The sequence below is a fragment of the Nyctibius grandis genome (genome assembly GCF_013368605.1).
Source record: "Nyctibius grandis isolate bNycGra1 chromosome 34 unlocalized genomic scaffold, bNycGra1.pri SUPER_34_unloc_3, whole genome shotgun sequence".
Taxonomy (NCBI): domain Eukaryota; kingdom Metazoa; phylum Chordata; class Aves; order Nyctibiiformes; family Nyctibiidae; genus Nyctibius; species Nyctibius grandis.
Genome location: NW_027167470.1, coordinates 80,230 through 152,318, shown reverse-complemented (window position 1 = coordinate 152,318; position 72,089 = coordinate 80,230). Strand labels below are relative to the sequence as shown.

General features: G+C 47.6%; 2 pseudogenes; both read left to right on the top strand.

Moving 5' to 3' along the window:
- The first annotated feature begins 4,851 nt into the window (after positions 1 to 4,851).
- Positions 4,852 to 6,074, top strand: LOC137677067 (olfactory receptor 14J1-like; annotated as a pseudogene).
- Positions 6,075 to 39,233: 33,159 nt separating this feature from the next.
- LOC137677066 (tudor domain-containing protein 1-like) lies at positions 39,234 to 59,944 on the top strand (annotated as a pseudogene).
- Positions 59,945 to 72,089: the final 12,145 nt, after the last annotated feature.

Sequence of the window (72,089 nt, the reverse complement as noted above, 5' to 3'; positions counted from 1 at the left end):
AGAGACACAGAGCAACACGGACTGCCAGACAGTGCGAGGGACTGTTCCAGTGCTGGGAGCATCTTTGCACCCGAGGGATCCGGCAGACAAGTCCTTGCAAAAAGAAGCAACAAGAACTTCTTTTCCCGGAGAACCCTCCAGCTCCGACCGTCCCGCAGTCAGAGCCCCGACATCTCCCTCCTGCGGCGAGGCACTTGAGGCCATGGCTGAGGAAGGATGCGGGTGGGCGAGCAGGAACCAGAACAGGCGCCTGGCTCTGGGCAAAAGGACAAGCTGCCCCTTTTCAGGCATTAAAAACAGAGCATACAGGTCTGCTCTGTGTGGGCCTTTTTCTTTCCCAAGCTGGGAGGACTGAGTTCTGAGAGGGAGTGGCAAGGTGAAGAGATGGGACTGAGATGCAGTGGGGCAAGAAGCCAGCCCTCTTCGGAGCGATCCTGAGCCTGGCACCCGGCAGCACCTCTGCTGCTGTGTCCTTCTCTGTGCATTTTTATATATTAGATATAAATATATATTGTATATTAAAAAAAAAAATGGAATTTAGGAAGCCAGAGCAGAGGCGCGCTTTTGCTCTGGGTGTAACAACAAGGGGAAATGCAGAGCCGGGGCCGCCCCAGCGGCTCCCTGCCCCCGTGGCCACGATCCAGGGTGCTGACAGCTGCCTCCACCCACAGGGGCTCCTCACTTCTCCTCGAGGTGGGCTCCCTGCATTGAGACCCCGTGTCCACTCCACGTGTCCTCCCTGTCCCCTCCAGGTGGGTCCCTTGCATCCCCCCCACAAGGGCTCCCCACATCCCCTCCAGGTGGGCTCTCTCTGTCCCCACAAGGTGGGTGCCCTGCATCAGGACCCCGTGTCTCCTTTGTGGGGTGGGCCCATCCCCTCCAGGTGGCTCCTGGGCATCTCCCCATGAGGGGTCCCCACATCCCCTTGGGTAGGCTTCCTCTGTCCCCTCCAGGTGGGCTCTCTGCATTGCTACTATGTGTTCCCTTCATGGGAGGGCCCCCCGTCCCCTCCAGGTGGGTCCCCTGCATCCCCCCATGAGGGCTTCCCACAGCCCCTTGAGGTGGGCTCGCTCTGTCCCCTCCATGGGTGTTCCCACCATCAAGATCATGTCTCCTCGAGGCTGAACCCCTCTCTGTCCCTTCTGGTGGGCTCCCTGCATTGTCTCTAGGGAAGACTAATCCCTAGAAGAAGACTGTCTCTAGGGTGAGACTCCCCACCCTCCCTGGGCAGCCTGTCCCAGGGCTCTGGCACCCTCACAGTAAAGAAGTTTCTCCTCACTTTCAGGTGGAACTTCCCGTGTCTCAGTTTGTGCCCATTACCCCTCATCCTGTCACTGGGCATCACTGAGAAGAGTCTGGCCCCATCCCCTTGACACCCGCCCCTAAGCTATTTGTGAGCATTGATAAGATCCCTCCTCAGTCTGCTCTTCTCCAGACTGAACAGCCCCAGCTCCCTCAGCCTCTCCTCGTAGCAGAGATGCTCCAGTCCTCTGACCATCTCCGTACCCCTCCGCTGGACTATCTCCAGTAGCTCCTTGTCTGTCTTGAACTGGGGGGCCCAGAACTGGACACCTTATTCCAGGTGTGACCTCACTACGGCAGTGTAGATGGGGAGGAGAACCTCCCTCGACCTGCTGGCCACACTCTTCCTCATGCACCCCAGGACACCATTGGCCTTCCTGGCCCCAAGGGCATGTTTTTGGCTCATGGGGAACTTGTTGTCCACCAGAACTCCCAGGTCTTTCTCCACAGAGCTGCGTTCCAACAGGTCATTCCCAGTCTGTACTGGTGCATGGGGTTATTCCTCCCGAGGTGGAGGACCCTACACTTGCCTTTTTTGAACTTCATGAGGTCCTTCTCTGCTCAGCTCTGCAGCTTGTCCTTGATGTTGGCCTGTGTCTATGAACTGCTCCCTTAGAGCTTGCAGTTACCTGCACATCTCTGACCACCCCGGACACCTTCAATGTCACCAGGCTGGTGTCTGAACAGCCCAGTCCTGCCCTCCATCTCCATTAATCATTATGGGAGCTGAGACAAGGGGCTCACATGCAGGTGCCTATTTTGTGCCCACCTGAACACCTGAGGCAAGAGGAATCCCACCTCCTGTGGGTTTGTGGTGTGCATGGAAGGGGGCTGAGTCCCCTTCTAGCCCCAGGACTACAAACCCACAAATGAGATGCTTCTATTGACTCATCTGCATCCCTTCCCTCAGCAGGGGTAAAGGAGATCCCTCCCAGTCACAATCTGTCTGTCCTGTCTAATGGTGGGACAAGGAAATCTCAGTCTTAGACCTAATTCTGTCTCTGAGAGGAGAAATGCTGCTACTGGAAAGAAGTGTCTCTCCTCACGTGCCAGATGAAACATCAGTGATTGCTTCAGCCTGTGTCACAGCACGTTCCCCTGGAGCCCCAGGAACACCTGGAGGGAGCCTAGAGGGGACAGAGGAAGAGACAACTTGGGCTGGTCCCTCTGCTGCTGAGCTGGGCTGGGCTCCTGGGGTGGAGGGAGCTGATGGCAAGTGGGCAGCGCTGCAGAGAGACAGCTCTGCCCAGGAGCAGCTCCTCTGCAGAGCGCAGCAGGGCTGAGGGCACTGCCTGCAGGCAGTGAGGGGAGAGGAGCCAGGCAGAGAGACGTTAAAGGCAGTGTGGGGTGGGAGGGTGCTGAGAGCTCACTGTGGGAGAAATCTTCACAGCCCTTGACATGGTAAGTCTCTGGCTGCAGGACAATGCAGGGGCAGTTGCTGGTGGGATTACCTGAAGCTGGTGCATCCCACAGTTTACAGGATCTGTCAGGATGTCTCTCACAGTATCTCTGTGGTAGAGGAGAAGAACATGCTCCAGAGCAGGGCTTCCCTGCTGCACTGTCAGAGGGACAGAGCATGACAGCTGCCTTCTGCTGGGGACAACTGCAGGGGTGTGCAGCCAGGGATGTCCAGGGCTGTCGTTCAGAGCAGGGTCCCTGCACCCCAGGGGTCTTTGTGCCAGGGCAGGGACTCTGCTGCCTGCCAGGGTCAGCACTCAGCCTGCCCAGGGAGCTCCCTATGGTGCTGCAGGGAGAAGCTGTGGGTGGAAGGAGTGACCCCAGGCAGGGCAGGGTCCTTCTGGTGTCGAGAGGGTGCTGTGTGGGTCAGGGCTGCTCACAGCTCCAGATCAGCACTAGGAAACTTGCAAGGGAATGTTTCAAGAGGAAGGTCAAGGCAGGGTTTGCTATAAAGAGATTTCCTGAGTCTGTGTTTTCAGTTTCCTGCTTGAGGGCAGGGGACAGGAGAGGAGCGGGGGGAAAGAGAAATAGAAAACTGTTCTCAGGTTTGAACAAGTCATTGAGACTCCTGAGCTGTAACTTTGAGTGGTCAGTAGGTCTGATAGGAGCCTTCTAAAGTGTCTTCAGCCACTCCTCTGCCTGTGGACAGCATCAGCATCACCTTTGCTGGACCCATCAGGGTGTTCTGCCCTTCTGAACCTCCAAACAGGACCACACACGCAGCCAGTGCCCTGCAAACAGGCAGGTTTGTGTAGGTGAGTTCACTGACATTGCAATGGGGTCTGTGAGTGCTGACAGGGAAACACCTCCCATCATTAAAATCTCCAGACAGCAGGGAAATTGTCTGGGAATGAGAGGAAACTAAAACCAGAAATGTTGTGGGAGGGAGAGTTCAGAAAATTCCATGTGACCCCCTCCAATGCAGACCCCTTCCTCTGAGCAAGCCCCCTTGCCTCCTCTCCCACCCACCAAAGCCTCTGCCCTCAGGGCCGTGGGGTCCAAGGCATGAACCCCCTCCTGTGCAGCCAGAGCTCCAGCAGAGCCGTGGTGCAGCTCTCCAGCCTCGTGCCCAGTTCCCTCTGCAGAGCACAGGGGCTGAGAGCAGCTGCCCGGCAATGCTGGTGTGTGGGAGGTGGCGTGCACAGCTGGGTCAGGGTAACACTGTCCTGAGGGCCCACCTGCCTCTGCCCTGGCCTCTCCCAGCCAGACCCTCACTGTATTTCCCTTGTTTCTCCACTTGTCTGTGTTATTGCTGTGGTTATTTCATTCTTGCTGCCAGGCTCTCTGGGGAGGTGGAGTTTCAGCTGCAGAGTCACACACTGATCTTGTGGGTCCTTTCATGCAGGTGTGTCCATGGGAACAAGAGTCCCAGCTTTCATCTCACCTGTAGGGCTTTGGGCAATGCAGCCTGTGGAACTGGAGAACAAGTTGGTTTTCCCTTAATCAGATGCTATCATTAAGACATTTGGCTACCTCCTTGAGGTTTCCTTCCAAACTCTGAGTTGCCCTCCAGTACACAAACCTGTCTGCTAGCATCCTTTTATTATCTGAAAGGCCCACAGAGAAATGGAGAGATGCTGCAATGGAGTAAATGTTGTTGGGTTGGTGAAATGAGCCATGAGTGTCCTGGGCTAGAAGTGGGGTGCTGAGACCTTGAGAAAGGATGAGTCATTTAGTGGTCTGAATTGGATCTCTCTGTTCTCAGCAGTGTCTGGTTGATTTTCAGGGTAACATGGGAGCCTGATCACCCTCCATCTTATGAAGTTGCAAGCCCAAGGCAGGTGGGAGAAGTCACAGGGACAGAGCAGCTTCCCTCACTCCTCACTAAGCTACAGGCAATCCTCTTGCCTTGCAGGACTCACTCTGTTCTCCCTGAGTGCAGCAGAAATGCTGAGGGTTTCTGACATCCAAGAATACTACCCGGGATGGGATGGGAGGAGGAGCTGTAAAAAAACCAAACCTCTCAAATTTCCTTCTGCCATCCTGGTTCCTTAACACTGGGAGTGCACGTGTTGACAGGCCTTGTATATTACAAGCGTCTCCATTTGACAAAATCAAACACCAGGTCTGCTCCCTGAAGCCACTATTCCCATGAACCGACTGCTGCAGAGCAGGGCTGACTCCTCAACAGTCAGTGGGTAGATGTCGTGCTCCTCATGACGCATTCAGCCACCATACACCAGGGCTCCAGGTAAGGGGCTGAAGGAAGTTCTTCTAGAAAAGGAAAACCACTGTGTGTGTGTAGCAGGGAGAGGGTTATTGGGAAATAGCTTTGATTTTGTTCAGAAAAATTTACCCTAAATTGTCACTGTTATTTCCTCCTTGCACAGTCGCACATGTCCAGAGGAACCAAATATCCAACAGCAGCTCCATCACCAAGTTCCTCCTCCTGGCATTTGCAGGCACGCTGGAGCTGCAGCTCTTGCACTTCTGGCTTTTCCTGGGCATCTACCTGGCTGCCCTCCTGGGCAATGGCCTCATCATCACTGCTGTAGCCTGTGACCACCGCCTCCACACCCCCATGTACTTCTTCCTCCTCAACCTCTCCCTCCTTGACCTGGGCTCCATCTCCACCATTCTCCCCATAGCCATGGCCAATCCCCTCTGGGACACCAGGACCATCTCCTATGTGGGATGTGCTCTCCAACTCTCTGTTAGCCTTCTTGATAGTGGCAGAGTATTGTCTTCTGACGGTCATGGCCTATGACCGCTACGTGGCCATCTGCAAACCCCTGCACTATGGGACCCTCCTGGGCAGCAGAGCTTGTGTCCACATGGCAGCAGCTGCCTGGGGCACAGGTTTCCTTTATGCTCTGCTGCACACGGCCAATACATTTTCACTACCTCTCTGCCAAGGCAATGCCCTGGACCAGTTCTTCTGTGAAATCCCCCACATCCTCAAGCTCTCCTGCTCACACTCCTACCTCAGGGAAGCAGGGCTTATTGTGGTTAGTGGCTGCTTAGCTTTAATGTGTTTTGTTTTCATTGTGCTGTCCTATGTGCAGATCTTCAGGGCCGTGCTGAGGATCCCCTCTCAGCAGGGACGGCACAAAGCCTTTTCCACATGCCTTCCTCACCTGGCCGTGGTCTCCCTGTTTGTCAGCACTGGCATGTTTGCCTACTTTAAACCTCCCTCCCTCTCTTCCTCGTCCCTGGATCTGGTGGTGGCAGTTCTGTACTCAGTGATTCCTCCAGCAGTGAACCCCCTCATCTACAGCATGAGGAATCAGGAACTCAAGGACGCACTGAAGAAGTTGATTCAGTCAGTAGTCTTTCAGCAGCAACATCTGCTGCCAACATCTCTTCACAAGTGATTTCTAGTGTGTCTGGGGAGCCTCCTGTGCTTTGGGCATTGTATCTGTGGTAATTCTGTTTATCCAGGAAAGTCTGCTTTCACTCAACTTCACCAGAGGCATGAATCCAGTCCGTCTCACCCATAGGTCTCTGCACATGTGTCTGCCACGATGGAACAGCTGGCCTCCCATGGCACATCTCTGTAATAAAAGGGGGTTTCCTCAGTGCTGGTGACTGGCGGTTGGGCTCTTTTTCCAAAGCTAAGGTCAGGAATGGGCTGAAGAGATTTTTCCCGTGAGGCTGTGCTGCTGTTCTGGGGTTCTCCATGGGCTGAGGGGAGGAGGGCATGGGGCGATGCATTAGGGAAGGAGACTTGGACTGAACGTTCACTTGTGGGTGCCACTGCCCCTGGAGATGGTGAATGATCAGCAGAGATCTGCCGGGGACTGTCTTCTTCTGGCTCCCATGCACCACAGCCCACTCACTCTGTGGAGCAGCACCACCAGCTTAAGGCCCTGCAGAGAGCACGGGAAGGGGGCTCATGGAAGGAAGCTGAGACATGAAAGCACAGGAGAGAGGGGGCTGGTCTGTGCCCTTGGTGCCATGGGCAGACCAGGAAGTTGACGCAGGGCGTTTGACACCCCCAGCCTCTCTCACCAGCCATTTCCAGCACTGGCTGCTCACCCTAGGTTTATGGGTGAGTTTTGCTGCGAGCTGCTGCGAGATCATCTCCATCCTGCTGCTGGGCTCAGCGCCTGTATCAGGGGATTGGCCAGCCCTGCCTGGCCTCTCTCCTGGCCCAGATCCTGTCAGACCCTGGAGCAGGGCTCTCTGTGAAGCCCCAAATGTGACATAGCCTGTCCAGGGGCTTGGAGAGGCTGACTAACAGGGAAGCCATGGGATAACAAACCACCAAGAACTGCTGTGGGCATCATGTCAGAGGGACCATTCCCCATCATGAATGCACCTTTCTTGTGCTGTGCCTGCACAGTGGGGCTGTGGGACCATATGTGGGGCAGTGGGGCTGGGCTTCACAGCACAGGGCTCAGACAGGGGCCACGAAGCAGCTGCCAGGGGGTGACAGCAAGGACAGGTACAGACAAGGAATTTATGCACATTGCCTCTGCTGTGCAGATATGACTTTGGAAAGGCAAAGCTCTTCTGGAGTTCGTGGCTGCAAGAACAGTCAGGAGCAAAACCAAGAGCTTCAACGGCTGTGTTAGAGATCGAGGCTGAAGAAGGAAAACGCAGGGCTGCTGCTGAGTGGGGAGGGGACTTTAACAACAGCAGACACTGATGCTGGTGCTGAGGGACTCAGTGCCGCCTTTGCCTGAGTCTTTCCTGAAAAGGTCTCACAGGCCTCTGTGTTCAATGAAGGGGTTCAAAGAAGAGGAGAGCACATGTTGGCAGGAACCTCATGAAATCACAGAAGGACAAATGCTGCTTTCTGCCCCTGCAGGTACTAACCCCGGTAATGTCACAGGCTGGGGGGCTGCCTGGCTGGGAGCAACACCATGAGAAAGGTCTTGGTGGGCAGGGAGCTGGACAGGAGGCAGCCATGTGCCCTGGCAGCAAGGGAGGCCACCAGCATCCTGGGTGGTGTGACCAGAAGCACAGCCAGGAGATGGAGCAAAGGGATTCTCTGGAATACCCCATCCAGATTTCAGATCCCCAATTCAGGAACGATGTTGGCAAGCCGGAGTGGGTTTAGCAAAGGGCCCTCAGGACAGCCAGGGACTGGACCACTTTGCCTGTGAGGAGAGGCGGAGGGAGCTGGGCTTGTCCAGCCCAGAGAAGGGAAGGCTGTGGGGGGATATCATCAAAGCTGGGCAGTACTGATGAGGAGGTCATGGGGAATAGAGACCCTGTCTCTTCACCATGGTGCATGGTGGGAGGACAAAAGACAATGGGAAGAAGATGAAAGAGGAGAGGTGCAGCCAGGACATGAGGAAAACTTTTTTCCCCAGGAGTTCAGCCAAGTGCTGGAACAGGTCACCCAGAGAAGTTGTGCAGTCTGTGTCCTTGGTGGTTTTCAAACTCGGACTGAATCAAGCTTTGAACACCTTGGTCTGACCCTGTTTCTGAGAGGTTGGACTGCAGACTTCCTTAGGTCCCTTCCAACCTCACGTCTCATGATCCTGTGATGATGTTGGGCCCTGTTTCTAACTGGAGCAGAGCTGATGATTATGGGGCATGAATCCTCCTGTGCTGTAAGTGGCCATCTAAACCAACATCCAGTTCAGTGAAGAGGGGTTGACACCTGAGTGTGACTCGCCCTGGGCAAAGACTGAGGAGTCCCAGGCAGGGAAGGTTTTGGGGGCATGGGACTCTGTGCAACACACCAAATTATCTCATTTTAATGCCCATGGGCCTGTCAGATGTCAGTTAATGTCAATGAAAATGAAAGTAAGAAGAATTTAAGACAAAATAAAACACAAAACAAAACAAAGAAATGTGTCAACACACTTCTAGCTTTTTTTCAGTCTTTGGGGGGGATTTCCTTTTTTGAAAAGGAAAGTGCTTTCCAGAACTGGGAATGGATGTAGGACACAAATATCTTCAGCTACAGGGACGCAGACACCTGGTGCCAGGGTAGATGCCCTGGGAATCCCTGCCCAGCCTCCATCTGCAGCTTGCAAGGTGCTCTGGTCTCCCACAGGTCCTCTGTGACAGATGCCAATCCCAGGCCAGCACCAGGTACACTGCGGCCCCTAAAAGTGACACTGGCTGTTTATGGTCAGACAACTGATGTCTGCCTGGAAAGGTGCACAATGTTTAATTATTTTTTTACATTAAATAAAAAATATAGAAGTAGATTTTCATCAGCTGAATCATTGGAGCACTTTTAAGACATGGCAATGTTTTCCCACCATGACAGAATGGGAATATCCAGGAAGTGGACCAATGGCAGAAGAACAAATATTGATCTTCCCCTGTGATTGTATTACCACTAATCTGTCTATTATTTCATCTCCCCTGTCATTCAGGTGTTTCCACCTCTCCTGATTCAATGGCCATGCCTAAGGACATCTTTTCAGCAGACTGTCTGGACTTATGCCCTACCCATTGCTCCCAGGATTCCTCCTCCACTTGCTCTTTGGTCATTCAGATGTCTCTCAACTATCTGGGTTCTGTTTTGAGCTTCAGGGAGTTAGAAACTTATCCCATCTTTCAGAAGTCTGATTAACTCTTTAGTCAACACCTTAATTGTGTTTATTTCTATCCTTTCTTTTCCCTCTGCCTAGAAGAGCTCTTGTACGGAAATCCCTAGTGAAAGGTGGATCATGTTAAATGCTGCTTGGACTTAGCATACAGCTGAGGAGAGAGTTTTAAAGTTTATTAAATTGTATTGTGTTTAACTTCTCTTTGTTGGCAATGAAGAGAAACCTTTCTTTGCCTGTGTGCAGCCAGTTCTCTAAGGAAAGCAGGTGGGAGCTGGTGCAAAGGAGCTGTAAAATCCAGCTGAAGACCTGGAGGAGAAGTGATGCAAGTCCCAGGTGGCCTATGAGGGAACCTATGGGCTAGGGGAGGTGAGGAGTAAGGCTGTCCATAGAGACCCCCAGGGACTGCTTGTCCCTTGCCATTACTAACAAAGCCTCCCCATGGACGCATAACAGCAGAAAAATGGAGGCAGTGCTGACATGCAGGCAAAGGCAGAGTGCAAGTGGCTTTGGTGCTTTGTCAAGCCTTGTTGTGTTTATCAAGCCAAACACCAAGCCCTGACCCCAGCCTTGGAGAATGGGGATCATTTTCATCACATGTGACTCAGGGCTCTTCCTGGGGCAGTGGGATGTGGGCTGTGCAATGCCAAGTGAAGGACAATGGTATCACACTGCCTGGCCTCTCTGCCAGGGGGCAAGGGGGCAAGGAGGTTCCAGTGGCATGAGAACAACGTGTCTACTCACAGGCCTTGGTGACAGAGGCATCAGCCACATACAAGGGGACCAAGGCCTCAGTTCTGTCAGGGACTTATCAGTACCCTTGGCCATGTCTACCGCAGGCTGTCCTAGGCTGTCTCATGCCTGTGCCTGTTTCTCTTCAGGCAGCAGACATCCAACCTGTTTCTCCAACAACATCTTCCTACATGTACCGATGTCTCTCTGTCCTCACCGGTGACTGTTCCTTGAAACAGACTCTGTTCCTAATCCAGACTCCCTCTGTGTCACCTGCTACACCACAGCACGACCCTTGGAGTGACATTTCTTTCTTTCTCATGTCCATTCTGGACCTCCCAAACTGCAGTTTTTGCTTTTTTTTCCTTCCTCATGCTCTTTTGCAGGTGCCACCACCACTGAAAGCAACTTTTATGCTGTCATGGGCTACATGATACTACACCCCCCAGATCTTCCTGTTCACTAGGCCTAAGAAGCCCAGGTCTCTCAGCCTCTCCACACATGGCCCCTAACATCATCTTGGCAAACATCCTCTGGATCATCTCCAGTTTCTTGCCATTCCTCCAAATTGTGCAGCCCCACACTGGGACACCCTATTCCAGATGTGGCCACACCAGAGCTGAGTCAAGACGGATGACAACTCCCTTTGTCGAGGTGGCCACGCTCCTCCCAGTGCAGCCCAATATGCACATGGCTATATTCCTGTTTATCACCACCACTGCTATGGCATCCCTTGTAATGCCCAGGCCCTTTTCTTTGAGGTTGCTCTTTGTCCAGTCAAGTCTGAGCCTGCCTTGATGAGGACGTACAAGTTAAATGAAACTGCAGGCCAAGACAGGCAGTACAATGGTGACCATCCCAGAAACACCTCGTGAAGGTGCAAAGCAAGACACACCATGTCTGATGAGAAAAGTGTAACCAGAGGTGGACTGTTTGTATGGGAGGGTATGAGCACGATCAAAGGGAACAATTTGGAAGGGGTTAAAGAAGGGAAAATAAAATACAAGGGAAAGCCAAGGATATGAACAGGGTTGTTCAGGGGTACCTGCCAAGCAGCCCTTCACCTGCAAAAGACTGACTGGAGTGAGACAAGAAAGATGAACTTGATCTGACCACATTTATGCCCTATTTCCATGGTCACGGGGCACCTGAGTGCTTTCCCTAAAATCATCAAAAGAAAAGCCATAGTGGGTGGAAACATGGAATCCTTCAGGCTGCAAGTTGCCTCAGGAGGTTTCTAGTCCAACCTCCTGCTCACAGCAGGGTCACCTGCAGGGTCAGACCAGGTTGCGTATGACTTAATTCACATTGAGCTTCAAGCCCTCTAAATATGGAGATGGCACCTACTCTCTGGGAAACCTCATTGATCATTGGTCCTCATCATCCCATCATGCACAACAATGAAGAGCCTGACTCTTCTGGATTACCTCCTGGTAGGTGTGGGAAGTCCGTTTTAGGGTCTCCCCAAAGCATTCTTTTCTCCTGAGTGAACAAATCCAGCTTTCTCAACCTCCCATAGTAATAAAGTCAATGTTATGCATTTGGCCTGAGTGTTCTGAGATGTTTAAGGCTCTTTGAATCTTGCTGGACTCTCTTGAATCTGCCAAGAACTTCAGGGTTGTTAGAATATCATCACTCTCTGGCCATAGCTTTGTGCATGTGTCACTCTCACTTGTTATCACAATGTAATGTCAGGTGTTGTAGGCTGTGAGGAGGGCCCAATCTGAACAACTAGTCATTCACAATTATACTTTGAACTTAAAATGTTTGAGGCCTTAGAGGCAACATCACACCACTTGGAGAGTTTCCTGAGGACTGGAAGGAAGCAAATGTCAGTCCTACCTTGAAGAAAGGCAAGAAGAAGGATCTTGGAAGGTTTCATAGTATCATAGAATATCTCAGGTTTGAAAGGACCCATAAAGATCATTGCCCCTGCCGAAGTCCAGCTCCCTGGTCCTCACAGGACTACCTAAAATTATATCATATGAGTAAGAGTATTGTCCTGGAATTCCATCCTATCTCCTCTAACATCCTCCTAGCCATGCTGATGAAATGTAGGTTGCACAAGTGGACAGTGAGGTGGATTGAGAACTGACCAAACAGCCAGGCTTAGAGAGTTGTGAGCAGGGGCACAAAGTGCAGCAGGAAGCCAGTCCCTCATTGTGTACCCCAGGAATTGATACTAGGTCCTATGCTGGTTAACCTCTTCATTAACAACATGGGCGATGGGGCATGGTGCACCCTCAGCAGGTTACTGATGGCACAGAAATGGGAGAAGTGGCTGAGACACCAGATGAGTGCTCTGCCATCCAGAGAGACCTTGACAGGTCTCTGGAGAACTGGGCAGAGAGGAAGCTCATGAAGTTCAACAAAGGGAAAAGCAAGTCCTGCACACCAGGAGAAATAATCCTCTGCACCAGTACAGGTTGAGGGCTGAGTGACCGAGAGCTTCTTGACAGTTTGGCAGAGAAGGACGTTTGGGGTTCTGGTAGACAGCAAGCTGAGCGAGAGCCAGCAGTGTGCCCTTGCAGCGAAGCCGGCCTACAGCCTCCTGGGCTGCATTAGGAAGACCATTGCCAGCAGGTCGAGGGAAATGATCCTTCCTCTCTACTCAACACTGGTGACACCACTTCTGCACTCCTGTGTCCAGCACTGGGCTCCCCAGTACAAGAGGGACCATGAATACAGCAGAGGTCCAGCAAAGGGTCACAAAGGTGATCACTGGACTGGAGCATCTTTCATATGAAGAGAAGCTGAGAGAGCTGGGACTGTTCAACCTGGAGAAAAGAAGGCTCGGTGGGGGAGTGGTGGTGTTTCTTGTCCATGTATTTGAATACCTGATGTGAGGACATGAAGAAGAGGAAGCCAGGCTCTTCTCAGTGATGCTCAGCAACAAGACAAGAGGCAATGGGCACAAATCTTAACACAGGAAATGTCACCTGAACATAAGAAAACACCTCTTTACTGTGGGTGGCTGATCTCTAGAAGCAACTGTCCAAAGAGATCGTGGAATCTCCCTCTGTGGAGGTATTCAAAGGCCATCTAGAGCCAATCCTGGACAACCTGCTCCAGATGACTGTGCTTGAGTAGGAAGGAGTTGGATTAGACAGTCTCCAAGAGGCGTCTTCCAATCCTCATTAGTCTGTGCCTTTAGAATGTCCAGCAGTGTTTCTGAGATATTTTCTGTGGTATCCCTGTGCTGGTTTGACTGCTAGTGCCCACAGAGCAGAGCCAGCTTGTGAGGATGAATTCCTTCACTGTATAATCCTGAGGACAGACCCAACCACAGATTCCAAAGGCCAGCAATGCCTCAGCCACGGTGTCCACCACCTCTGCCTCCACTGTCCAGTCCCTTCCCCTTGGGTTTTGGTTGGAAGGGACCTCTGAAGGTCTCTAGCACCATGGTCTGGTCTAAGCAGGGAGAACTTGACAGTTAGATCAGATTGGTCAGGGATTTCTCCTGCACTGCTTCAGTATCACGGTAGGTTTTTTCTCCCCTTAAATTCATTAGAAATTGCCCTTTCTGCCTTTTCTACTTCTGGTCCTCATTGTGTTTTGTCCTTTCCTCTTGTGTCTGCCCCCAGGCCAGATCCTCACACTGACTCTGACCAAGCATCATTGTACCACATCTGTCTGTGATGGAGTTAACTTTCTTTGTAGCAGCCTGTCCTGGTTTCATGGGGATAAAATTTATACAGTCAAGTTTCTGTTACATTTTATTTCAGTTTGTGGCCAGCTGTGGGATGGTGATCAAGGCCATTAGCAGGAAGGCAGGGCAGCTGCCCCAGGCTGGCCCACAGGTGTGTTCTACAAAATTAACCTCAGGTTCACTCTAAATTGGAAAACTTGCTGGGGAGAAGTGGGGGGGCTGTTTTTGTTCTGTTCTCTTCTTGCCTCCCTTCTTCACCTTTTTCTCAATGATTGCTATCCCTGGAGTGACTTGCCACCATTCTGTGGGCTAAGTATAATTTTGTGTGTTTTGTATTAGCATGGATATTAGTTTCCTTATTTTATTAAATCTGTTTAAATTTTAACCCACGAGTCTCCCTCCTTTTCCCAATTCTCTTTCTCGGTCGGGGAAGGGACATTGGGTGATAGAACAACTGCTTGTTGTTTAGCCCTGGGTGGGGGCTAAACGAAGACATAGCCCCTATACAGGGCTGTGCTTTTCATTGGTGGCTAACACAGTGCTGATCCCACACCAGGGTTCTGACTATTGCTGAACACTGCCCACAGAATCACACAGAATCACAGAATCAATCAGGTTGGAAGAGACCTCAGGGATCATCGAGTCCAACCATTGCCCTGACACCACCATGTCAACTAGACCATGGCACAAAGTGCCATGTCCAGTCTTTTCTTAAACACATCCGGAGATGGTGACTGCACTACCTCCCTGGGCAGCCCCTTCCGATATCTAATAACCCTTTCTGAGAAGAAATGCTTCCTAATGTCCAACCTGAACCTCCCCTGGCCAAGCTTGAGGCTGTGTCCTCTTGTCCTATCACTAGTTGCCTGGGAGAAGAGGCCGACTCCCACTTCAGTACAACCTCCCTTCAGGTAGTTGTGTGTAGGGGCCTGGACCGTGGGAAAGTTATAGAGAGAACATACCATAACAGCATGAGATAGCAAGAAAGCATAGGGATGTGGCTTGCTTAAGTTTATAGTAAGTATCCAATTAGAACAGTAGAGGTGGCACGCAGCCAGATTATGGACAATACTTGTAGCCAATAGTTTAGTGTGTAACTGTTACATAAGAGAATATGTAGGTTATAAAAGTGTGTGTTAACCAAAATAAAGAAGCTACTAGAGCACCGTATTGGTGTGCTGTAGTTCCTTCCTCGCGCGGACCCCAACATTATGGTGACCCTGACGTGATCGTTGCATCGGAGAAGGGGGACTAGACGAAAGACGCGAGGGTGACTGCTGTGCCGGCGGAGGTAAGCCGGGCCGTCCGAGGGAGATGGGGAATCCGTCCGAGAGAGACGGGGGAGCCGTTCGAGAGAGATGGGGAAGCCGTCTGAGAGAGATGGGGAGGCCGTCCGAGAGAGGCGGGGAATCTGTCCGAGAGAGACGGGGAAGCCGTCCGAGAGAGACGGGGAATTGTACGTCTATGTGATTAACGGCAGGATGGAGGGTGCAGTATCTGCACTGGAAAAGGCGGCGGTGGAATGTATTCTGCAGATAGCCGCGCAAAAAGAGATTAAGAGAAAAAGAAAAGAAGTAGAAACTTTGCTGGAATGGGGCCAGTGAAGAGGTTTCCTAAAAACCACTGATCAGTTGTTTTCTGCAGCTTGCTGGGACGATCTAGGGCAAGAACTTTTGAAATTAGTCATGGTGGGAGATAAAAAGGCTAGAAAGCTAGTTAAATCTTGGAAGAAAGTGAGGGATATGCTTGAGGCTATGTCCTCTGAGGCGAAAGTGCGATCCGCTCTCAAAAAAACACTAACAGAACCAGAAGAAAAAGAGCAGTTACCGGCGTACCCTGTAGAGGCAGCCCCTCCCTACGAGAACTTTCCGATACTCCCCCCCCGCCTCCCCCCGCCGGTTCAGCGCCCTCCACCCCCCCCCCTTCCCCCCCCACTGGCTCCGTGTCAGCTGTTTACCCTGCGATTGAGGAAGAGTTTTGGGGTGGAGAATCAACAGTCCCATTAGCCCCGTTAATGCCTTATGCAGTGGGGCCGGAGGTGACATCTGGGGTCTCGGTACCCCCTCCGGAGGCTGCTGGAGGCAAACAGCCACCGGTGAATCCTGAAACTGTACCCCTCCCCATGGAAGTAGAAACAAATGAGTTAGACGCCGCTCCTAAAGCGGACAGTAACGCGCCTTTGCGAGAGTTGCTGCAGCAACAGAACAGCAAATGCAGGAACTATTGAAAAGAACGGAGAGGCTAGATGGAGGAGCTAGTAAAACATCACGGCAACTTGCTTACAATAAAGCCTCGCAGGCGATATCTGACGGGTTAGAGGCTCTTGGACAGGCTATCGAGAAGCAGACAGCTCTGCCAGCAGAACCGGAACTTACTCCGGCAGAGCTAAAGCACAAAGAGGAAAGAATCCGGAAGTGGGCGCGAATTTGTGTGGAGAACGGAGACTGGGAGGAGGCAGCAGCTGACGCGTACCTACGCGGCAGATTTGGGAGTGGCCTGGACGGTCCGTCTCCTCCCCGGGGTGGGCCGTCGCCTCCCCGGGGCGGAACATCGTCTTCTCGTTCGCGCATGCGCCGACTGACTGACCCGCCGCGGCAAGAGCATAGCACTCACAGACCAGCAGGTGGAGCTCGAGCTCCATCTACGCCAATGTCAGACTCTCCAGATTCCGATGATCCTGGTGAAGAACAGAATACACGGCCTGAAGCATTACCCAGTTATGATCCAGGGCAACGATGGCGGGGAGTCATTCGAGAGGTTACCATCGAAGGAGTAATGTTACCACCTAATATCACCGCAATGCCAGTTTTCACACAAGAAGATCGTCGTCAATGGGCACCGTTTGATTGGAAAACTGTGAAGCAGTTACAAGAAGCAGTGATGCAGTATGGAATGGACAATAAACATGTGATGCAGTTGCTAACATCATTCTCTAAAAACCAAACAGTAACACAAGTGGACACCTGCCGGATTGTGAATACCTCCTACTTCAGTATCCACAAGACCTGGGAGAAGAAAATGATGCACGGGGCTTGGACAAAGAATTCAGAGCCCCTGCTAAATCACTCTGGTGGATGCTTTGATAACAAAGACACCTTCCTTCAGAATCCCCAGTATGTCTTTGATGTTAACAAGACTGAGGACAAAGTGTTGGTCTCCTTACAACAGAAGGATCCGTTCAGGTTTTAGAATTACAAGCTGTACTCCTGGCCTTACAAAAGTGGCACGAAGCACCCTTAAATTTGGTAGTGGATTCCCTATACCTGGTAAGGGTTGTGAAATGCATACACCAACCGTTGCTTCGCCATATCACCAATGAACTGTTGTTCAAAGCCTTTCTCGACCTATGGCATGAAACGCAACACCGTCTACACCCAGTATTTGTCACCCACATTAGAAGCCATACCAGTTTACCCAGAGGTTTGGTGGAAGGAAACTCCCGAGCCGATCAGTTGGTATCCATGTTTCCGGTGGACAGATCCCCACAAGCAAAATTAACAGAGGCTCGACAATCTCACCAGTTTTTTCACCAATCTGCAGCAGCATTGCGATCGCAATTCCAATTGACAAAGACTGATGCAAGGGCGATTATAGCTTCTTGCCCTGATTGTGCTAGAATACCTGTGTTACAGATTGTAGGAGCAAATCCCAGGGGACTCCAAACCAGACAGATTTGGCAAACAGACATCACCGAATATGCTGCTTTTGGCCGACTCAAATATATCCATGTATCAATTGACACCTGCTCCGGTCACATGTGGGCTACAGCCCTGACCTCCATGACAGCTAAGGCTGTTAAAAAACATCTGTTGCAAGCTATTGCAGTAATGGGCCAGCCAGAACAAATTAAGACTGATAATGGCCCTGCCTATCGATCTGAATTGCTTGCAGAATTTATGCAGAAATGGGGTATTACACGTGTACGCGGTATTCTATATAATTCTACAGGGCAGGCAATTGTGGAACGTGTGCATCACACATTAAAAGAGCATTTAGAAATTATTCGAAAACAGGGGGAGATGGGACCACAGGATGCACTACATAAAACATTGTTTGTATTAAATTGGCTAAACCCTAAGCAGAACTCGCAAACACCACCTGCCGTAGCTCACGGGCAGGGAAATCAAAAAGACTTCAGTAATACAAACGTACCAGTAAGGGTATTTATCCCAGAATCAGGCACTTGGGAAGGGCCAAAGCAATTAATAACCTGGGGCAGAGGGTATGCTTGTGTCTCCACAGGAAATAACTGCCAATGGGTTCCGGCCAAATGGGTGAAGCCGTGGCTAGATGAACCAGCCGACGCTACAGGACCAGACAACTCTAACACCAGAGACCTTGAGGAGGTGTGATCACCGCCTTGCACGTATCATCTGGCCGTGACTCCAGAATCTGAATCCAGAACAGAAGATGCGGGAACATCATGGGTTTTTTGGACAAACTGGTTGGGTGGTCTGGGAATTAGAGGGTGGATAGCCAGCCTAGTGAAAGGCTTGGCGCAAGTATTGCTTTTCATTTTTGTCTTGGTACTCTGTATCATAGAAGGTTTGCAGGGAATGATATCAAGAACCATTGCTATTGTATTAAGAAAGAAAGGGCGAGATGTAGGGGCCTGGACCATGGGAAAGTTATAGAGAGAACATACCAGTACACTCTTATGTAACAGCATGAGATAGTAAGAAAGCATAGGGATGTGGCTTGCTTAAGTTTATAGTAAGTATCCAATTAGAACAGTAGAGGTGGCACACAGCCAGATTATGGACAATACTTGTAGCCAATAGCTTAGTGTGTGACCGTTACATAAGAGAGTATGTAGGTTATAAAAGTGTGTGTTAACCAAAATAAAGAAGATACTAGAGCACCATATTGGTGTGCTGTAGTTCCTTCCTCGCGCGGACCCCAACACATTGAGAATTGTTTTTGCTTGCTTCTAAGATAAAGGAGCTGAGACCAGTTCACAGGGCCTTTTGAGGCATGAAAGAAGTAAACGTGTTGAAGGTCAGTTCTGAACACAGAGCTGAAAACAGGGAACGGTTGTTGTTATCTTGAACTGCATAGTCCGGCTCCTGCATTACAGCAGTTAAATAGGGTAGTAGAATAACAATAAAAAAAAAAAAAACGTAGGCCTTTCGGCTTCAGGCCCTTGCATCCTTGATCTCAGAGTCTGTGCTGCCTTTTCTGCCTGCCGCAGCTGCAATTTCTTGTTGTGACTCTGCCATGATCAATATAATGATAAACAGTAACAGTACCTGACCACAGGGCAACATCAGCTGCTATCATTTGGTGGCAGATGGAGGGACTGTGTTTGCATCCCCAAGGCAAAAACTTGGAAAGTATATTGTTTTTGTTGCCAGGTAAAGGCAAACTGGTCTTGGCTTTCTGAAGCAATGTCTAGCGAAAAGAAAGCATTAGCAAGGTCTATCACCACTCTCCAGGGTTGTAAACTTTTGCTGATTTTTTTTTTTTATAGGAGTAACCGTGTCTGGTACAGTAACTGCATGGGGTGGGGGGGGTGGGGGACTTTATTCAGTTCTCTGTAATATACAGTCATTCTCCAAGTGCCATCTGGTTTGGGTAATTTCCTCCCCCCCCCCCCCCCCCCCCCCCCCCGAATACGATACTGTTTTTACTGTTATCACCTTGGCAGACACAGGCAGCACAACAGGATCCCACTTCGGGAATGCACGCAAGACAGTTATAGGTCGAACAGCAAATCCTGCTTGCGAAGTTCCAAAGCAGAAGCAACCATTTAAAGTTTCAACTGTTCGTCCTGTCAACATATCAATACTCAAGAAATATTCTTTAATTGGGGCAATTAACACAGTTGCAGTAAACGGTGTAGCATTTTCTATTGTTCAGGTCACGTTAGCTTGGAGGGCAGGGGTCAGATTTCCCCCCAATCCACAGATCTGTGATGTGGCGTCTTTATTATTAACAATACTATGCAGTACAGTAACTTCAGCTCCAGTATTCACCAGAGCTAATGTAAAGTTTACATGTGTAAACCCCCCCCCCGCCCCAAGACAGCCACTTTATTGTTCATTTGTCAAGTAGTGTCGTGCATTGCGGTGGCAGGAGGGGCAGAGGGTGGGCGCGGGGTCGGTGATGGGGCTGGGGGTGGTCGGCTTTTTCGCGTAAATGCTAACTCTTGCCATTTGCGGAACATTTCTGATGTTGCGATCCCGTCTGTTTCTGATTGTGGGATGCCGGCTTGTATAAGATCATTCCACATTTGTTTTCTTGTCACCCATGTTGTAAACCCCTTTGCTTTTGCCGACTTTCCTTTATTCACCACCCGAATAGATGGCCCTGAACTTACAGCCCCAATTTCCCTTAAGGTATCTGCTAGGGCGCCTATATTACTCGTAGCATTTGTCACTGATGATATAATGAGGGGCTTTAGTGAGGCAGGCGCTCCTCTCAGGAACTGCATTTTGGTACTTCTCATTACGGGTGTACTGTCTGGACTAGATCCTGTAACTAACGCATGAGCCATCCTCATCTGCCGCACCAAATTAATACCTTCTTCCAATGTGCACCAGCTTACAAGGGACAACCCTAATTCAACAGGTTCTGCATATGCTGTTAAAACTGCTGCACACAACCACTGATACAGCATAGGTGCAATAATGGCTCGCCCATCAGGGCCCCTGACACTTTGCAACTGAGCATATCCCCGCTGTATCTGATCTTCATGGGCTATAGGGCTTAATAAATCTTTTTCACCTGCTAATAAATGAAAAGAGGCAGCCTCACTGTCCCAAGCTTGCAAAATCCATGCCAGTATGCCTTCCCCACTCTTCTGCTGATAGATCTCTAAAAACTCCCTTAATTCTTTTGGAGTGTAAGTACGTGTGACCTGCACTCCCCCGTCCGCTTGTTCCTGCTGCCCCATCATTTGTATGAGGGGTCGTGCTTCCACCACCTTCCTGCCTTTTAAGTCCGGATCAAATTCAAACTCAATCTCAGAGTCCAAGGATTCACTCCCAATATTTCCATATTTATCCCTTCGTCCATTAGCAATACGCGCTACCAACCGCTCTACATTATCTTGCAACTCATAGCACCGCTCTGCTTGAATAGTAATTACTTCATGCGCAATCACCTTTTCATCCTGTAAAGTCCGGACTTCCTTCTCTAATTCTCTCACTCTACTCCGTAATGCAACATTTTCACGGTGAAAAGCTCTAAGACCAGTAGCTAATAACCATTCCAATCTCCCCGCTAATTTACGAGAAGAATCTGATGCCCTTTTCCATGGCAACCCGCGCACAGCTGTGTCAATTGCCTGGGGGTCATCGCCACCCCGTCATCTATTTCAGGCCATGCTTCTGACGGAGCCAGCGTAGCCAGGAAAGTGGCCACGAGGGCCCATTCCTCAGTACTGGGCCATCCCGGAATGTGGGGAGTCACCGTCACGGCCTCCCAGTCCCCGACTTCTTTTTCAGCCATGGCATGACTGTTCCTGGATCCTGCCGACTACGCCAAAATGTGTGAGCCGATACAGGCAGGACGCAGGAACAGCCACAAGACCACGGATAAAATGCAAAGAGCAAATTTATTCCTGTTACCTCGCAAACCGGGGGATCTCCGAAGCAGCACCCGGGGCAAAGGTACGCAAGCGGGGACGCAGGCACCGCGGAGCTCGGTTCCTGCTAGACAGAGAGTGAGAGATTCCGGGCCTGCTGCCTTCGCCTGTATATAAAGGATTTCTAGCAGGCGGCAGTTTTCCACTGTGCTTTGATGTTTCTCACAGCAGGGCAGGAATCTCAGGCATGAACTATTAGGTGCCCGTGAGTCTTATCACAGGCCTATGTTATCTGAATGCAGATGTTCTACTTGTCCAGCACACAAGACTAAAAAACAGTTACTAGTATGATATATGTGTTTTTTGGCACCGCAGGTGCAAGTCACTTGAGCGTATTTACAATCCTCCTCGCCAATCTTCTGTTATATTCCCACACCTAGCAATGACCCTAGCGCTCACCTGGAGTGCCCTAGGCCCAAACGGTGACGATCCCGAACCCTGTCCCTACTGGTGACTAGCACTAGCCCTAGCAACGGCCCTAACTGTCACCCAGAGAGTCCTAGGTTGTAACAGTGAAGAACCCGAACCCTGACACTACTGGTGAACAGGACTAGCCCAAGACGTAGAAACGACCCTAACTCTCACCCGGAGGGCCCTAGGCCCAAACCGTGACAAACCCGAATCCTGACCCTCCTGGTTACTAGTACTAGACCTAACAATAGCGACGGCCCTAACAATCACCCGGAGGGCCCTAGGCCCTAACCGTGAAGATACCAAAACCTGACCATCCTGGTGACTATTCCCAAGCCCTAGCAACAGCCTTAACCGTCACACAAAGGGCCCTAGGCCCTAACCGTGACGACCCCGAAACCTGACCCTACTGATGACTAGGCCTAGCATTAACTGTAGCAACGGCCCTCACAGTCACCCGGAGGTACCAATGCCCTAACCGTGATGAAACCAAAGCCTGACTTTCTGGTGACTAGACCTGGCCTAACCCTAGCAACCGTCCTAACCATCACCCAGAGGGCCCTAGGCCCTAACCGTGACGAACCCGCACCTGACTCTACTGGTGAATAGTCCTAGCCCTAACCCTAGCAACGGCCCTAACCGTCACCCGGAGGGCCCTAGGCACAAACCGTGGCGAAACCGAACCGTGACCCTACTGGTGACTAGCCCCGGCCTAACCCTAGCTACGGCCCTAAATGTCACCCGGAGGGCCCTAGGCCCTAAACGTGATGAACCGAACCCTGAACCTCCTTGTGACTAGCCCTAGCCCTAGCAACGGCCTTAACCATCACCCAGAGGGCCCTAGGCCCTAACCGTGAAGATTCCCAACCCTGACCCCACTAGTGAACAGGCCTAGCCCTAACTCTAGCAATGGCCCAAACGGTCACCCGGAGCGCCCTAGGCCGTAGCCCCGAAGAACACTAACCGTGACCATCCTGGTGACCTGTCCTAGCCCTAACCTTAGCAATGACCCTAACCGTCACCCGGACGTGCTTAGTCCTTAACCGTGACGAACCCGAAGCCTGACCCTACTGGTGACTAGACCTGGCCTAATCCTAGCAACCATCCTAACCATCACCCGGTGGGTCGTGGGCCCTAGGCCCTAACTGTGACGAAACCAAAGCCTGACCGTACTGGTAACTAGACCTAGACCTAACCCTACCAACGGCACTAACCGTCACCCAGAGGGCCTTAGGCCCTAACCGTAACGATCCCGAACCCTGACCCTACTGGTGACTAGTCCAAGCCTAACAGTAGCAACGGCCCTAAGAGTCACCCGGATGGCTCTAGGCTCTAACAGTGACGGTCCCGAACCCTGAACCTACTCGTAACTACCCCTAGACCTACCCCTATCAAGGGCCCTAAAAGTAACCCAGAGGGGTAGGCTCTAACGGTGACGATCCCGAACCATGACCCTACTCTTGACTGGCCCTAACCCTAAATCTTGCAATGGCCCTAACTGTCACTCTGAGGGACCTAAGCCCTAACCGTGGCGAAACCAAACCCTGACCCTACTGCTGACTAGCCCTGGCCTAACCCTAGCAAAAACCCTAACCGTCATCCAGAGGGCCCTAGGCTCTAACCGTGATGAACCCAAACCTTGACCCTTCTAGTGACTAAGCCTAGCCCTAGAAATGACCCTAACCATCACCCGGAGGGCCCTAGGCCCTAACTGTGGTGAAACTGAACCCTGACCCTACTGGTGACTAGCCCTGGCCTAAGCCTAGGAATGGCCCTAAGTGTCACCCGGAGGGCCCTAGGCTCTAACCGTGATGAACCCGAACCGTGACCCTCCTTGTGACTAGGTCCTAGCCCTTGCAATGGCCTTAACTGTCACACAAAGGGCCCTAGGCCCTAATCGTGACGACCCCGAACCACGACCCTACTGGTGACTAGGCCTAGACCTAGCAAGGGCTCTATCAGTCATCCAGAGGGCTCTAGGCTCTAACTGTGACGAACCCGAACCCTGGCTGTACTGGGACCAGGCCTAGCCATAACCCTAGCAACGGCCCTAACTGTCACCTGGAGGCTCCTGGGACCTAACTGTGATGAATCTGAACCCTGACCATACTAGTGACTAGCCCTGGCCTAACCCTAGCAACGGCCTTAACCATCACCCGGAGGGCCCTAGGCCCTAACCATGACAAACTCGTACCCTGACCCTCCTGGTGACTACTCCTAGCTCTAACCCCAGCAATGGCCCTAACTTTCACCCAGAGGGCCCTAGGCCCAAACAGTGACGATCCTGAACCCTGACCTTACTTGTGACTAGCCCAGGCCTAACGCAAGCAACGGCCCTAACCGTCACCCGGAGGTCCCTAAGCTCTAACAGTGATGATCATAAACCCTGACTCTACTGGTAACTAGACCTAGACCTAATCCTACCAACGGCACTAACCGTCAGCCAGAGAGGCTTAAGCCCTAACCGTAACCAACCCGAACCCTGACCCTACTGGTCACTAACCCACGCCTAACACCAGCAACGGCCCTAACAGTCACCCGGAGGGCCTAGGTTCTAAAAGTGACGGTCCCGAACCCTGAACCTACTGGGAACTAGCCCTAGACCTACCCTTACCAAGGGCCCTAACAGTCAACCGGAGGGCCCTGGGCCCTAGGCCCTAGCCCTCACGAACCCTAACCGTGACCATCCTGGTTACTAATCCTAGCCCTAACCCTAGCAACTACCGTAACCATCACACGGAGTGCCTTACGCCCTAACCTTGACGAACACGAACCCTGACCCTACTGGTGAACAGGCCTAACCCTAACCCTAGAATCGACCTTAACCGTCACCCGGAGGGCCTTAGACCCTAACCGTGACGATACCGAATACTGACCATCCTGGAGACGAGCCCAGGCCTAACCCCAGCAATGGCCCTAACTGTCACCGGGAGGCTCCAAGGCCCTAACCGTGACGTAACCAAAGCCTGATCCTACTGGTGACTAGACCTGGCCTAACCCTAGCAACGGCCCTAACCATCACCCAGCGGGCACTAGGCCCTAACTGTGACGATCCCGAACCCTGTCCCTACTGTTGATTAGCCCATGCCTAACCGTAGCAATGTCCCTAACCACCACCCGGAGGGCCCTAAGCCCTAACCATGACGAACACGAACCCTGACCCTACTGGTGACTAGACCTAGTCCTAGCAAGGGCCCTAACAGTCATTCGGAGGGCCGTAGACCCTAACCGTGACAAACCCAAACTCTGACCCTACTGGTGACTAGCCCTTGCCCTAGCAACGGCCCTAACTGTCAACAGGAGGCTTCTGGGCCCTAACTGTGATGAAACCGAACGCTGACCCTACTGGTTACTAGCCCTAGCCCTAGCACAAGCAACAACCCTAACAGTCACCCGGAGTGCCTTACGCCCTGAACTTGACGAACCCGAAGCCTGACCCTACCGGTGAACAGGCCTAACCCTAACCCTAGCGATGACCCTAATCGTCAACCGGAGGGCCTTAGGCCCTAGCCGTGACAATTCCAAACCATTTCTACTGGTGACTAGACCTGGCCTAACCCTAGCAATGGCCCTAAATCTCAACTGGAGGGCCCTAGGCCCTAATGGTGACGATCCCGAACCCTGACCCTACTGGTGATTAGCTCTAGCCCTAGCAACGGCCCTAACCTTCACCCGGAGGGCCCTAGGCCCTAACTGTGATGAACCCAAACCGTGACTCTACTGGTGACGAGGCCTAGCCCTAGCCCTACGAACGGCCATAATCGTCATCCGGAAGGCCCTAGGCCCTAACCGTGACGAACCCGAACCCTGACCATACTGGCGATTATCCCTGGCCTAACGGTAGCAAAGGCCCTAACTGTCACCAGGAGGCTCCTGGGCCCTAACAGTGACAAAACTGAACCCTGAACCTACTGGTGACTAGCCCTGACCTAACCCTAGCAACGGCTCTTACCATCACCCGGAGAGCCATAGGCCCTAACCGTGACGATCCCGAACCCTGACCCTACTGGTGACTAGCCCAGGCCTATCACCAGCAATGGCCTTAACAGTCACCCGGAGGGCCTAGGTTCTAACAGTGATGGTCCCGAACCCTGAACCTACTGGTTACTGGCCCTAGCCCTAATTCTTACAATGGCCCTAACTGTCACTCTGAGGGCCCTAAGCCCTAACCGTGACGAAACCGAACCCTGATCCTACTCATGACTAGCCCTGGCCTCGCCCTAGCAACAACCCTAACCATCATCCGGAGTGCCCTAGGCCCTAACTGTGATGAACCCGAACCCTGACCCTACTGGTGACTAAGCCTAGCCCTAGAAACAACCCTAACAATCACCCGGAGGGCCCTAGGCCCTATACCATGGCGAACACGAACCCTGACCCAACTGGTGACTAGCCCTAGCCCTAGCAATGTCCCTAACCATCACACATAGGGCACTAGGCCCTAACCGTGACGTCCCCGAACCCTGACCATACTGTTGACTAGGCATAGCCCTAACCCTATCAACGGCCCAAACTGTCACCCGGAGGGCCCTAGGCCATAGCCCTGAAGAACCCTACCCGCTACTCTCCTGGTGACTAGTCCTAGACCTAATGGTAGCAACAGCCCGAACCGTCACCAGGAGAGCCCTAGGCCCTAACTGTGACGAACCCGAAACATGTCCCTACTGTTGACTAGCCCAGGCCTAACCCTAGGAATGTCCCTAACCACCACCCAGACGGCCCTAAGCCCTAACCGTAACGAAACCGAACCCTGACCCTATTGGTGACTAGACCTAGTCCTAGCAATGGCGCTAACCGTCATCCAGAGGGCCCTAGGCCGTAACTGTGACGAACATGAACCCTGACCCTACTGGTGACTAAGCCTAACTGTAACCCTAGCAACGGCCCTAACAGTCACGCGGAGGGCCCGAGGCACCAACCGTGACGAACCCGAACCCTGCCCCTACTGGGGACCAGGCCTAGCCCTAACCCTAGCAACGGCCCTAACTCTCAGCAGGAGGCTCCTGGGCCCTAACTGTGACGAAATTGAACCCTGACCCTACTGGTGACTAGCCCTGGCCTAACCCTCACAACAGCCTTAACCATCACCTGGAGGGCCCTACGCCCTAACCGTGACGAACCCGGATCCTGACCCTCCTGGTGACTAGTCCTAGCCCTAACCAGAGAAACGGCCCTAAGCGTCAGCCTGAGGGTCCTAGGCCCTAATCGTGATGAACCCGAACCCTGATCCTACTGGTGACTAGCCCTTGCCTAACCCTAGCAACGGCCCTAACCATCACTCAGAGGGCCCTAGGCCCTAACCGTGGCGATCCCGAACCCTGACCCTACTTGTGACTAGCCCTAGCCCTAGCAACACCCCTAACCGTCACCCGGAGGGCCCTAGGCCCTACCCGTGACGAACCTGAACCACGAGCCTACTGGTGACTAGTCCTAGCCCTAACACTACCAACGGCCCTAAACGTGACAGAGAGGGCCTTAGGACCTAACCGTGAGAAACCCGAACCCTGACCCTACTGGTGACTAGCCCTATTCCTAGCAACGGCCCTAACTTTAACACTGAGGGTCCTAGGCCCTAACCGTGACGAACGCGAACACTGACCCTACCGGTGACTAGTCCTAGCCCTAACCCTAGCAACTACCCTAACTGTTGATACCAGACGGTTCAATTTAGCAACAGTTTAGCAAGAGTAAGCCTCAGAGTTAGCAACAGTTTAGCAAGAGTATGCCTCAGAGTAGGCTCTAAGGCTTGCTCTGTGTTACCTTTATACAGAACAAACTTTCCTGACAATAATTTTCCTTGTAGCTAGAATAGTAGAGAATAATAATAGGTTCTGAAGTAAACTACATGTTTTGTAGATAGAATTTGTTTATGGGATTGATAACAAGGTTCTACTAAACAAAGATTCATGCTGTTTACACTTAGTCCTAGAAAAACGAAGGTCTCTGCTAATTATATAAGGCCAATAGACAAAACAAAACTGTAAAGAACAACTTTGTGATGTCTAAATTAACTTGATTCATAAACTCTTGTGTCAGAGAAGAGATAAGTCCAAAACGATATCTTCTTCTTGGGAACACATGTACTTGTAAACAAGAAGGCCTCAACCACGCTTGCACACAAGCACGATTTAAGGGGGATTGGGACCACCAGCGACCCCCAGAGACCACCCAAGACCCCTTCCCCAATTTAGTACGCATGCATAAAGACATTATGTAATGCATTATATAGCTGTTATGTATAAGTTTTTGTTAAATGGGTGGGTTTCTTTTTTGGAATTATGTATATAAGGAGCAAGCTTTTGTCCTTAGGTGTGCATGATAGGAGGAGATATCCCCCATGCACCCAGCTGTAATAAACGAATGTCGGCTTTCTAAACTATAATTTGGTTACTCTTTTTCGGTAACACCACCACAAGGAGGGCCTTAGGCCTTAACCGTGACGAAGCCGAAACCTGCCACTACTGGTGACCAGGCCTAGCCATAAACCAAGCAACGGCCCTAACTGTCACCCAGAGGGCCCTAGGCGCTAACTGTGACGATCCCGAACCCTGACGCTACTTGTGACTAGGCCTAGCCTTAAACTTAGCAATGGCCCTAACCATCTCCCAGAGGGCCCTAGGCCCTAACTATGACGAAACTTAACCGTGACCCTACTGGTGAGTAGCCCTGGCCTAACACTAGCAACGACCCTAACCGTCACCCAGAAGGCCCTAGGCCCTGACGGTGACGACAACGAACCCTGACCCTATTGGTGAGTAGGCCTAGCGCTAACCCTAGCAATGGCCCTATCAGTCACCCGGAGGACCCTAGGCCCTAAGCGTGACGAACTTGAACCCTGCCCCTACTGGTGACTAGGCCTAGCCTTAACCCTAGGAACGGCCCTGACAGTACTCGGAGGCTCCTAGGCCCTAACCATGAAGAACCGAACCCTGACCCTACTGGTGACTAGCCCTAGACCTACCAACAGCCCTAACCATCACCCGAAGGGCCCTAGGCCCTAACCATGGCGAACACGAACATTGACCCTACTGGTGAACAGGCCTAGCACTAACTCTAGCAACGGCCATAACTGTCACCCGGAGGGCCATAGGCCCTAACCGTGACGAAACTGATCCCTGACCCTACTGGTGACAGGCCCTGGCCTAACTCTAGCAACGGCCATAACCGTCACACGGAGGTCCCTAGGCCCTAACCGTGATGAACCTGAACCCTGACCCTACTAGTTACCAGGCCTAGCCCTAACCCTAGCAACGGCCATAACCATCAGCCCAAGGCTCCTAGGCCCTAACAGTGATGAACCCAAAGCCTGACCCTACTGGTCACTAGCCCAGGCCTAAACACAGCAACGGCCCTACCTGTCACCCGGAGGGCCCTATGTGCTAAACGTGACGATACTGAACCCTGAACCTACTGGTAACTATCCCTAGACCAAACCCTAGCAACAGCCCTAACCATTACCCAGAGAGCCCTAGGCCCTAACCTTGACGAATCCGAACCCTGTCCGTACTGGTGACCAGGCCTAGCCCTAACCATAGCAACGGCCCTAACTGTAACCAGGAGTCTCCTAGGCCCTAACCGTGGTGAACCCGAACCCTGACCCTACTGGTGAATAGGCCTAGCCCTAACCATAGCAATGGCCCTAACCGTCACCCGGAGGGCTCTAAGCCCTAACCGTAACGATATCGAACCCTGACGCTACTGGTGACTAGCCCTGGCCTAACCCTTGCAACGGCCCTAACCATCACCAGGAGGGCCCTAGGCCCTAACCCTGATGAACCCGAACCCTACCCTCCTGGTGAGCAGTCCTAGCCCTAGCAATGGCCGTAACCGTCACCCGGAGGGCCCTAGGCCCTACCCATGACGAACCCGAACCACGACCCTACTGGTGACTAGGCCTAGCCCTAACCCGAGCAACTACCCTAACTGTCCCACGGAGGGCCCTAGGACGTAACTGTGATGAACTCGAACCCTGACCCTCCTTGTGAATAGTCCTAGCCCTAACCCGAGCAACGGCCCTAACCGTCACCCAGAGGGCCCTAGGCCCTAACCATGACGAACCCGAACCCCGACCCTACTGGTGACTAGTCCTAGCCCTAACCCTAGCAACGGCCATAACTGTCATCAGGATGCTCCGACGCCCTAACCGTGATGAACCCGAGCCCTGACCCTACTGGTAACTACCCCTAGCCATACCAACCGCCCTAACTGTCACCCGGAGAGCCCTAGGCCCTAAGCGTGATGAACCCTAACCCTGACCCTACTGGTGACTAGTCCTAGACCTAACCCTAGCAATGGCCCTAACTGTCATCAGGACGCTCCGACGCCCTAACCGTGATGAACCCGAACCCTGACCCTCCTTGTGAATAGTCCTAGCCCTAACCCGAGCAACGGCCCTAACCGTCACCCAGAGGGCCCTAGGCCCTAACCATGACGAACCCGAACCCCGACCCTACTGGTGACTAGTCCTAGCCCTAACCCTAGCAACGGCCATAACTGTCATCAGGATGCTCCGACGCCCTAACCGTGATGAACCCGAGCCCTGACCCTACTGGTAACTACCCCTAGCCATACCAACCGCCCTAACTGTCACCCGGAGAGCCCTAGGCCCTAAGCGTGATGAACCCTAACCCTGACCCTACTGGTGACTAGTCCTAGACCTAACCCTAGCAATGGCCCTAACTGTCATCAGGACGCTCCGACGCCCTAACCGTGATGAACCCGAACCCTGACCCTACTGGTAACTACCCCTAGCCATACCAACCGCCCTAGCTGTCACCCGGAGAGCCCTAGGCCCTAAGCGTGATGAACCCTAACCCTGACCCTACTGGTGACTAGTCCTAGACCTAACCCTAGCAATGGCCCTAACTGTCATCAGGAGGCTCTAGGCCCTAACAGTGAGGAACCCGAAACCTGACCCTACTGGTCAATAACCCTAGCCCTAGCAACAGCCCAAAACATAACCCGGAGGGCCTTAGGTCCTAACCGTGAGGAACCCGGAGCCTGACCCTACTGGTGAATAACCCTAGGCCTAGCAACGGCCCAAACCCTAACCCGGAGGGCCTTAGGTCCTAACCATGACGAGCCCGAACCCTGACACTGTCACCAAAATCAGGAATAAAACCTCTTAACACCAATGTAGCATTAAGAAGCAGGCACACCTTTATTGCAGCTGGGCGGCAGGAGGAGGTAGTCCCTCCAAAACCGTGCGCGCATCCCTTGAGAAATCATTCTGTATTTATGTAGTAAAATGTTACATATTCTATGAATTCCTATACATATGCATAACTTTTCCCCGAAAAGGTGGTCTTTATTATAATGAGTTCCAAGAAATCATTTCCATAGTCTCCGCCTTTAACTCCTCCTAGTTGCGCATGCGTATTTTCTTCTGGTGGTCATGGGCCGGGGTCTCCGCGATGAAGGCCGTATGTCTTCCTCGCTCTGCACTTTTCACCTCTCCTTCTTGCGCAGGCGTATTAGCGCCTTGGCTTTTGGTCAATCCTCAAGACCAGTTCTAGCTGGTTCCAAAGCAGGAAGTCCAGATAACCCTATTGCATTCAACTAGTGTCCGTGACGGTCTCTTAGGTCCAGTAACTCACCTAATGGGATTTCTATGGTAACCTGTTAAAATTTAACAACCTATGGCTAACTCTGCAGACTCTATAGCAAACATAGTACCCCTTTTCCCAGTATACCTATCTTATTAAACTTATCATTTTACGATTGAATTTTATTTGATTTTTAAGTATTGGTAACATTTCCCCCCTTTGAAAGTTTTGAAAATCACTTCAAGACTTTCACCTCTATTTCTGAAATTTATCTAGTAATACAACTTATTTCATGTTGTTGGTGGGAGCCTTAGAACATACTTTCATAATTTTCATCTTGTGGATTTTGTGGTCTGGCTACTGCCTGAATGATCATCTGGTTGAAAGCAGTTCTGCTGTTTATTTGTCTCTTCAGACAATAATAGACCAGAAAAATAGTCATAAAGACTATTAGCAAAACTAATGCTGTGTTTATCAGCGATTTGACCCATGAACTCAAGTTCCATCCTAATCCACTGAAAATTTTGTCCAACCAACTTTGTTTCATGTCTTTTTGAAGTTCATGAGTGTCAGTTTTTATTTTTTCCAGTAAATCTAAATCATGTTCCACATCCTGAGTTACGTTAGGAATATGTATGCAGCAATGATCCACTCTGTCTTTCAGGAATCCACAGACCCCATGCTCTTAAGTAAAATCATATCTAATGCCAGTCTATTCTGCAAAGTCATTCTAGATGTTGCCTGTAGTTGAAGATTCAAGTCTCTGAACCCTTTCCTGGTCACATTTGCCAACCTCTCAACTTGCCCTGTTAATCGATATATCCAATCTCTATTCCTGTAGGATGATAGAGGTGTTAACAAGGATTCTAAGAACCAGCTCACTCGTACTCTGGCTGAGGGTTCGTTCCATTCATCATCATCTTCTGATCTTTTTACACGTTTTAGCTTCAGAGTTTCAAATTCTCCTCTAAAAGGAGATTTTTTCCAAATTGGGCATAATGTTGGCATACCTAATGTTATCTGTTTCACTTTTCCATCCATAGGTAAGTGAGTGGTCCAAGTTCCGTCGCTCATTGCCCAGACTAAATGTCCTGGACTTTGAATTGTCTCTTTTCCACAATTGAATTGTTTGCCCCTTGGTATAGTATATTTGTCAGTTAGTGAGAGGTCATTAAGGCCTCGACACAGACATCCATATTTTAAGGCTGCTGCCAATGGGGGAACTTTCTGGATTGCCCAATCTATCGTGTTACAATTGTAAATCTTTTTGCAGTTCCATCAGGGTACAGAATTTTCCTTTTCCCAAATTGAGCTTCCCTTATTATCTACTGAGGGCCATGCTGTAAAGATTGTTCCGTTCCAGACAAAACACCAGGAGGTATTTGCCATATATTGGAATTGGGATAGTATGGTCATGGACCAGACTGAATCCCAAATCATTCCTTTCTCTTGTTGTGTTTGTGTTTGGTCAATCTTTTCACATTTTGTTTTTTTTTATCCATGTGGTGGTGTTTTTCTGTTCTATTTTAGGGTAATAACACCATCCCTTATGTCCTGGACCTTCATATAATCCAGGTTGGGCCACGAATCGTCCCTTACATTCCCAACTGGTTGTATATACTGGCATTCCTTCCCCAGTTTTAATATACTACAGTTCCCATGATTCTTTAAGTTCCTGTTTACACCTCATTGTTCCATTATTGAATTCCAAGTTAGTCAAATTCAAGGTTAAGATTCCCCATGGAATTGGCTCACCCACTGCCCTTGGTATTGGTAAACAAGCTGTAATCTGTGACACATTTTGCAAATTGGCAAATTCCTTGATCAATCCTGTCATTTCTTCTGGAGTTTTTCTTGGAAGATAAATCACCTGATCTGCTCCTGTTTGAGGGTCTGTGTTTCCATATCCCTTTGTCACACCATTTCCAATTTTTGTCCCTAATCCGGCTCCCACTAACAAAAATTCCTGAATCAATATTATTGAAAACTGATATTGGAAATTAGACATGTTTCAGAATCAATTTCGATGTTTTATCATCCCTGTTAACAATTTTCCAAACTGGTGGGGCTTTCTTCACTCTGGTGTAATGTATCCACGCATCTGCTTCTGTAATCTTTATAGCAGTAAATGTGGTCAGCAACACCTGGAAAGGTCCTTTCCAACGTTCCTTCAGAGGTTCAGAGGTCCAGGTCTTTACGTATACGTAATCTCCTGGTTGGAAATCATGAACAGGATTTTCCAAAGACAATGGTCTGTTCCACACTATCACGCTCCGAAGTGCGGTAAGAGTTTTTCCTAGAGAAAGAAAATAATTACATATATCCTGTTTTCCTTTTAAATGCATGTTTGCGTTTGGTTCAGGGGATTCATAAGGTTTTCCATACAACAGTTCATATGGACTGATTAATGTTTCACCTTTTGGTTGAATCTGTATTCGTAACAAGGCTAACGGGAATGCCTGAGGCCATTTCAGATTGGTTTCCTGACATATTTTACTGATTTGTCTTTTTTTTGTTTGATTCATTCTTTCTACTTTTCCACTAGATTGTGGTCTCCAGGGTGTATGTAAATCCCAAGTGATTCCCAACACCTTACTGACATTTTGCACTACCTCTGCAATAAAATGTGGACCTCTGTCTGAAGAAATTCCAATCGGTACCCCAAATCTTGGAATAACTTCCTGTAACAACCATTTGATTACCTCTTTAGCTTGATTAGTCCGACAGGGAAAGGCTTCTGGCCATCCTGAAAAAGTATCAACCCCTACCAGAATGTACCGGTACCCATTTTGTCTAGGTAATTCTGAAAAATCAATTTGCCAATAGTCTCCTGGTTCCATTCCTGATTTTAATATCCCCATTGGAAGTTTCTTTTTTATCAATGGGTTATTTTTCAGACAGGTTTCGCATTTAGCGATCACCATTTTTGCCATTTCTAGCATTTTTACTGATACTAGGTGTCTCTTTAAGTAAGTTACTAAGGCTTCTGCTCCCCAATGAGATTCCTTGTGTTTTGTCTGTATTATTTCCCTCATCAAAAGTGGAGGAATCACTATTTGACCTGTCGTGGTTACCCACCATCCAGCTAAATTTTTCTTTGCCTTCAGTAAATTTGCTAACTTTTCATCCTCCTGTGAATACCTAGGTTTTTCTCTGGGTAAGGTAATAGTTTTAGTAGGAACTATTGCCATCAGAAAGGCATCTTTCTTTGCTACTCTTTTAGTCGTTCTGTCAGCCAATTTATTTCCTGTTATTTCTTTTGAATTTCCAGTTTGGTGGGCTTTAGAGTGCATGATTGCAACCTTAGTTGGTTTCTGGACGGCTTGTATCAATTTCAAAATTTCTTCTTTGTATTTTATGTTTGTTCCTTGGGAGGATAGTAATCCTCTTTCTTTCCACAGAATTCCATGAACATGTACTACACCAAAAGCATACTTTGAATCAGTCCAGATATTTACTTTCTTTTCTTTGCTCAATTCCAATGCACTTGTTAGAGCTATTAATTCTGCCTTTTGAGCAGAGGTTGTGCAAGGTAAGGAATCTGCTTCTACAACAGTGTTTTCAGTTGTCACCGCATATCCTGCATATCGAATTCCACTCTCCACAAAGCTGCTGCCATCTGTATACAACTCCCAGTCAGGATCCTCCAATGGTGTATCCTGTAAATCTTCACGACTGGAGTATACATACTCGATGGTGGTCAGACAGTCATGTTCCAGTTATCCTTCTTCCTGTACAGAACTCAAAAAGACTGCAGGATTCGTAAGGTTAGTAGTCTTTAGAATTACATCATCCTGTTCGGTTAAGGTCACTTGATATTTCATCATTCTGCTAGGGGATAACCAATGACCCCCCTTTTGTTCCAAAATGGTAATTACCATATGTGGTACATATACTGTTATCATTCTCCCCAAAGACAATTTTCGGGCTTCTTGTATGAACAGTACTGTGGCTGCAACTGCTCGAAGGCAACTTGGCCATCCTTCACTTACAGTGTCCAGTTGTTTGGAGAAGTATCCTACCGGTCTCTTCCAGCTTCCTATCCTCTGAGTTAACACTCCTAGTGCAAGGTGTTGTCTCTCATGCACAAACAGTTGGAAGTCCTTAGTCAAATCTGGAAGGTCTAGTGCTGGTGCAGTCATCAGGGCTCATTTCAAATCCTGAAAGGCTTTCTGTTGTTCTGGGCCCCAGACAAACGGTGTGACTTTCTGGGCTTCATACAATGGCTGTGCTGTCAGTCCATAGTTCAGTATCCAGAGGTGGCACCACCTGGTCATTCCTAGAAAAGCTCTCAGTTCATGCACATTTTTAGGTTCAGGTATACCACAGATTGCCTCTTTACGCCCCGTTCCTAATTGTCTCTGTCCTTGGGTAATCTCGAATCCCAAGTAGATTACAGTCTGTTTCGCTATTTGAGCTTTATTTCTAGATACTTTGTACCCACTTAGTCCCAGAAAATTTAAAAGGTCAATGGTTACCTTTACACAGGCAGGTCTTGTCCCTGTAGCAATCAGAATGTCATCTACATACTGTAGAAGTAAATGTCCAGGCTTCAATTCTGGATCACTTTGTTTCCATTGTTCAAGTTCTTTTGCCAGCTGGTTACCGAAGATTGTCGGGCTATTTTTAAAATCCTTGTGGTAACCTTTTCCATGTCAGCTGCATCTTTCGTCCTGTCTGTGGATTTTCCCATTCAAAAGCAAACAGCTTTCGACTCTCCTTCTCCAGAGGTATGCAAAAGAAAGCATCTTTCAAATCAAGCACTGTAAACCACCGGTAATTTTCTCTTAATGCAGTTAAGAGTGTGTGTGGATTTGCCACAACAGGATGTATATCCTTAGTCAATTGGTTTATTGCCCTTAAATCCTGAACTAATCTATATTCACCTGAAGGTTTCCTTACTGGTAGAACTGGGGTGTTATATTCTGACTCACATTCTTCTAAAATTCCATACTTCAAGAATTTGTCAATTATTCCTTTAATTCCATGTCTTACCTCTGGTTTAATTGGATATTTTTTAATCCTTACTGGTTTTACTTGATCCTTTAATTCAATTTTTACAGGTTGTGCTATTTTAGATTTCCCAGGTATGTCTGTATTCCAGACTATTGGTACAACAGCATCATCTACTTCTTTGGGTATTTCTGATTCTTTTATTTTTTCTTGTATCATCAGTATTTCCCCTGTCTTTGACTCCGGAATTTTCAGAAAAACTTCACCTTTCTCAAAAGCAATTTGTGCATTTAATTTAGATAGCAAATCTCTTCCTAACAACGGTATCGAACAGTCTGGTATATACAAAAATTCGTGTGTGATTACCTTGTTACCAAATTTTAAGTCTAAGGGTTGTAAGAATGGCCTATTTTCCTCTTTCCCTGTGGCACCAATTATTTTGCACATTTATTTCCCAGTTTTCCTTTACAGACATTTAGAACAGAATATGTTGCTCCAGTATCCACCAGGAATTTAACTCCTTCATTTCCCAGCTTAATTATAACCAGAGGTTCAGCTGGGTTCCCCTCCAGTCCTCCTCAGTCATCTAAAGTCATCATTCTTCTTGCCTCTTTTTGATCTGCCTCCTGTCTTTTATTGGGACACTCTCTTTTCCAGTGCCCCTCCTCCTTACAATACGCACATTGATTGATCCCCAGAGTATTTGTTCCTCATTCTCCAAAATTTCTAAAGCCTCCTCTTCCCCTCGCCCAACCTCTGCCTCTAGTAACATTTCCTGTCAAGGCAGCTATAAGTCTGCTTTCCTTAATTCTCTCTCTCTTTTCTTTTCTCTGTTCCTCATCTTTTTCTCGGTTGTTATATACCTTCCAGGCTGTTGCAAGCATTTTATTTAAATTCCTGGAATCCTCCCCCTCCAATTTTTGCAGCTTTCTTTTTATGTCTGGGGCTGATTGCCCCATAAATATTAAAGCCACTTGTTGTTGTTCTGCTTCTGTTTCCAATTTCAAATCCGTATACTTTCTAGCTGATTCTTTTAGTCTCTGTAGGAACACTGAAGGCGATTCATTTTTGTCTTGTTTTACCTCATATAATTTAGACCAATTTAATGCTCTCGGCATTGCATGTTTCACTCCGTACAGCACCCATTTCTGGTACTGGGTTAATTTTCTTCTATGCTCTCTTATATTTGGGTCCCATTGAGGGTCCCCTGCAGGAAAATTTTGTTCTAGTGTTCCAGTAAGCATATCGTTTATGAGTGCAGCCTCTGCTTGTGCTTTTCCAGTTTTTAACACCATCTGCTTTTCCGTACTATCCAGTAAATTATCCAATATCACTTGTATATCATTCCAATCAGGATCCTGTGTCCTAACAATTGTTTCAACTACCCTTCCTACCCTCTCCGGATCCTCCCTATATGTTCCTGCTGCCTGTTTCCATGCCATCAAATCCATTACAGAAAATGGCACTTTTACATATACTGGCCCTTGCAGTCCCACTCCTTGTCTCAAAGGAACTACTGTCTGGGTTGGTTTCACTGTCCTTTCTCTAGGATTTTTCATTACTAAAGGAGCCATTAATCTAGATTGTTATCTAGTTCTCTGGGCAACTGGTGAATAAACTCCTGACAAACCTTCTCCAGGATCTTCCTCCTCTCTCTCTGTACTATCAAGTTCGACTACCCTTGGTATAAACCCATCTACTCTCCTCTCCGGGGGTGCTATTTCCAAATCTAATTCCATTTCATCTTCCCTAGGTGCAATACATTTAATACATCTTCTACCAATGTCACAAGCGGAGCAACAACTCTTTTTCTTATTTTCTTCTGAGGCAAGCATCATTACCAAATTGTCCCGACTAATCAATTTACATTCATCTTGCCAATCAGTTCGTTGTCTCAGATAAAAGAACAAATCCACATATGGTACTTCATTCCACTTTCCTTCCCTTCGGCAAAACAGCATTAATTGTAGTATAGTATTATATTTCAGCGTTCCATTTCTTGGCCACCTTTCCTGATCTTCTAAAACATACAATGGCCACCAATTATTACAATACTCTATCATTTGATTTTTATGCAAATCCTCATGTATTTCCCCCCAATGTGACAACAAACATCCTAACGGCGAAGTTTTTGGTACCTTTCCCTCTCCTGTTAAGCTTCCCACACTTTTGCTCTTAAACAGCTTTAACTTTGCAAGTCCTGATGCCATTTTACTGATCTTTTCATTTATTTAAAACTCAAACCAAACGCTTCGTCTATCTCCGACCAAGCCCCTCGCAGGACGTTGGAACTGCGGATTGAGACTCCGCACTCGCTTCGTGCTCAAGTGCACGTCTCAGACACACACCAATCACACACTTATACACCTGATAGAAACCAACAATTATATGTATTACAGGTTTCAAATATCAGATTTCAAATGTTTAAGCAATTTGATAACAAAGGTCTAATTCAACAACAGTTAAACAGACTCAAAAACGTGTAACCAGAACCAGAACCAGATGTCCAACCCTGCAATAACTTTCGTTTATGACTGACGGGCAGATTACCAGATGTCTAATTCAACAGCAGCTGAACAGACCCAGGACGGGCGCCTTATACACCAACCCTGCGAAGCTTTCGCCGCGTCTTACGGGTAGGTTATCCAGAACCAGACCAGGATTTTTAAGGATGTGCCTTACCTCTCCAGGGGACATTGCGAGAAGCTGTTGTGAGTCGAGGGTGATGCTTCCCCTCCGAGAATCCCTCGGTGCCGGCTGGAGTTAGATCAACACTCGATCTCTTTCAGTCTCGCTCACAAGGTCCCATCTGGGTTGCCAAAACTGTCACCAAAATCGGGAATAAAACCTCTTAACACCAATGTAGCATTAAGAAGCAGGCACACCTTTATTGCAGCTGGGCGGCACGAGGAGGTAGTCCCTCCAAAACCGTGCGCGCATCCCTTGAGAAATCATTCTGTATTTATGTAGTAAAATGTTACATATTCTATGAATTCCTATACATATGCATAACTTTTCCCCGAAAAGGTGGTCTTTATTATAATGAGTTCCAAGAAATCATTTCCATAGTCTCCGCCTTTAACTCCTCCTAGTTGCGCATGCGTATTTTCTTCTGGTGGTCATGGGCCGGGGTCTCCGCGATGAAGGCCGTATGTCTTCCTCGCTCTGCACTTTTCACCTCTCCTTCTTGCGCAGGCGTATTAGCGCCTTGGCTCTTGGTCAATCCTCAAGACCAGTTCTAGCTGGTTCCAAAGCAGGAAGTCCAGATAACCCTATTGCATTCAACTAGTGTCCGTGACGGTCTCTTAGGTCCAGTAACTCACCTAATGGGATTTCTACGGTAACCTGTTAAAATTTAACAACCTATGGCTAACTCTGCAGACTCTATAGCAAACATAGTACCCCTTTTCCCAGTATACCTATCTTATTAAACTTATCATTTTACGATTGAATTTTATTTGATTTTTAAGTATTGGTAACAACACTACTGGTGAACTGGCCTACCCCTAACTCTAGCAACGACCCTAACTGTCACCCCGAGGGCCCGAGACCGTAACTGTGGCGAAACCGAACCCTGACCCTACTGGTTACTAACCCTGGCCTAACCCTAGCAACGGCCCTAACCTTCACCCGGTGGGACCGAAGCCCTAACTGTGATGAATCCGAACCCTGATCCTACTGGTGACTGGCCTTAGATATAACCGTAGCAAGGGCCCTAACCGTCACCCGGAGGGCCCTAGGCCCTAACCGTGATGATTCTGAACCCTGACCCTACTGGTGAACAGGACTAGCCCTAAACCTATCAACAGCCCTAACTGTCACCTGGAGGCCCTGAGGCCCTAACCATGACGAACTTCAACCCTGACCCTCCTGGTGACTAGTCGTAGCCCTAACCATAGCAACGGCCCTAACCATCACCCGGAGGTCCCTAGGCCCTAACCGTGACGAAGCTGAACCTTGACTCTACTAGTGACTAGCCCTAATCCTAGTAATGGCCCTAACCGTCACCCAGAGGCCCTGAGGCCATAACCACGATGAACCTGAACCCTGACCCTACTGGTGAACAGGCCTAGCCCTAACTCCAGTAACAGCCCTAACATTCACCCGGAGGGCCCTTGGCACTAACCGTGATGAACCTGAACCCTGACCCTACTGGTAACTAGCCATAGACATAACCCTATCAATGGCCCTAGCCGTCACAAGAGGGCCCGAGGCCCTAACCGTGACGAACCCGAATCATTACCCTACTGGTTACTAGTCCTAGCCCTAAACCTAGCAACGGCCCTAACCGTCACCCAGAGGGCCCTAGGCCCTAAGCGTTACAATCCCGAACCCTGACCCTACTGGTGACTAGCCCAGGCCTAACCCTAGCTATGGCCATAACAACCACCCGGAGGGCCCTAGGACCTAACTGTGACGAACCCCAATCCTGACCCTACTGGTGACTATCCCTAGCCCTAGCAACAGCCCTAACCATCAAAAGGAGGGCTCTAGGCCGTAACTGTGACAAACCCGAACCCTGCCCCAACTGGTGACCAGTCCTAGCCCTAACCCTAGCAACGTTCCTAACCGTCACTCAGAGGGCTCTAGGTCCTAACCGTGACAAATCCGAACCCTGACCCTACTGCTGACTAGCTGTGACCTAACCCTAGCAACGGCCCTAACCGTCACCTGGAGGGCCCTAGGTCCTACCCGTGACGAAACCGAACCCTGACCATACTGGCGACTAGCCTTGGCCTAACCCTAGCAATGGCCCTAACCGCGACCCAGAGGGCCCTAGGCCCTAACTGTGACGATCCCAAACCATGATGCTCCTGATGACTAGCCCAGTCCTAAACCTAGCAACGGCCCTAACCGTCACCTAGACGGCCCTTGGCTCTAACCGTGACGATAGGGAACCGTGACCCTACTTCTAACTAGCCCTAGACCTAACCCTTGCAATGGCCCTAACTGTCTCCCCGATGGCCCTAGACCCTAACCGTGACGAACCTGAACCCTGACCCTACTGGTGACCAGGCCTAGCCCTAAACCTATCAACATCCCTAACTGTAAATAGGAGGCTCCTAGGCCCTAAGCGTGACAAACCCGAAGCCTGACCCTATTGGTGACTAGCCCTGGCCTAACCCTAGCAACGATCTAAGCATCACCTGGAGGGCCCAAGTCCTTAACCGTGACGAATCCGATCCCTGACCCTCCTGGTGACTAGTCGTAGCCCTAACCATAGCAACAGCCCTAACTGTCACCCGGATGGCCCGAAGCCGTAAGGGTGACAATCCCGAACCCTGACCCTACTGGTGACTAGCCCAAGCGCTAGCAACAGCCCTAACCGTCAACCGGGGTCCCTAGGCCCTAACCATGGGCAACACGAACCCTGACCCTCCTGGTGACTAGTCCTGGTGACTAGTCCTAGCCCTAAACCTAGCAACGGCCCTAACCTTCACCCGGAGGGCCCGAAGTCCTAAAAGTGATTAAACTGAAGCCTGACCCAAATTGTAACTAGCCCTAGATATAACATTAGCAATGGCCCTAACCATCACCCGGAGGGCCCTTGGTCCTAACCATGATGAACACGAACCCTGACCCTCCTGGTGACTAGTCCTAGCCCTAACCCTAGAAATGACCCTAAATGTCACTCGGAGGGCCTTAGGTCCTAACCGTGACGAACCAGAACCCTGACCCTACAAGTGAACATGCCTATCCTAACCCTAGCAATGGTCCTAACTGTCACCCCGAGGGCCAGAGGCCCTAATCGTGGTGAACCCGAACCCTGACCCTCCTGGTGAGTATTCCAAGTCCTAGCCCTACGAACAGCCCAAATCGTCACCCGGAGGGACCTAGGCCCTTACCGTGATGACCCCAAGCAATGACCCTCCTGATGACTAACCCTAGCCCTAACCCTAGCAACTAACCTATCTTTAACCCGGAGGGCCTGAATCTAACAGTGGCGAACCCGAACCCTGACCCTCCTCATGACTAGCCCTTGCCAAACCCTAGCAACGGCCCTAATCGTCACCCGGATGCTCCTAGGCCCTAACTGTGATGAACCCGAACCCTGACCCTCCTGGTAAATAGGACTAGCCCTAACCTTAGCAACGAAACTAACTGTGACCTGGAGGGCCATAGGCCATAACCGTGATGAATCCGAACCCTGACCCTACTGGTGACTACCCCTAGCCCTACCAATGGCCCTAACCATCACCCGGAGTACCCTAGGCCCGAAACGTGACGAACCCGAACCCTGACCCTAATGGTGACGAGTCCTAGCCCTAACCCTAACAACGGCTTTAACCATCACCCAAAGGGCTCTAGGCCCTAAACGTGACGATCCCAAACCCTGACCCTACTGGTCACTAGCCCTAGCCCGAGGAAAGGCCCTAACCATCACCCGGAGGGCCCTAGGCCCTAACTGTGACGAACCCGAACCCTGACCCTGCTGCTAACTAGCCTTAGACATAAACCTAGCCATGGCACTAACCGTCACCCGAAGGGCCCTAGGCCCTACTCGTGACGAACTCGAACCCTGACCCTATTGGTGACTAGGCCTAGCCCTAACCCCAGCAACTACCCTAACCGTCACACGGAGGGCCCTAGGCCCTATCCGTAACAAACCCGAACCCTGCCCCTACTGGTGACCAGGCCTAGCCCTAACCGTAGCCACGGCCCTAACTGTCACCATGAGGCTCCTAGGGCTTAACGGTGACAAACCCGAAGCCTAACCCTACTGATGACTAGACCTGGCCAAACCATAGCAACGGCCCTAACCATCACCTGGAGGGCCATAGTCCTTAACCATGACAAACCTGCTCCATGACCCTCCTGGTGATTAGTCCTAGCCCTAACCGTAGCAACGGCCCTAACCATCACCCAGAGGACCCTAGGCCCTAACTGTAATGAACCTGAACCCTGACCCTACTGGTGAGTAGCCCTAGCCCTAGCAAGGGCCCTAACCGTCTCCCGGAAGGCCCTGGGCCCTAACCGTGACAACCCGTACCCTGACCCTACTGGGGACTAGCCCTAACCCTAGCAACAGCCCTAACCGTCACCCGGAAGGCCCTAGGCCCTAACCGTGATGAAACCGAACCTTTACCCTCCTGGCAAGTAGACCTTGCGGCGGGCGGCAAGGAAGGCACAGACTCTGAGATCGAGGATGCAAGGGCCTAAAGCCAAAAGGCCTAAGCTTTTTATTGTTATGCTACTACTCTATTTAACTGCTACAATGCAGGAGCCAGACTAGGCAGTTCAAGATAACATCAACATTCACACGCTAAGCACTCATCACCCATTCTGGGAAGAGCCAGTGTTCTGGACTCAAAACATCAACAACCATTCCTTGTTTTCAGCTCTGTGTTCAGAACTGACCTTCCACACATGTTTACTTCTTTCATGCCTCAAAAAGCCCTGTGAACTGGTCTCGGCTCCTTTATCTTAGAAGCAAGCAAAAACTATTCTCAGTGCAGTGTTCCCAAGCAAATCTTATGCTCCCCAAGTAAAGCACAGCTGTTTGCAGACTGAGGGTCTTCCACATTTCCCCCTTTTTTGTTTATTTGATGACAAGGGTGGTCATGATGTGGGCTTCGGCTTTTCAGAGTCCTCTGATTGCAGACCAGGTCTCTGAAGCAGCACTTGGGGCAAAGGCACACAAGCAGGGACGCAGGCACCACGGAGTTCAGTTCCTGCTAGAGAGAAAGTGAAAGAGATTCCGGGCCTGCTGCCTTCGCCTGTATATTAGGGATTTCTGCCAGGCGGCATTTTTCCACTGTGCTTTGATCTTTCTCACCGCAGGGCAGAAATCTCAGGCATAAACAATTAGGTGCCCTTGAGTCTTATCACAGGTCTATGTTATCTGAATGAAGATGCTCTACTTGTCCAGCACACAAGACTAAATAACAGTTAGTAGTATGATATATGTGTTTTTTGACACCCCAGGTGCAAGTCACTTGAGCGTGTTTACAATCCTCCTCGCCCATCTTCCGTTATATTCCCACATTCTACCCCCTCGCTCAAGAGACTGCTTCTCCTGGGGAGTGCAAAGCTGGACGTGCACATTTGGCTTGCGGGTGTAGAGCAGAGCAATATACAGAGGCACGCAATAAATACATATAAAAAAAGGAATAAACATAGATATCTATACAATAATGCTGTAGCATCACTAATTACGAAGAAAGGTCAAAGATAAACAAGACTGTGAACAACATCCCTGTAGTGTCCAAATTTACTTGATTCACACGCTCTAGAAGAGATAACTGCTGTGAGAATCAAAACAGTATCTTCTCCTCAGAGCCACCTGCATGTGTCAACAGAAAGGCCTTAACCACGCTTGCGTGGAAGCGAAGTCACACAGCGGACAGTACAACTATGGGGGGACCACGACCACCAGAGACCACCCAAGACCCCTCGCAGCGTGCTACTTGCGTGCTCATCCAGTCATTTCAGCATTCCCCAAGTAATGCCTGGTGTTGGGTTGACTGTTCTACGTCACTTGCGTGGTCCCTGTGCTTTCAGCGTCTGCATTTCTGGTACCGGGTTCTGGTTGTGGTTTCTCCAGCTCATGGTATGGCTTCACGCATCTCGCAGGTAGCCAACGAGGACCTGTTGGGAGTAAAACACAAGCATATCCCCTCCCCCATGTCAACAATTCTACTGGTCCACGCCAATCAGTTGGGCCTGGCAGATCTTTATACCAAACCTTAGGATTTTGTGTAAAGGGAACTTTAGCCTAAAAATGTCGTTCCACTGCCGTGGTATCTAATCGAGAAGATGACCGATTTAGAAAATCTAAAGTGAACACAGCCATATCTAATTGTTCTTGAGGAGCTGTGGCTACACTCCCCCTTTTTTGTTTTTGCAACATGTGTTTCAAGTTTTGATGTGTCCGTTCAATTATGGCTTATCCGGTGGGGGTGTGCGGGATACCTGTAACGTGAGACACACCCCACTGTTGTAGGAATAAGGCCGCTGCTTGAGATACATAGGCAGGTCCATTGTCTGTTTTTATTTGTTTAGGGAGGCCCATAAGTGCAAAGCACCTTGTCCAATGTTTCTTAACATCCTGAGTCCGTTCCCCTGTAGCTGCAGAAGCAACAACATAACCAGAAAAGGTATCCACAGTAACATGAACATACTTTTGCCTGCCAAAAGGTGGATAATGTGTAACATCTGTTTGCCAAATTTCATTAGCCTTCAGTCCCCTGACATTTACACCATCATGATAAGTTGCAGTATTATATAGTTGACAATCGTTACATGCCCGAATAATATCATGAGCCTGCGTTTTTGTGAGAGCAAATTCTTTCTGTAAACTGCGAGCATTTTGATGGAAAAAGGAGTGAGATAATTGTGCATGTTGAAATCGTTGAGTAAGGGAGGATGATGTTATGGGCAAAACAGTGTACTTATCAGCTACTGCATTCCCTTCTACCAGAGGTCCTGGCAAGCGAGTGTGAGACCTAATATGAACAATAAAGCAAGGATGCTGTCGTTGCTGAAGCAGAGTTGCAATAGCAAGGAAAAGTTTATACAGCTCTTTATTGCTAATTTCTTTGATAAATGCAGCTTCTAAGCGGTTAATAGCGCCAACAGCATATAGTGAATCTGATACAATATTAATAGGTTCGCTTGCAAACAATGTCAGAGCTAAATGTATTGCAGACAATTCAACAATCTGAGTGGATGCTTCCACAGTAACTGATGTGTGTTGCCATTGTGCCTTTTCTTTCCAGGCCACTACGGCCTTCTTTGTTTTACCTGAGCCGTCTGTAAAAACCGTTTTTGCATTTGGTATAGGGTGAGGCACCATCACTCTCTGTGGTTGTAAACAGAGGGAAGGTAAGGCTTGCAAGATTTTATTCCGTGGCAAAGTAAAATGGATATCATTCAAATAATCAGCCAGAGCAGCCTGAAATTCAAGGCTGTCCCTCATCAGAGTAATGTGCGTTTCCTTATGAAAGGGTAGGTAAATAATGTCAGGGTCTCAACCTGTCAGCTGCTGTATCCTGAACTGTCCTTTCTGAATCACCATAATGACCATCTCCAAAGGAGTCGTAATTGTTTTTGTAAAGGTGTGTGATAAGAAAATCCATTCCAGGGTAACTAATTGCTGTGATTCTGTCAATTGAGCAAATAGCCCATAAGGCTGGAATTTCGTGTGAATCACAAAAAATAAAAGAGGCAAGTGTAAGATTATACGTCCTGCTTGGGAAGTTGTAAGTTTTTGAATTACCAATGCCAATTCCTGTTTTGCTTTGTCAGAAAGGATTCGAGGCGAGGTTAAATCTGAATCCCCCTTCAAGGTGTTAAACAGGGTACTTAACTGTTCAATAGAAATACCCAGCACAGGACGAATCCAATTAATTGTCCCGAATAGTTGCTGCAAATCATTTAATGTAGAGATACTGTTTACCAAACGAAGTTGTTGTGGCCGTAAGGTTCTGGTAAACAGTACCCATCCCAAATACTTCCAGGGCGGTTCTGTTTGTATTTTTTCTGGGGAAATATGAAGCCCAAATTGTTATAAGGAGTCTCTTAGATGATTTACAGTTTTCATCAGTTCTGTCTGTGTCAAAGCTGCAATGAGAATGTCATCCATATAATGGTAAATAAGAGACTGTTTAAAAATACTTCGAGTCGGCTCTATTGCAGCAGAGACCACTAACTGACAAATTGTGGGACTGTTCATCATGCCCTGTGGGAGAACCTTCCTTTCTGCTCATCTTTTTTCTTTACTGTCGGCTTTGGGCAGTTCTTTTTAATATGCCCCATTTGATTACACTCAATACATTTCATTTCTGCTCGTCCCACAAAGAGTTGCTGAGCCAAGGCACTTGCAAGTAAAGTAGCTTTATGCTCTTCAGAACCCACATTCTGACAGGCTTTAATAAATTCTGCTATACTTTTGTAAGAGTTTTTTAGAGGGCCCAAAATTCTTTGACAATCTGCATTTGCATTTTCATAAGCCAATTCTAATAACAGCGTTTCTACTGTATTTTCATCATCAATCTGCCTGCTCAGTGCTGTTTGTAAACGATCAATAAATGTAACATAGGGTTCTTGAGCTCCTTGCCTGACTGCCGCAAAAGAGGGCTGGCATTTCCCTGCCTCTGGAACGCGTTTCAGGCACTTTAAAGCCAATGCAGAGATCTGTTGTAAACGCTGCCGAGGTAACCCTGCCTGTACCTCTGGTATTGCATACTGATTAACTCCCAAATATTCTTGCCTATTTTCCAAAGTGTCTGCAGAAACAGCCTCCTGGTACTCTGCCAGCCACACTGAATACTGTGCAGGTGTTAAAATCATCCGTAAAAGTGACTTCCAATCATGTGGTGTCATAGTATAGGATTCCCCAATGACTGTTACTAAATTTGAAGTATAGTTACTGTGCAAACCATAGTCTCTCACCGTGGCCCGTACTTCCTTAATCATTTCATAACTAAGGTATTGATACTCAGGAGAATGATATGGACGATAGATTACCGGCATCGCCGTCAGCATGGCAAAATCTCCTTTACGAGCAGCTTCCTCTCTACAATTTTCTGCCAGCGTTTTGTATTTCGTTACATGAGACTCTGATGCCTTTTCAGCAAAGCCAATAGGTGGCTCGGCAGACGCAGGATACGGAGGAGCTGTTGGTGTTAACTGTGCTCCGTCCGTAGCCGCTGCCGCTGCTGCTGCTGGCTGCGAGACCCCCCGTGCCGAAGGGACGGCCGCAGCCGTTTCTTTTACCGATGTTAATGGTGGGTATAAATTGGACTGTATGTCTGGATCTGTGAAATCAAGATCGTAAGGATCGTCTGATTCTCCGGAGACTGTTTCATATACAGGCTCCTGTTGCTCCTTCACATCCACTAAGGTGTTAATAGGAGTGGATGCCAGAGATTGCAAATACTCCTCTGCAGGCTGGAGTGCAGAGACTGCTGTAAAAACAACCCTCCACGTTGCTTCTAAATCCTTTAGAATATCAGACTGCAACGTGTTCCGTTTTTGTATTTCTACTCCCACTTTCGCCCAAATCTTTGCATCGTAAGTCCCTGATACAGGGAACCAGGTACAGTTGTCTTTGATCCATACTAATAACTGCACCAATTTCGCTAATTGGACCTTATAGCCCTGTTCGCGTAATATACGCTGTAATACCTCAGTGTAGAGCTTATGCTCTTGGGAACTAGCCTGTCCCATGTTTATTGCGATCGCGGAACTCACTGATTCTGGGGACTCTCCGGTCCTGGGGACTCTCCGGTCCTGGGGATTCTCCGATCCTGGGGATTCTCCGATCCTGGGGACTCTCCGGTCCTGGGAACTCTCCGGTCCTGGGGACTCACTCTCCGGTCCTGGGGACTCTCCGGTCCTGGGGATTCTCTGATCCTGGGGATTCTCCGATCCTGGGGACTCACTCTCCAGTCCTGGGGACTCACTCTCCGGTCCTGGGGATTCTCCGATCCCGGGGATTCTCCGATCCTGGGGACTCTCCGGTCCTGGGGACTCTCAGGTCCTGGCGCGCGCTAGCCCCTGACAATCCTTCGATCAGAGTCGCCGCCGCCGCTTCTTCATTAATCTTCAACCTTGTTCGGGCGCCATTTGTGGCGGGCGGCAAGGAAGGCACAGACTCTGAGATCGAGGATGCAAGGGCCTAAAGCCGAAAGGCCTAAGGCTTTTTATTGTTATGCTACTACTCTATTTAACTGCTACAATGCAGGAGCCAGACTAGGCAGTTCAAGATAACATCAACATTCACACGCTAAGCACTCATCACCCATTCTGGGAAGAGCCAGTGTTCTGGACTCAAAACATCAACAACCATTCCTTGTTTTCAGCTCTGTGTTCAGAACTGACCTTCCACACATGTTTACTTCTTTCATGCCTCAAAAAGCCCTGTGAACTGGTCTCGGCTCCTTTATCTTAGAAGCAAGCAAAAACTATTCTCAGTGCAGTGTTCCCAAGCAAATCTTATGCTCCCCAAGTAAAGCACAGCTGTTTGCAGACTGAGGGTCTTCCACAAGACCTAGCCCTAACCCTAGCAATGAACCTAACTGTGAACCGGAGGGCCCTAGGCCTAACTGTGGCGAACACGAACCCTGACACTACTGCTAACTAGCCCTAGACCTAACCTAACAATCGCCCTAACCGTCACCCGGAGGGCCCCAGGCCCTAACCTTTACGAACCCGCACCCTGACCTTCCTGGTTACTAGTCGGAGTCCTCACAACGGCCCTAACTCTCACCCAGAGGGCCGTAGGCCCTAACCGTGATGAACCTGAATCCTGACCCTTCTGGTGACTATTCCTAGCCTTAGCAACTGCCCTAACCATCACCCTGAGGGCCGTAGGCCCTATCCTTGATGGCCCGAACCCTGACATTACTCATCAATAATCCTAGCCCTTATCCTAGCAACTACCTTAACCGTCACAAGGAGGGCCCTAGGCCCTAACCATGACGAACCCGAACCCTGATGACCAGGGTGAACCCTGGTGACCAGGCCTAGCCCTAACCCTAGCAACGGCCCTAACTGTCACCAGGAGGCTCCTAGGCCCTAACCGTGACGAACCCGGAGCCTGACCCTACTGGTGACTAGCCCAGGCCCAACCGCAGCAGCAACCCTTACCGTCACCCAGAGGGCCCTAGGCTCTAACTGCTTTTTTCTGGTAAGAATCACCTAAAATTTTTCTTCCACAGGTATCACATTCTGATTTGATTCAAGAGAAGCTGAATGAATTGCAATATTCCCCTGAAAATGTTTTATCTATTGGCTATGATCTCTTTAGTTCATTAATATCACCCCATCAAATGAGGACTTGCCATCATTGTGGTCTGAGTGGTAAGTCCCTATTGTCCTGTAGTCTATGATGCAGAGTATATTTAGCAGTGAAACCGGATTAGAAGGTTTGCTTAGAAATGTCTTAAAATGGATGTATATTTTTATCTCTCAGATGTGTATAGTGACTATTCAGAATGTAGTGGGAGTTATGGATCTGATAAACAAAAGAGAGCATCTCCTTAATGAAAAATCCTTGGGTTTTTTTTTCCTTCTTAAATATAAAAGACATTTGGGATATCTGGGGCAGTAATGTCTCATAGCTGTAAGTGAATACAAACACCTATTTGTATGTGCTTAGAGCTGTAGTGGAACAGTCTTGTAAAGCAGTTATTAAATAATAGATGAAGTCTGTATCTTAACAGCTGTTGTCTCTTCTGATATAGATGTTTATCTCTGACTTTTTTCTTTTTTTTTTTTTAGGATCCCTCAGATATTCACAATGCAAGCAAATCTACTATTGTTCTGCAGATTGTCAGAAGAAAGATTGGCCAGCACATAGTGTTGTATGTGAGCCAATTAAACAGAAGTAAGTTTGATAAAAGTTCTGCCAAATAATCTTTACAGAAAGACAATATCCCTCCCAATACAACTTAAATGACCATGTAAAGGCACTGTTACAGTAAAATATGTTGCTTATTCTTCGACTAGTACTGTATTATCTCATACTTGTCAGAAAACTCAGCTCTGCTGCTTTAGAAGGGTGACTTGAAAGATATTGTTGGAGTTCTTGAGGTGTTCTGTAGTGTGACTTAAAGCAAAAGCTTTATTTTTACTTGTGTCAGAACTACGTGAGCATGCGGTAAGAGTACCAGCTTACCACTTGACTTTGTTATTGCTGTTGATGACATAGGGAAGGGAGGAGAAATGAGACTGTGTTTTTCAGCAGTGGTATGGTTAATGGATTGCATTTAAGAGACTCTGAAGAGGCACCCTTCCAATCCAAGCGTAGCCTCGGTGAACTTCATGGATATTTTATCTCTGATGAGCGCAGCTGCAATTAGAATACCAAGCCGTTCTCAGCCAGGCCATTCTCTAGCTGCTCGTTATTGCATTTTGACATGCTAGTTTAGATGCTCAAGAGATCACGCCCTAATCTGTTTCAATTAAAGGAAGCATCATTAGGTTAGGATGCAGTACAAATTGACTGGCTGTCTTTGGAACAGTTTAGGGGAGTGATCTGAGTGTTTAAGCCGGTAGTTTCTAGCAAGAGGTGATGACTGCAGTTCAGTGAATCTGCAACCAGGTGTCCATAATCAAGTTGACAAGAGAGATTTTTTTTTTTCCCATAAGTTTTCCTACAGTGACTGCATGGGGGGGGACATGGGGACAATCTGGCATATATGTTATCCGAATATTACTTATGTATTCAACTGAAATGGTAACATCTCTTTTTTTGCGATTTTATAGTTCTTAGGATTTGCTTTGGACTACAGTGTTGGCAGAACTCTACAACAACATTCTCCATTTTAATCAAAATTAAATTACTTTTCGTTGATGGTATCAGGAAAAACACACGAAGTGTTGCATGACAGGGAACTAACAAATTTACCATTCTGCATTTCCTTAGAGGAGGAATAAGGGTTGACAAAAAACACGTAATATGAAGACAGCCTTTTTGTTTTATTTGCAAGTGGGTGTTATGAATGCTACTTGTCTGTCTTTGGTTCCTCAAAATTAACACGTTTTTCTTCGATTACAGTGTAAGTAATAACAATGGAGGCAAGTTACCTGCTAAAACTGAGAAGGGAGTTTGTCTTAAGACAAACTTAAGTATGTCTTAAGAATACGATTTTCCCTATGTCTTGAATGGGTCTGCTGTGAGCTAGTTGCAATATGCTTAGTTTAACCTGTACAGGAAAGGAAAAAATTCCAAATATTATAGTCTACTCCTTTTAGAAAGATTAGTACTTCAAATCAAAAGTAACTGGGAGAAGCATTCAAAAATGAGTTACTTCTAGAGCCCTTAGCAACACTATCAGACAACTTGTTTTTTGTTTGAAAAAGTTAAAAATCAAGGCATGTATGGTGTTGCTAGAGAAATATTTTAGGAAGGAAACATGTAGCTTGTCCAATTTGGAAAAATTCTGGTGTCTTCTTACTTTCCGTGTAGATCATGAACTGATGCTTGGAGACTTGTAAATTATTTGAGAAATACGTTTACTGTAGTATTGTATAGTAACAGATGCAGATAAGTTTTCGTTTCTTTGCTGTAGCAAGAATTAAACGTGACACAGTTCTGCTTTGTAATGTTTTGAAGCGTGTCTTGATCTTACTTTCAGCCAAACATTTCCTGTAGTCTTCCTATGAACTCTTCTGCAGGAGATCATTTTGCAGTCTTCATTATTTATATTTATGAAAGTGAGTAAGTGTGTGTACCTCCAACTACCCTCATGTTTGCACTGTACAAGAAAACTCCTTTGTCGTACACTTCTTTGAAGTAGATCATTCGTCTGGTTAACTTTTGGAAAGAATTTAGGAAGGCGGCTTCATTTTGGGTCATGAGACTTCTGTTAGTTCATCCGTTCATCTGTTAGTTCACAACCTTCTGCTGTGTGTACTTGTGACTCTGTTGTAGTAAAACTGATCAACTGATAGTGAGGGACCTTTAAATCAAGAGGCCACACAATATGAATAAACAATTTGTAGCAAATTTATTTTGAAATAACAGAAGGCTTTGTTTTTCCCTGGTTCTTCTGAATCTTGAGCAAGATCTGCAGAAGGAAGAGAGCTTATATTGCACATTGAACAATCTTTAATGTATTTTGCTATTGTACTGTGAGATGTATTTTTATGGAAAATGTTCTAGAAGGATCTTTGTAGCAAGTAAACAATGAATTTGGCAGTTATAACAGTAACCTCAGTCATCATGCGTTGTCTGCAGTATGTGAGTCCAAACGTAAAAGAGGTTTTCCCTAAGGATGCACATAAGATTGTTTTTCTAACGTTTTTAGGATGTTACAGGCACAGATGGTATGCATTAGGCAGGTTACACTAAATGTTTAGACTTTAAAAAAATGGATGTCTGCAGTTAAAGCAGTAGCTATAACCTACTCTGGTGTTAAGGCTACAAGGAAGCAGGTGGAATTAAATTCCTCTTATGAGAGCATCACAAGCAGGAAATACAGCTGAGTTGTACTGTAGAACAAGTGTGAAAGGAAGAGCTGAATGTCTGAGACTTCAGCACGTGTTTTCCATTGTCTGTTCAATATATCTCTGCGATAATGTTTTAAGTTATTTTCAAGAGTAATACGAAGTCTGTAAGACTTCTTATTGAAAGTCAACAAAAGCACTTTTCTTACATGCTTCTTGAAATGATAAAAAGTTCTGTTTTCTTTTGTTACTACGAGGAGATACACCTGAACAACTCCAGTTTAAACATAACTTGTAGCTGTTTTAAATAGGGTAATTCAACTTCTGTGGATTCCCTCCAGACAGAAGAACACATTAAGAAAATAATGCTTTCAGATCTTCAGACTCTAAGGATCAAAAAAGCTATGGAAGTACAGGTACTTTTATTTTGGGAGAAACCTACGATGCTTTGTTAGGTTGCATTTGAAGTTCTGTTAAGCAAGTATAGCTGTGTGTCACCTCAGCGCTTTTTCTCATTTTGCTCGCATGTAAAATTCCTTTATTTTTGTAAAGATGACTAAATGCAAGTGGGGGCGGGGGGAGTAAGCGAGGAAGGTTATTTCTGTGAAGGTGAATATCGCTGGGTTTGTTCCCTGCAGTTAATTACTGCTAGATTCAAAACAAAAGAACAAAATCAGGTATAGGCTGAAATGCATCTATTGAAATGAACACTGGTACTGAATAATATACTGTAGGTTGCTCTTGCATAATTATCATCTGCTATGGCTTTTCTCTTTAGGGTACCGTAACAGAGTTCAAGAGTCCAAGTGAATTTTATATAAAGATGAGTTTTCCAGAAGTTTTAGACCTGATCAGTAAACTTTCTGTGAAACTGCAAGACTGTTACGCTAATACAGTTACTCAAGAGCAATATATTGCTATCAAAGGGGAAGTCTGCATTGCAAGGTGTTCTTTGAATCAGGTAACATCTGATTGTCTGTAAAATAGCCATTCGGTGTGGAACTCATCGTGTTTTGCTTTTAGGTCTCTACCAGTGAAGGCTGCTAATTAGAGATCAGTTTATTGTGATGGAATTGTTGTAGTAACTAGTTTTATAACATCTGGAACTCAAATATAAAGTACTGATTTTTTTTTTCCTCCTCTAAAAAGTTAACTTCTGTGTGTTTGTGTACTTCAGCCTGGTAGGTGCTGCTTGTCCTACTGTTGCTTGAAGGCTGTGTGTGTGCTTAGCAAATTTAAACTACTGTAGTTAGAACGGTTTGGAATACGACTCTGCTTATTTAAGGAAGTTATTCTTACTTGGTTTCTTACCTGACTTTTCTGGTTGCAATTCTGCAGTCACATCTACTTCCTGTTTCCCTTCCCACCTCGTTTTTGTATTTCTTCCCCTTCTCCTCCATTGTTAGCAGATTCTTGATTTACTCTACAGTAGCCAATATCCACAGGAGTAGAATTTTATGTTCACAGCAGTCAACACTACAGTAAGTTGTGTTCATTTGAGTCACGTCAGAATTGGTCAGTGCCTTTGTTGATAAATGAACCTGATGAAGTAAAGCAAAATATGTTGTGTTCTTACTAAGATGATTGTTTATTCCTACACAGACCTGGAATAGAGCACTGGTAAGAGATGTGCATATATTGCAAAAGAAAGCATAAGTATTCTATATAGATTATGGAACTGAAGAAAATATTCCACTTTCCTGCATTAAAGCTCTGCACAAAGACATTGAACTGTTGTTTCCTCCATGTGTGAGCTCCATTTTCCTAACAGTAGCTATTTTAAATGAATGTCTCTGAAATGAGTGTAATTTGTGTCTCAGTGTAACTGTCATTATCACAGTACTTTGTGTTCAGTGAACGTGATGCATGAAAACTGCTATGCTACACTAAGGTTCACCTTCTGAAATGTTCCCTAGCTATTCCATAGGAGTGAGGAAGGCCACCTGGCTTGTTCTTCCTAGTCCCAGAGTTCTTGGGTTCTGAGCTGATTAAAAAAAACCCAAACAAACCCTGCAGGGTGGTTAGGTCTGCATGTCCCATATATGCTAGGGGACAGTAGTGGAAACATTCTGCCTGTGTATTCTAATCTGGACTCATGCAGTAGTGAAAAAATCTCTTGTAGTTTGGGCAAACTTTGTTTGGAGTAAAAAAAGCTGTTGGTCTGAGTTCCTTGCTATACTATGTGAATTTCTTCCATTACAAAACAGATGTTCTAGCTTTAATCTGTGAGTTAAACTGGTAGGTTTAACTATGCACAAAGAAGAACAGAGAAGAATTCTTTCAAGCAGGGACAACTATGACTAACAGCTGTTGGAATAGTGTTTCATAGCGTGTTCACATGACTTTCTCCTGGGTCCATACAAGATTTTGAGCACTGTTTGAATCTTGGTGTAAAGCCCCCAATGTCTGCTGAGGGCAAGTTAGAACATGCACCTGTGGTCGGATGTAATGTGTGATACAACCATGCCTTACATAAGACAGCATAAACAGTGCGGGAATCAGAGGAAATGTAGTTTACAGTTTGACCTTAGTTTCCTAATTCTTAACTCTCTTGTAAAAAAGTTAGTTGAATTGATAGCGCTTGAAATTCCAACAGCAGCTTTTAACTTTCATATGCAAGATGCTATTTCTGAGCACCTTAATTATTTAGTTGCTTTTTCTACAGGGCCAGCAACCCCTTATCTCCTCTTGTTCTAATTGTAGTTCTTTCCAGGCCATTAAGTGTTCCTTTGCTAATTATGATCTCAAAGAAAAAGGATGGAATGAAGGCATCGCCAGCTTTTCTTCCCAGCTCGTAGGAAAGCACTGTTCAGTAACTGTTGTTGATGTATTACAGGAGGAAATGATGTTGAGTTTTGCTGTAGATGTTGTTCTTCCAGATTTTGGTAAGTACTTGCTAGTGTAGGGAAAAAAAAACAACACAATTGATACATCTTTCATGTTCACTTTCCCTCCCCCTACCCATGCCCAGTAGCTGTAAGAGGAGAGTTTTTTTCTTTTGCTTTCCTTGCTCTTGTCACTCTCCCAACTTGTCCCCCCCTTTTTTTTTTCAATTTTCTTTTACTTCATCTTTCCATTATAGAGGTCATGTAAAATGTCTGTACCTGAAATACCTTGTTATGCTTAATAACCTTAAATTTTAGTAAGGTTACTTTTCCAGTAGAATTGTAATACATTCAGTGTTTTCTGGATTATCTTGTTCATTTTTGTTTTAATAGGTGCATGCAAATTTTGGACCTTGTTGTCCCTTTTATCTCATGCATTTTTAACTCTTTAAAAATTATAGTATCAATTTCTAGTTCTACTAAGAATTTTACCAGCTTTTGTTATATTTTGCACATGCTCACTAAACAAGTATCCCAAAGAAAGTGCAACCACTGCATACTGTTGTATCTAGTTGGAGAACTCTAAGCGTGTTTATATTTCTAACTTAGCAAGCCTCAGTAGAGAGAGACAAGCAGAGCACCTGACCTCTGAGGAGTCTGAATTCAGATTTTCGGTAGAGCTGAGGGGGTGGCTTTGATTGTGGAACCAGATCAATACAGAGAAGTTGTGCCTGTTATCATTACTTGGAGGGCTATTTTTTTTTTCTGTCTGCACAGCAAAAACAATACAGTGCTAAGAGCATATTCTTTCCATTGATAAGCAGCCCACAGAAACTTGGAAGGAAGTGATGGTTGATCCTTTTAGCTTGCTAAAATTCCTGATGTGCATAAAGCTTGTCTCAGTGTCATAGTCCCTGCAATCTATAAAATAATGGTTCACCTTAGTCCTGTGTAAATTCAACTGACGTAGGGTTGTGCTGGGCATATTTCACATTTGGTTGCTTTATAGCACTCTAATGGCAAAGCAATAAAACTTGCCAGACTCTTGGAGAAAAAAATCACGGAAATCTCACTGCATTCATGAAATTTTGCATGCATCTATTCCATGACCTTACAAGCAACTTAAACAATCTGTATTCAGGTTTTGAGTTTAAAATTGTATTGAAAGCTTGGAGTACTGCTTCGTGCATCAGAAATGGAATATGTAATAGCTAAGAAACACAAGATTTCTTTGTAAGTCTTGGTAACTCACTGCACACTCAGTGTTGCAAATACGGAGGTAAGTTGTGAATCCTTGTGTGAAAAGCTGTAATCAGTTTTTCAGTCAACAGTCTTTAGTGACTACGAGTAAGTGTTGATTGCTACTGCTTTGCTCATTTTATTTAGTCAAACAGTCTTGGAGCTGTGAATGTCTTCAGAAAACTCAACTACTTGAGTTACTCTGAAACTACTTTTATTTTACACTCTAAGCATATTAATAACTCAACAAATAAGTAGAACGTGCTCACCTTGTGATAGGAATGTAGGTCAGGCTCAGAAGGTGCTTCTGAAATAAAACTAAATGATGACTATCTTGTATGGTAAGTTACTTTGTTTCTTACATCTGTATTTTAGGAGACTGCCTAAATAAAGTACCTTTAGAAACAAGTTCTGATTTAACTCCAGGAAGTAATGCCAAAGGAGCAGACTCTGCAAGAGGTAAGCAAGCAAATCAAACTTCTTAGTAAGAGATGGAAAAAACTTGGGGAATTTTAAGTCCTCCTGTGTCGCATGATATTCTGAATGTAGTAAATATTATAGCTGTTCACTAGCGTCACCTCCTGCTTAAAAACATTGGCTAGTGGAGCTTCCTTCAATTTGCTAGTGATGGTAGCACAAATACTTTTTGATAGTGTAAAGTACATGTTTAGTGATGATTATGTGAGCCTTGATTTCATGGATAATATGATGGGAGCCTTCCAAGTCCAAAGAATCAGCAAAAAGAATAAACTGCTTCAGTGTGTTTAAATTTTGTAGTTTAATTTAGCATAGTTTTTAAGTCTCTGAATGCTGGCTGGTGAGGTTGCACATTTCAAAGTCATCTAGCTTTTGATCAGTAACCTTTTTTTTTTTGTTTTTAAACATACAGTGTCAGAAAACCATTCTAAGGGAAGTAAAGAAAAAATGCCTGAAGATAAAGAATTTCTTCACTGTGCTAATTCAGTTGCAGAGTGTGTCTCTGTATGTATCGGAGATACATTTTCTGGTGTAGTTTCCAGCACTGAAAATCCAGAAACCTTTTTCTGTCAACAGATACACAGTGCCCGTAAGTGATGTGTTGAAAATGGGATATAAGATACGTAGTATGTCATTTTTCTCTTCACTGGAGAGTGGCTGGAGGGAGGCGTTGCTAGTCTTGTAGTTCAACCTGAAATGGTGATTCCCTGTAGCATTAGGCCATGCCTCAGTCAGTTAAGAGCCATGGTGTTGTAGATGTTTTTGGTAGTGTTAGCTGTTAATATCACTTACTAACCTGTAAGGTGATAATTTGTGCGCAGTCTGAGTAGTGCAAAGTAAAAAGGTGGTGTGGCATGGATTTTACCAATCTGAAGTTAATTTGTACCACAAATATTTAATGTTAAGTATGTTCTCTCGTGTTCCAGAAATGCGTGCGAGTTTCTAATTACTTTGTTTATTCTTGTGTTGCTTTGTGGCTTTACCACTGGAGGGAAGTGTTTCCTTATAGGCTGGGTGTGTGGACTGAACTTCTTTATTACATAGTGTGGGAAGAATATCGGAGTATGAGAAGGCCAGATAATAGTGACCAAACCCTGCTTCGGTGTCTTCTGATACAGTAAAACATAAGACCTTAAGTAACACTATAGAGATCCAGAGTGCTAGGCGGCAGGGACTTTGGTGCATCTCCCACAGTGCCCATAAAAAGTTGTCTAGGGAGAATAAGAGCAGAGTGAGTTTGTGGGATGTGTCCTCGTAGTGCTGTCCGAGCCAGTGTTTTGGGTTTTTTTTTCAGCTAAAAGGGCTTTTGCAGCTGTATGTGATCTGGTGTTTCTCCTACAGTAGATTTCTTTTCTGTGTACTTGTGCAGCCTTTGAATTCTGGGTAGACTCATAGCATAGCGTGTCCTTTGGCAAGAAGTGACACTCATCATCTGCCTGTTGTTTGAAGAGCTGTCTTGGGTTCTTTCTAGCATGCCTCCACTAGCTTGGTTTCAATTCCTTCTGGCTTCAGTTTTGTTCCTGTGTTGAAAAAAAGTCTGTGACTGATTTTCCCTGTCCGTTCTCTTTACCACTGTGATTCCTTAGACTCACGTGAGGACTCTCTTCGATCTTACTGATTAAAGAGTCCTAGTCTCATCATTGTTTTGGTATTATGTTAAACATCATGTGAAATAATTTCCATTATACTAGAAAATGTTCTTCCAGACTTTGAACTTAAGATCTGTGTACTTTTGTAATAATTACAAGACAGTATATGTTCCAAAAACCTATATATTTTAACGTTAGGTCAACTTGCTGAACTTCAAGTGTCTCTTAAAGAACATTGTGACAAATTGCCCAGTAATCCAGCTTTCCGTCCTGCTACTGAAAGTAAGTGTGTTGGGGTCCATGCGAGGAAGAAACTACAGCACACCAATATGATGCTCTAATAGTCCACTTTATTTTGGTTAACACACTCTTTTATAACCTACATACTCTCTTATGTAACGGTTACACACTAAGCTATTGGCTACAAGTATTGTACACAATCTGGCTGCGTGCCACTTCTACTGTTCTGATTGGATACTTACTATAAACCTAAGCAAGCCACATCCTTATACTTTCTTGCTAACTCATGCTATTACATAACAGTGTACTGGTATGTTCTCTCTGTAACTTTCCCACGGTCCAGGCCCCTACATCTCGCCCTTTCTTTCTTAATACAATAGCAATGGTTCTTGATATCATTCCCTGCAAACCTTCTATGATACAGAGTACCAAGACAAAAATGAATAGCAATACTTGCGCCAAGCCTTTCACTAGGCTGTCTGTCCACCCTCCAATTCCCAGACCACCCAACCAGTTCATCCAAAAACCCATGACGTTCCCGCATTTTCTGTTCTGCATTCAGATTCTGGAGTCACGGCCAGATGATACGTGCAAGGCGGTGATCACACCTCCTCAAGACCTCTGGTGTTAGAGTTGTCTGGTCCTGTAGCGTCGGCTGGTTCATCTAGCCACGGCTTCACCCATTTGGCCAGAACCCATTGGCAGTTATTTCCTGTGGAGACACAAGCATACCCTCTGCCCCAGGTTATTAATTGCTTTGGCCCTTCCCAAGTGCCTGATTCTGGGATGAATACCCTTACTGGTACGTTTGTATTACTGAGGTCTTTTCGATTTCCCTACCCGTGAGCTATGGCAGGTGGTGTTTGCGAGTTCTGCTAAGGGTTTAGCCAATTTAATACAAACAATGTTTTATGTAGTGCATCCTGTGGTCCCATCTCCCCCTGTTTTCGAATAATTTCTAAATGCTCTTTTAATGTGCGATGCACACGTTCCACAATTGCCTGCCCTGTAGAATTTTATGGAATACCGCGTACACGTGTAATACCCCATTTCTGCATAAATTCTGCAAGCAATTCAGATCGATAGGCAGGGCCATTATCAGTCTTAATTTGTTCTGGCTGGCCCATTACTGCAATAGCTTGCAACAGATGTTTTTTAACAGCCTTAGCTGTCATGGAGGTCAGGGCTGTAGCCCACGTGTGACCGGAGCAGGTGTCAGTTGATACATGGATATATTTGAGTCGGCCAAAGGCAGCATATTCGGTGATGTCTGTTTGCCAAATCTGTCTGGTTTGGAGTCCCCTGGGATTTGCTCCCACAATCTGTAACACAGGTATTCTAGCACAATCAGGGCAAGAAGCTATAATCGCCCTTGCATCAGTCTTTGTCAATTGGAATTGTGATCGCAATGCTGCTGCAGATTGGTAAAAAAACTGATGAGATTTTCGAGCCTTTGTTAATTTTGCATGTGGGGATCTGTCCACCGGAAACGTGGATACCAACTGATCGGCTCGGGAGTTTCCTTCCACCAAACCTCCGGATAAACTGGTATGGCTTCTAATGTGGGTGACAAATGCTGGGTGTAGACGGTGTTGCATTTCATGCCATAGGTCGAGAAAGGCTTTGAACAGCAGTTCATTGGTGATACGGCGAAGCAATGCTCGGTGTATGCGTTTCACAACCCCTACCACGTATAGGGAATCCACTACGAAATTTAAGGGTGCTTCGTGCCACTTTTGTAAGGCCAGGAGTACAGCTTGTAATTCTAAAACCTGAACAGATCCTTCTGCTACGATGACATGTTTTCTCCATTCTCCCTGTTCTTGCCAGACACATCCGGCTTTTCCGGTGCGGCTACTTGCATCGGTAAACACCGTGATTGCTTGCAACGGCTCACTGACGACAATAGGCCGTTCTTCCAGCGATATGTGAGTTTTAAAGATGGGGTGTGACGGATAGTGATTGTCAATCTGCATCGTCGTGTTCAATAGAGCTAAGGACATAAGTTTTTCTCATTGACATACATCTGGTAGGTAGTCGAGGCTGATTGGAATAACAAGCTTCTCAGGTGTTCGTCCAGCCACAGCTAATAGCCGTGCAGTTCCTTTGAGAAAGACTTGAGCGATAGCTTCCCACCTTGTAGTGATAGTCTTTTTACCATGGGAGGGTAAAAACACCCATTCCAGCACTTGAAGTGGATTTGACTGAGATGGGTCCCATTGTCCTAATATGCCTGACACTTCAAGGTCCATGTTATAAATGTACAAGTCCATGGGTAATTCAGGCACTACTCGTGAAGCACAAGACAAGGCAATCTTTTGAGTTATTACTTGCAGTGCAGATCGAGCTGCCTCTGTGAGCTCGCGGGATTCTTGAGGTGCGGAACCCTTCTGAAGCATTTCAAAGAGAGGCATTTGCACCGGCTAAGGTGCACCAACCCAGCATTTCAAGAGGCATTGGTGATGCCACAAACAGTTCTTATCCACTGAATGTCTCCCACTAATTTCTGTACATCACTCAGGGTCTTTACATTTGCTCGAATCTCCAGTTTCTGAGGTCGAACAGTGGATTCGGTAAGCGATATCCCTAGATATTTCCAGGGTGTTGACAGCTGCACCTTTTCCGGGGCTATGACCAGGCCCCAGTTTTCCAGATCCGACTTCAATTCTTCTACCACCTTGCTGGCAATGGTTCGCTTTTGACAAAGTAACAAGGCATCCATATAATGGTAAATCAGCATTCCTTCACGCATCTTTCGAAATTTCTGTAGAGCCAGATCCACGTACCACTGACAAATTGTTGGAGAATTCTTCATACCTTGCGGCAATACTACCCAATGATATCTCTTCACTGGTGCTGCACGATTTATGGAGGGAACTGTAAATGCAAATTTTTCACAGTCATCCGGATGCAAAGTTATTGTGAAGAAACAGTCTTTGAGGTCGATCACAACGATATCCCAACCTTGTGGTAACATAGCAGGTGTAGGGAGCCCTGGCTGTAATGGGCCCATGTCTTGCATGACAGCATTAACAGCCCTTAAATCTTGCAGTAATCTCCATTTCCCTGACTTTTTAGGTATTGTAAATACAGGTGTGTTCCATGGACTTGTTGATGGTACTAGGTGACCTGCATCAAGTTGTTCTTGCACCAACTCCTGTAAGTGTGCGAGCTTTTCTTTGGGTAGCGGCCATTGGTCCACCCAGACGGGTGATGTTGTTAACCAAGTAAGCTTCAGTGACGCTTGCGGATGTAAAGCAGCTTGTGTCGCACCATCGGCGTATTGACCTTTCCCTAATAGTGCATCAAGAGGTGCCAGTCTCAAGGGATCCCCTTCATCTTGGCGTACGTTCTGAACAGCGGCTATCTCCAGCTTTGCTGCCACTTTTCCAAAAATAACAGGTATGCAGTGGGTGGCAACATCAGTTCACCAAGAGCACGTATGTCCACTTGTGTTAATGTTTGGATTTTAAAGAATGATGTTAGCAACTGCATCACATGTTTATTGTCCATTCCGTACTGTGTCACTGCTTCTTGTAACTGCTTCACAGTTTTCCAATCAAACGGTGCCCATTGGCGACGATCTCCGTGTGTGAAAACTGGCATTGCGGTGATGCTACGCGGTAACATTACTCCTTCGATGGTAGCCTCTCGAATGACGCCCTGCCATCATTGACCTGGATCATAACCGGGTGTCACGGTTTAAAGCTGGGCTGGCTATTAAACCTGCGGCAGATGCCCTCTGTTATCCCCCCCCCTCCCCCCAGTGGGAAAGGGAAAGGGAAAAGGGAGAGAGACTTCCGGGTTGGAAAATTAAAACAGTTTTAATAAACTATAATAATGAAAAAAAAAGTATAATAATAATAATAACAGAAATAATCAAATATATACAAATATATATACAAAACCAAGACTGAGCTCCCCTGAAGTCAGCCACGTCACCACCGGCACTGCAGGGCAGGCTCCGGGAAGGCCCAGCCTGGGCCTAGCGATGGTCGAGAGCTGGATTCAGGAACGCACGGATCGGGATCGGGGGCAGCAGGGAAACAGACGGAGTCCTCCCTGGACACCGGCCATAGCAGAAAGCGAGCGAGACCCTCGTGATCCCCTCGCTTTATACTGAGAATGACGTGTATGGGATGGAATACCCTCGTTGGTCAATTTTGGGTCACCTGCCCTGTCCGCTCCCCCCTGCAGCTGTGACCCCCCTTCGGCTCTTCACTCGTAAGCAGGGAGGAATTCAGCAGTGACCTTGGTTTCTCTCAAGAACAAGTACAGCAAGAGCCTTTCTGCATAACATCCCTACCGGTGCCTCAGTGATAACTACAAACTTCGAGCGTTATCAGTCCTGGAAGCAGACACTGTCTGCAAAAACATGCAGTTAGTTTCAGAAAGTGTAGTTACTTAGAGGAGACTTAGCTGAAAGCAAAAATCACTGAAAGGAAAATCGGCCTGGTTTAGGCCAAACCAGGACAGTCCACCCCTTATTCCATACCATTCACGCCATACTCAGATCACCATTAACTTTTCATTTTAAAATATATACAGATAACATTAGTTTATGATTCATCTCTATACAAAAAAAAAAAGTTCATCAAGTTCATTTAGTTCAGGATTGTGGGTTTCCATCTGGCTAGGAGTCTGCCAGGGTAGGAAAGATGGTATGAGCTTTGTCACAGTTCGTGCCCATGGGTTGCAGGTTAAAGATGTCAGTCTCGAGGAGGTTACTGGATGCCACTTGCAGCTAGCTCCAATCTCATCACCACTGCTTCAACCTGAAAGACACTTATGAACACTGTTAGTATTATGCAGCAATTAACATCATGCAGTTCAGAATTAAGTATTCTCACCCAAGATCAGATCACCTTCAGGGACACATCGGACTCCACCATCCTGCAGCATCACCCAGCAAGTACATCCAGGTCCTTGAGCAAAAGCAATCCTATGAATGGGTTTACCTTTGCCCGTAGCAGGAAGACCCCAGACAGTTTTTCCCAACAGATTCCTTCCATGCACCACAGGGACTTTATCCCCTTCTACTGTATGTAAAAGGTCTGACTGAGCAGGGCCAGCTCGGTTGATAGATCCTCTGGTGTTGACTAGCCAGGTAGCTTGTGCCAAATGCTTATCCCAGTTTTTAAAGGTTCCACCTCCCATTGCTTTTAGGGTAGTTTTTAACAGCCCATTATACCGTTCAGCTTTCCCAGATGCTGGTGCATGATAGGGGATGTGATATACCCATTCGATGCCATGCTCTTTGGCCCAGTTATCTATGAGACTGTTTTTGAAATGAGTACCATTGTCCAACTCAATTCTCTCTGGTGTGCCATGTCGCCACAAGATTTGCTTTTCAAGGCCCAGAATAGTGTTCCGGGCAGTGGCATGGGGCACAGAGTATGTTTCCAACCATCCGGTGGTCGCCTCCACCATGGTAAGCACATAGCGTTTACCCTGGCGGGTTTGAGGGAGTGTGATGTAGTCAATTTGCCAGGCCTCCCCATATTTATATTTCAACCACCGTCCCCCATACCACAAAGCTTTTAACCGTGTGGCTTGCTTAATTGCGGCGCATGTTTCACAATCATGTATAACCTGTGCAATAGAGTCCATGGTTAAGTCCACCCCTCGGTCACGAGCCCATCTGTATGTTGCATCTCTCCCTTGATGACCTGAAGTGTCATGAGCCCACCGAGCTAAAAATAGTTCACCTTTATGTTCCCAGTCCAAATCTATTTGGAACACTTTAGCAGCCTGATCTGCTTGTTGGTTGTTTTGATGTTCCTCAGTTGCCCGACTTTTAGGTACGTGAGCATCTACATGACGTACCTTCACGACTAGTTTCTCTAGCCGAGCAGCAATATCTTGCCACAGTTCAGCAGCCCAAATAGGTTTACCTTTACGCTGCCAGTTGCTTCGCTTCCACTGTTTTAACCACCCCCACAAGGCATTTGCCACCATCCATGAGTCAGTATAAAGATACAGCCTTGGCCACTTTTCTCGTTCAGCAATGTCTAAAGCCAGCTGGATGGCTTTTACCTCTGCGCATTGATTCGATTCACCTTGTCCTTCTGTGGCTTCTGTGACTCGTCGTATAGGACTCCATACAGCAGCTTTCCACTTCCGATGCTTTCCTACAAGACGGCAGGATCCATCGGTGAACAGGACATACTGCTTTTCATCCTCTGGTAGTTCATTATACGGTGGGGCTTCTTCAGCACATGTCACCTCCTTTTCTGGTGGCATTCCGAAGTCTTTGCCTTCTGGCCAGTCCATAATCACTTCTAAGATTCCTGGGCGATTAGGGTTTCCTGTTCGAGCCCTCTGTGTAATTAATGCAATCCATTTACTCCATGTAGCATCAGTTGCATGATGAGTAGTAGGAACCTTACCCTTGAACATCCAGCCTAGTACTGGTAATCGGGGTGCCAGGAGAAGCTGTGCCTCAGTACCAATTACCTCTGAGGCAGCTCTAACTCCTTCATATGCTGCCAGTATCTCTTTTTCAGTTGGGGTGTAATTGGCCTCAGAGCCCTTGTATCCTCGACTCCAAAATCCTAGGGGTCGACCTCGAGTCTCCCCTGGCACTTTCTGCCAGAGGCTCCAGGTAGGACCATTGTCCCCAGCTGCGCTGTAGAGCCCATTTTTAACATCTTGTCCCATACGGACTGGTCCAAGGGCTACTGCATGCACAATCTCTTGTTTAATCTGTTCAAAAGCCTGTTGTTGTTCAGGGCCCCACTGAAAATCATTTTTCTTTCTGGTCACCTGATAAAGAGGGCGTACAATCTGGCTGTAATCTGGAATGTGCATTCTCCAGAAACCCACAACGCCTAAGAAGGCTTGTGTTTCCTTTTTGTTAGTTGGTGGGGACATAGCTGTTATTTTGTTGATCACCTCTATCGGGATCTGGCGACGCCCATCTTGCCATTTAATCCCTAAAAACTGGATCTCCGGGGAGGTCCCTTGACCTTGCTTCTTTTTATGGCAAAACCAGCTTTCAGAAGAATTTGAATTATTTTCTCCCCTTTGTCAAAAACTTCTGCTGCTGTATCACCCCATACAATGATGTCATCAATATATTGCAAATGTTCTGGAGCTCCACCCTCTTTTAGTGCAGTCTGGATCAGTCCGTGGCAAATAGTAGGACTGTGTTTCCACCCCTGGGGCAGTCGATTCCACGTGTACTGGATACCTCTCCAGGTAAAAGCAAACTGTGGCCTGCACTTTGGTGCCAAGGGAATAGAGAAAAATGCATTAGCACTGTCTATAGTGGCGTACCACTTGGCTGCCTTTGACTCCAGTTCGTATTGAAGTTCTAGCATGTCTGGCACAGCAGCACTCAGAGGTGGTGTAACTTCATTTAGGCCACGATAGTCCACAGTTAATGTCCATTGTCCATTAGACTTTTGCACTGGCCATATAGGACTATTAAAGGGTGAGCGAGTCTTGCTAATCACTCCTTGATTTTCTAATTGTCTAATCAGTTTATGAATGGGGATCAGGGAGTCTCGATTGGTACGATATTGTCGTCGGTGCACCGTGGCAGTAGCAATTGGCACCTGTTGTTCTTCAACCTTCAGCAACCCCACAACAGAAGGATCCTCTGAGAGGCCAGGCAAGGTAGACAGCTGTTTAATGTCCTCAGTCTCTACAGCTGCTACACCAAAGGCCCATCTATATCCTTTTGGGTCCTTAAAATACCCTTTCTTAAGGTAGTCTATGCCAAGGATGCATGGAGCATCTGGACCAGTCACAATGGGGTTCTTTTTCCATTCATTTTCAGTTAGGCTCACTTTGGCCTCCAATACAGATAACTCTTGAGACACCCCTGTTATTCCCGAAATACTGACAGATTCTGTCCCTTTATGATTCGATGGCATGAGGGTGCACTGTGCACCAGTGTCTACCAGGGCTCGATACTTTTGTGGTTCTAATGTGCCAGGCCATCGAATCCACACAGTCCAATAAATCCGGTTATCCCTCTCCTCCTCCTGGCTAGAGGCAGGGCCCCTCTAATTAAAGATTGGATTCGTGCAGCTCACGGGGATTGGACCTCCATTTCCCCTATTCACTCTTGGAAAAAAGGGATTTGAGGCCCATCTACCCTGACTGGGGTCCTGCTCATTGGTAACTGGAGCAGCCATCCTCCTAGGAAAATTTTCACTGGTATTTCTGTTAGCTTGCAACTCACGTACTCGTGCCTGTAGGGTACTGGTAGGTTGTCCATGCCATCTGTTCATGTCCTCCCCATAATCACGCAGGGTAAACCACAGGATACCTCGTGAAGTGTTCCGTTTCCTTTGAGCCGGTCCAGTAGGAGGGCGTTTCCTCCTAAAGGCTGCAACACGGGCCTGTGTAGGTAGAGAGTCAAGTTTATTCTCGATCCTGGACAGTTTGTCTGACAGTTGTTTAAATGAGTCCTTGTTTTCCTTAGTCAGTTTTTCCACAGCCGAGACACGGGCCTGCAGTGGGGAAGAAATACTATCTTCATACTGTCGCATATAGTTAGCCATTTCGCCCACACTAGGTCGTGCCATAGCATCTACTCCCCAGACTAATATTGACAATGTATGGGTATGTGTTGGTGGAGCACTCTTCACAACCTTCCGGAACATGGATCGGTTGCATTCCACTTCATCAGGATTTACAGGATCTACAATGTCCTGAGGGTGTTTATAAATGATCTCTTGCACAGCTAGTTCTCTAAGGTAGTTAATACCTTTTTTTATAGTGGTCCATTTGCTTAGGTGGCTCATAACATCATCTTTATAGGGATACCTGCTCTTTACAGCTGACAAGAGTCGCCTCCAGAGGCTGATACTGTTCGACCTTCTTGGAAGCATCTTATCAATACCACCATCTCTGGACAGGGATCCCAACTGTCTGGCTTCTCTACCATCCAATTCTATGCTATCTGCCCCATTATCCCAGCATCGGAGCAACCAGGTAATTATTGGCTCACCGTCATAACGACTAAAATCTTTTCTTATATTTCGCAGTTCTTTCAGGGATAAGGAGTGGTAGGTTATCTCTACTTCCGAGTCCGAGTCCTCCTGTGATTGTTCTGCTTTAGAAGGACCTTTCTTGTCCTTCTTGTGTAATGGGCCTTCTTTAAAAAGACGATCAAGGAAACCCCCCTCTGTGTCAGGCCCTGACTCTGACTGAGAAGGGCCCTCACCTGGGTCCTGTGCTGGCTCTGCCTTAGAAGCCTCTGAGTCATCATCCTTCACTTTACTAGCTGATTTCTTTCGGTGTTTTCTCCTGGTTACAGGGGCAGCATGATACCTCCCGCTGTTGCTGCACTGACATCTAATCACATAGCACACCAGTAACACATTCAGGACACACGAAAATAACGACATGCCCTGTTCGAATTTTGCAGGAATCAGCTTGGCAAAAAAGGAGCAGATACTATCAAAATCAGTTAAAAGACGCCCGGTGTGCACAGCTACCGATTCGCTATTAAAGCTGCCCATCATTGTATCATAGAGATAAGAGATCGGAATAATAACTGCCCAGTTTATCACGACATAAATCAGTATCAAAACCCATACCAAAATGACACATTTCGACCAGCACGCCCTGTTATACCACATGAAAGCACTAACACACAGCACATACGGCAAGTAAGGTATCATTACACATAACTCTAAAACAAGCTTTATAAAGAAAAGAGGTAACACAAGGCTCACAAATAACATTATCATCTTAGCTATCTGTTTTAATTTCCAACCCCTCGTAAATCTCAAAGGAAGAAATCTGATACTCTCTTGGCTGAGCTCTCCGGGTCTCCTCCCACTGGAGCTGGGATTCGACTTATCAGAGCAACCTGTCGGAGCTTCTCTCGTGCCCCACGTTGGGCGCCAATAAATCTGTCACGGTTTAAAGCTGGGCTGGCTATTAAACCTGCGGCAGATGCCCTCTGTTATCCCCCCCCCTCCCCCCAGTGGGAAAGGGAAAAGGGAGAGAGACTTCTGGGTTGGAAAATTAAAACAGTTTTAATAAACTATAATAATGAAAAAAAAAGTATAATAATAATAATAATAGAAATAATCAAATATATACAAATATATATACAAAACCAAGATTGAGCTCCCCTGAAGTCAGCCACGTCACCACCGGCACTGCAGGGCAGGCTCTGGGAAGGCCCAGCCTGGGCCTAGCGATGGTCGAGAGCTGGATTCAGGAACGCACGGATCGGGATCGGGGGCAGCAGGAAAACAGACGGAGTCCTCCCTGGACACCGGCCATAGCAGAAAGAGAGCGAGACCCTCGTGATCCCCCCGCTTTACACTGAGAATGACATGTATGGGATGGAATACCCTCGTTGGTCAATTTTGGGTCACCTGCCCTGTCCGCTCCCCCCTGCAGCTGCGACCCCCCTTCGGCTCTTCACTCGTAAGCAGGGAGGAATTCAGCAGTGACCTTGGTTTCTCTCAAGAACAAGTACAGCAAGAGCCTTTCTGCATAACATCCCTACCGGTGCCTCAGTGATAACTACAAACTTCGAGCGTTATCAGTCCTGGAAGCAGACACTGTCTGCAAAAACATGCAGTTAGTTTCAGAAAGTGCAGTTACTTAGAGGAGACTGAGCTGAAAGCAAAAATCACCGAAAGGAAAATCGGCCTGGTTTAGGCCAAACCAGGACACCGGGTAATGCTTCAGGCCGTGTATTCTGTTCGTCACCAGGATCATTGGAATCTGAAGAGTCTGACATTGGCGTAGATGGAGCTCGAGCTCAACCTGCTGGTCTTCGAGTGCTGTGCTCTTGTCGAGGCGGGTCACTCAGCTGGTGCATGCGCGAACAAGAAGACGATGTCCCGCCCCGGGGAGGCGACGTCCCACTCCGGGGAGGAGATGGACCATCCAGGACACTCCCAAATCTGTCACGTAGGTAAGCGTCAGCTTCTGCCTCCTCCCAGTCTCCACCCTGGACACAAATCCGTGCCCACTTCCGGATTCTTTCCTCTTTGTGCTTTAGCTCTGCCAGAGTTAGTTCCGGTTCTGCTGGCAGAGCTTTCTGCTTCTCGATAGCCTGTCCAAGAGCCTCTAACCCACTAGATATCGCCTGTGAGGCTTTATTGCAAGCCAGTTGCCGCGATGTTTTACTAGCTCCTCCATTTTTTTTAATAGTTCCTGCATTTGCTGTTCTTGTCGCTGCAGTAACTCTCGCAAAGGCGCGTTACTGTCCGCTTAAGGAGCGGCGTCTGACTCATTTGTTTCTATTTCCATGGGAAGGGATACAGTTTCAGGATTCACCTTTAGCTGTTTGCCTCTGGCAGCCTCCGGAGAGGGTACCGAGACCCCAGATGTCACCTCTGGTCCCACTTCATAAGGCATTAACGGGGCTAATGGTACTGTTGATTCTCCACCCCAAAACTCTACCTCAATTGCAGGGTAAACAGCTGGCACCGAGCCTGCGGGGGGGGGGGGGGGGGGGGGGCGGAAGGCGCCGAGCCCGCGGGGGGGGCGGGGGGGGGAAAGTATCGGGAACTTCTCGTAGGGAGGGGCTGCCTCTACAGGGTCCGCTGGTAACTGCTCTTTTTCTTCTGGTTTTGTTAGTGCTTATTTGAGAGCGGATCGCACTTTCGCCTCAGAGAACATAGCCTCCAGCATATCCCTCACTTTCTTCCAAGATTTAGCTAGCTTTCTACCCTTTTTATTTCCCACCATGACTAATTTCCAAAGTTCTTGCCCTAGATCGTCCCAGCAAGCTGCAGAAAACAACTGATCAGTGGTTTTTAGGAAACCTCTTCGCTGGCCCCATTCCAGCAAAGTTTCTACTTCTTTTCTTTTTCTCTTAATCTCAGTTTGCACGGCTATCTGCAGAATACATTCCACCGCCGCCTTTTCCAGTGCAGATACTGCACCCCCCATCCTGCTGTTAATCACGTAGACCTATGATTTCCCGTCTCTCTCGAACGGATTCCCCGTCTCTCTCGAACGGCTTCCCGTCTCTCGCGAATGGCCCGGCTTACCTCCGCCGGCACAGCAGTCACCCTTGCGTCTTCCGTCTGGTCCCCCTTCTTCTCCAATGCGATGATCATGTCGGGGTCACCACAATGTTGGGGTCCACGCGAGGAGGGAACTACAGCACACCAATATGATGCTCTAATAGTCCACTTTATTTTGGTTAACACACTCTTTTATAACCTACATACTCTCTAATGTAACGGTTACACACTAAGCTATTGGCTACAAGTATTGTACACAATCTGGCTGCATGCCACTTCTACTGTTCTGATTGGATACTTACTATAAACCTAAGCAAGCCACATCCTTATACTTTCTTGCTATCTCATGCTGTTACATAAGAGTGTACTGGTATGTTCTCTCTATAACTTTCCCACAGTCGAGGCCCCTACACTACCCCTACTAGTGAAGAGGCCTAGCCCTAAACCTAGCTACGGCCCTAACAGTCACTTGGAGGCTCCCAGGCCCTAAACATGACGAACCCAAAGCCTGAACCTACTGATGACTAGCTCAGGCCCAACCCCAGGAATGGCCCTAACTGTCACCTGGAGGGTATTAGGCTCTAACCATGACGAACCCGAACCTTGACCCCAACTAGTGACTAGCCCTAGACCTAGCAATGGCCCTAACCATCACAGAGAGGGCCCTAGGCCCTAACCGTGACGAACCCGAATGCTGAACCTACTGGTGACCAGGCCTAGCCCTAAACTTAGCAATGGCCGTAACTGTCACCAGGAGGCTCCTAGGCCCTAACAGT